Raw genomic sequence first — 72,089 nt, 5'->3', positions numbered from 1 at the left:
ATATTATATTACACTGCCAATTGCCAAATGAGGGCGTAAAACCAAACAATGAAAGTGATAAAATTGGGTAGTGGAGGAGGGGGGCAATATTGTAGTGCCTAAGAGCACCCTATCTGCTAAATCTGCCGCTGCTCCCACGCTGAGTGCAGCGTCATTCTAGAGATTTTCATCTTTCAAGGAGCAGTTGAGTAACTATGTGTTATGCATTACTAATATTGCTTTTATGTACAAGTTTTTAACCTTGTATATAATATTTTATACAGTATGTTAAATAACCATATATTACACTATGAGGAAAATCTGTGGTGTTTTTGATGCTGGGCTACAATTACAGACAACAGGAAGCCATTTACCATTGGCAGACAGGGGAGGAATTCCTCTGAAAAGTTCAGATAAGCTATAAGGAATTATTTGAAAGTACACATCATTTTTGGGGGGAATAATGCTAAACAAATATTAACATACTACACTATAATTTTCTCAAAATTTAGTCTCATCAAACTAGCCCACTTTTGCAGATATAACTACCGAACATACTCAAAGCATTCTTTCGACCATGGAAATCAAATATTGTTGTGGAAGTTGTCCCAAAAACTGTTGCAGAAGTTCTATAAATGTGTTGCACTTGTAAGTTGCTTTCCTTTCACCCAAACCTCTCAAACCAGCTCATTGAGATTTAAGGCCCTCATTCAGACCCACTCGCAAGCGGGCGCACGTACGTTAGGCGTACGTACAAAAATATTTAAATTCAATGGCTCGCTCGTATTTTCGTTCGCATCTAAAATTCCTCCCTAAACTCTGACGACCCCTCCTCTAACTAACGAGCGTACGAAATAGCGAGCGTACATCCCCGAAATGGCTTGAAAGGAACGCACACACACGTATAAACAGGAAGTGGCCTTGTCAGATGTCGATTACCTGCTCCTTTATTCTGCCTACCTCCATCAATCGTATCATGGCAATCAATGTATCAATTAGCTTAATTGTTTGTTTTTTTTCAACACAATGCAAGAAACTTTACTCTTGTCCGTGTTTGTGTTTACCCGCAGAATACGTACGGATGAAACATTCGCTTTTATTGTTCAAAAAACATGTGAACCACAATTAAACAATTGTACTATTGCTGTGGATCCCCGCATATTTCCCTGGGTTCATTTCTTTATTTAAATTTGCTTACGCATGTCACTGCATCAAGCCTATCCTAACTCTCCAGAGATTTCTGGCCCTGTCGAACACATGACTCATACACTAACCAATAAAATTGCTCCTGTTAATTTCCAAAATACATTAGCCAATCAGAAAATTTTTACACACTTTATCAAAAATGATTTTTAAGAAAAACACCATTGCCATCATGAGAGCCTCCGCATTCACCAGGCGTGAGCTGCTGGTGCTTACGGAGGTCATGGATCGCCGGATCACCAGCCAGCCTCAACCCATGACCAACCGGCAGAAGTGCTCCGCGTATGCGGAGGTACGGTCCCGCCTGCGGTCCTTCGGCTCACGCCGAAACATCGGGCAGCTGGAGCGCAGGTGGTCCGACCTGCAACGGCGAACGCCCCGCTTGCTGGCATGCTTTCGCATGCAGATCCTGGCAAGTAAGTGTTATGTATTGTGGTTTTCATGTTTGTGTTTGTGGGGCAAACTGCGTGTGCATGTTTTCCTGTCTGTTCTATTTATTATTTGTACTCATATCTGCGTCTGCATGTTTTCCTGTCTGTTCTATTTATTATTTGTACTCATATCTGCGTGTGCATGTTTTCCTGTCTGTTCTATTTATTATTTGTACTCATATCTGCGTCTGCATGTTTTCCTGTCTGTTCTATTTATTATTTGTACTCATATCTGCGTCTGCATGTTTTCCTGTCTGTTCTATTTATTATTTGTACTCATATCTGCGTCTGCATGTTTCCCCTCTTTTTCTGAATTTTTAATTCTACTGCTTTTTTTTTTGGTTTTTTTTTTTATTTTTTTATTTTTTTTTGTTTGTTTGCCCGGATTTGTCCATAAACTAAACGCAATTTATTTGACATATTTTAGGGGGACAGCCAAGACTCCGCCGTCAACGTCGGCGTTCCCACCCACTCTCCCCAACCCCCAGCCAACACTCCACCCCAAATCTTTCCCCTATTCCCCACTCCTCCCCATCCTTCCCAGACCCTCTCCCGGAAATGTCGGGCCTCCTTCCCCTCCGTCCCACTTCCCCCTCTCCTCCACCCACCCCTCTTCCAATTACCCCCTCCCCGGAGTCCAGCATAACTCCGCCCCATTCTTTGGGGAATGACGGATCCTCCGAGGAGGATCATGGAGGTTTGGCCGGAGCTCCCGATTTGTTTCCCGGTATGTTTTTTTTTTTTTTTTTTTAAAGCACAAACTGTTTGTATGTAATCATGTGTCGTGCCTTTCTTCGTGTTTTTGTGGCTTGACTTTTGTTGATTGTGAAGGTTTGCCTTTACCTCTTCCTGGTGATTTAAGCATACACATATCATACCTGTGGGAATTTGTACCTAGGCCTTGTATTTTTGCCAGCCCACCCTTTTTATTTCTGTTTTTGGGTTTAGGAGTGATTTGTTTTTTTTTTAATGTTTTTCTGTGGAGTCCCTATTGTTGTATTAACCCACACACTTTTCTCACCCACAGAGGAACAGAGGCGTCGGCAAGAGGTGGCGGATGTTGTGGGGCAGATGCGCCACCATGTAATCGGCCTTCTGGTGGCCCTCGACCGGCTGTCTGGCCTCCTTCGGCATTAGATTTTTTTTTTTTTTTCTATTTTCCAAATAAATTTATTAAGACAAATATACGTTGTGGCTCATTTTTAAAAACCAAAACCAAGATAGTTTAGCCTGACATAAGTTCCTGCAAGGATTTCCCTTTTTTAAAAGTTAGATTGTGTTTTGTCTTTGTATGTCAAACAGACACCAGAAACACATAACAGTAACAATGTCATTTCCCTTTTTGGGTGTAGTGTCAATTTCAGATTTCTACATTTTCCAGGTTCCTACTTGGTGCGCAAGCTGCTTAGGCCAATCTTACAAATCCCAAGGTTGGGCCAGGCTTCCTTTTGGTGTGGATTGGGAAGCTGAAAACATATTTCAGTTTTGCTCAACTGGCGTCAGTACTGGTTTACCCCTTAGTCAAATGTAACTTGTGTTAACCTGGTTACACTTGCTGTTAACGTCCCAAAAAAGGAAGACCATTTCACTCTTCAAACATTTATTGACAACATAACAGAGAAAACAAAGTGGTCACTCCCAAAAAAAATACACAGTGATAAATTCAAATACAACACATACCAAGAAATAATTAAATAAAAACACAAAATCAAGAACTGGTTGACGAAGGACCATGCCAACATGATTCCACAAACATGGCATTGCGATATGGGTTCAAGAATATATGCCCAAAAGGAACAGATCCAGGTTTGGTAAGGGTAGCAGGAAGTAGTGAGCATTGGAGTGCCAAAGATTATGTGAACAAACAGAAGATGGTGAGAAAATTAAAAATAAATTAGATGTTCGCCAAAAAACACAAACACATTAGGTATAAACACTGGAGTTTTGTTCAAACTTACCTAAAAAATCTGGCCACCACATCATCGCGTATGGCCCCCCCACATACTGACCTTCGACCAACCTCGGGGGGGCCATCCTCAGGTAAGGCATCCTCTGGCTGCATTGGGACACCACTCCTTATGGCAATGTTGTGAAATATCCCACACAGGACCACAATTTTCGACACCATATCCGGCACATACATGAGCTCGCCACCAGAGCGGTGGAGGCATCTGAATCGGCCTTTTAAAAGGCCGATACAGCGCTCCACCACTTGCCTGGTGGCTGTAAGTGCGGAATTATACGCACTTTGTGGCCCTGGTGTGGGAGCCAAATAAGGAGTGAGCAGCCAGGACATGCAAGGGTATCCACTGTCTCCTGTGAACAAAAATAGACCACATCAGGAACACTGTGTATCAAGCTTAACATTGTTATGTACTAAAGGTCTCCACTTACCCAGAAGCCACGCATCACCAGCTTGTAGGTTGGTTAATTTCTGCCATATCCCTGATTGCCGGATGACGAAGGAGTCATGAGCACTTCCGGGTAATTTAGCATTCAGGGACAGGATCTGGAGGGAGGCATCACATACCACCATTACATTCAGGGAGTGATAGTGTTTCCTGTTTCTAAATATTGCCTCCAGCCGTGCTGGAGGCTGAAGTGGTATGTGAGTACCATCCACAACCCCTATGATGTGTGGGAAGCCAGCTATTTGGTAAAAATTGGCCTTGGCCACACTAAGGGCACCCATATCCAAAGGCATTTTAATAAAATGATGGAGGTGCTTGAAAAGTGCCTCCATCACTGCCCTCAGGATCCGGGAAAAGGAGGATTGGGAGATGCCCGCCACTATTCCAACCGTTGTTTGAAACGATCCTGAGGCACAGAAATGTAACACTGCCATAAATTGCGTCAGTGGTGGTATTGCTGTTGGACTGTCAATTTGCCGCTCAAGATCACTTTCTATTATTGAGAGAGTGTCTATGATGATTTTGGGAGGTAGACGGTAGCGTCTTAAAACCTCATCATCGGGCATTCCAAAAAGGGTGACACGTGTTCGAAATATCTGGGGCCTTGCATGCCTACGATGCCTACGCCTGGGACGAGTTTGAGGTTGGTCGTCTTCCGGGAGCAGGGCCAGAACAATTCGCCCCAGATCTACCTGAAATTCAAAGTTTACAATGTAAGGCTTTTGACCCACCCCAAAAGTAAGAAAAAACAACTTAGCTTTCTGATACCATCCATAGCTGCTTACATGCCGGGGTATTGTCATGATACGTATAAACTGTAAAAAAGCCAACAATGAGACTTCAAAAATTTAGAGGGTGTTTTTTTTGTTTAAAAATTGTTGCAAGCCAACACAGAAAATAGCGGAAAAACACATTTGGCCATCGATGAAAACTACATTGCACACCGTACGTCAAATAGGGTTCAAATGGACCCAAAAAATGGAAAAGGGAAAAGCAAAACTGGATTATATGATGAATAAGCCGTCAAAAATGCGGTAATTAATTCGCAAATGCAAGTCACTACACCAACAGTCAAAAATGCGGTAATTAATTTGCAAATGCAAGTCACTACACCAACAGTCAAAAATGCGGTAATTAATTCGCATATGCAAGTCACTACACCAACAGTCAAAAATGCGGTAATTAATTCGCAAATGCAAGTCACTACACCAACAGTCAAAAATGCGGTAATTAATTCGCAAATGCAAGACAAAAAATGGACTTACCCAACTCGAATATATAAGATTTCCACAAAAAACTTCTTTGGGTCCGAAAACAAAAAAAAACTAAAAAAGATGAAATGAGTGTTAAACAAATTAACGAACCACAAAACAGAAGAATACACCAATTGGCCACAAATTTGAATGCACAAAACTTACCAAATCAGGAAAGGATGTTGAAAAAATGAAAAAAATGCGAACGGAAAAACCAAAGAAATGTAGCAAAAACAAACAAAAAAACAACTCTGCAAAATCCTCCAAACGCAACCAACCAAATCCAAACCACTTAACCGACAACACTCCAACAACCCCACCTCGAATCCACACACACCAAGCCATAAATAGTGTTTATTTTCCCGCACAAATTAAGGAAGAATCATAGGGACGCACAATCAATGATGCGGCCGCAAACTAAGGACGCATGTATAAATATGTCACGAAATCACATAGAATTTCTGGATGATTTCATGCTGGAAGCAGAGACATGGCTTCAAACCAGGGAAACAATGGTCAAAATTGCGGCGGTAAGGCCTTCATGCATTTTGTGTCAATGATTCTTTTAAAACATAATATTGTGCAAGTTGTGAAGTGGCTAAATCTGCATATTTACCCAAATAGGTGAGGAGGATGACATGGAAGAGACTGCTGGCCCCAGTCAACCCGCCAAAGCTGCCAAAAAAAAAAGGCAGCCACATTTCACAAGCAAGGAGATGGAGGTTTTGATCCAGAAGTGCGTTGACATCCTGCCCCAGGCAGCCAGGAATATGAGCCAAAGCCAGAAGTGGAGAATGTGGGAGGAGGTCGCCGTTGCTGTCAATAGGGTGGGTGATTATGTCCGTCTAGCCCGGGATGTCAAACGGCGGTAAGTAAACACTTTCCCATCCTATAAACAAACCCCATTGTAAAAAAAAGGATAATGGTTCCAAATTCATTCCACAGATGGGCAGACTTCAAATATCGTCTCAAACAAAAACTTGCCGACAGGGCTAGGCATGCAAGGGGGACAGGTGGGGGTCCCACCCCTGTGTCATTGGAGTTGACAGACTTAGAAGAGATGGCACAGGGGTGTGTGCAGGCTGTGGAGGTGTTTGGCGTGTCCAACATGGATACGGACATGCCAGACTTTGCGGCTCCTCATGTTGGCCAAGGTAAGTCTTGTGATGTCACCAACTCAGAAATGCTATTGTGCCAATATGTAGATTCTAATGTGAGTCTTTTCTCCAATTTCCTAACAGAGACAGAGGCGGATGAGTCTGCTCCAGAGGGGAGCCTTGGCCGCAGAATTTCTGCTGACTCTGCAGGGGAGGAACCAGTACATCCGGCTGAGGACCCTGCAGAAGCCAGTCCAGGGCGTGCCCCCTCGCAGGCAGTGGGCCTCCTCACAGAACTCAATTTTAAATCGGAGATTCTGCAGAGGATGGACGCCAGTCTGATACGGGTGGCTGAGGCCCTGGAGCAAAATGCTGCGGCCAACGTGACCATTGGTCAGGCCCTGGCGGAAAATACCAGGGCCAACATCCGCATCGCCGATGCCCTGGAGCAGCTCGTTCGCCAGCACATGGTGGAGCCGACCTCCCTTCCTGCCGGAACATCCGGATCCTCCACCTCTGGCACAACATCAGGCAATCCTCCAAATGTGCCTAGCCCTGTGCCTAGTCCAGAGGCCACAACATCTGCCTCTGGACAGGCCAGCCCGATGGCATCCCGGACCCGGTCTGGCGCCCACCCTCACCCAGCCAAACGGGCGAGAAAACGGTGACAGCAATGGCGACTTTTCCCACACTCCTTCTGTGCTTGGCTCATATTCCTTTCTGGTCAAAACTTCCCTCTCCTTTCTTGTGAAATGTTTTTAAATTTTGTATTTACGCTTATGTTAGTAGTTATGTTATTTTTTTTTTTGGATCAAATATCTTGGCCACAAAAAAAGGCAATACAATATTAGGCCAATTTGTTTGTGTGTAAACAATAAATTAAAAACAAAACACTGACATTGTATTGTGACATTATTGGACAAATGGGTTACATTTAATCCTGGCTTTAAACGCAAAAACTGACCCTCTTAAAAAAAAAAAAAGGCCTCTTTAAGGAACGTTTAAAAAATCACATAGCGATGCAAATTCCACAGTAAACCAAAAAAAAGGGGAGCTAATTAAAAGATGATGACATTATTGTTACAATAGGCCATAACCACCAAATTGTGGCCAAAATAAAACCCCAAAAATGTACGCTAATTGATTGTGTAATCATGACATTAGCAGCTCTGATTTCCACCTGCGTACGCTTTTGTGCTATCCCAATAAACTGCTTTCCAAACACATACCAAGCCGGATTTCAATCCAACACTAATTACTTTACTGACCAGCCGCGATTAATCGCTGCACCATCGTGGAGTCCCGGGACGGAGGAGAAGGCCATCGCCAATGTGGTCGAGTAATCCTGACCCTAAGCTGTGCGAGCATTTTGAAGGGAAAGCGGATGTTCCAGTGACGTATGAGACGGTCCGAACACATTTGACGTTCGCATCTGCTAATGTATGTACGCCCCAAAAACGCCTCGCCACGCCTGCGTTTTTTCATCTCCACCCCCGTCAACACCCAAAAACGCCCTGTTCTGTCAATCACATTTGACATGTCACTTCCTGTACGCTATTTTAGGAACGAGAGAAAAAAAGCTCGCAATCTGCCGTACGCACATGCGCAGTGTAACACCGACGCATGCGCGGTTAGTCAACATCGGAACGCAACGAGCGTACTGTTGTTAACGTGCGGCTCTGAATGAGGGCCTAAGTCTGAAGACTGTGCTGCCCATTCCGTGATTTGAAGACTACCATCTTATTGGTTCCCTCAAAGTAGTTTTGGCATAGCCTGAAGGTATGTTTTAGGTCATTATCTTGCTACATAGAGGAAGTGCTCAATAGGCAATAGCCACAGAGTTTAATGACAATTTTCTCTTCTCTGTATCTTATCATTTCACAGAACCTGATTGATCCTCATTTCTCTTGTGCCCAATGAAATTAATATATAATCCTTTAGTTTCCCACAGGCTTTACATGTAAAACAGGTTTCCTGATGGGGCTTTTGCGTAGCATTTCCTGACTAGGATACTGACTTTGGTCCTTTTTAAGTTCTGTGAACCAAAGTAGCATGTGACAATCATCAGACATAGAGGAGCCATACCATAGCCCTGTCCTTACACATTTGACCTTTAAGTGCATTACTCTGACCATACCTGTATTCATAAAAACATCTCTGTTTCTATAGAGACTAATCCTGTTTTGTGACATTTGCAGGGTGTGCCCCTTTGTACATAGCTGCAATCAAATCAATAAAATTTTCAGTAAGAAAGTAAAAGGAGTGGGTGTACACTGTGCGCTCACTGATTAGCATGTATGACTTAACCTTGCTAAGCTAAGAACACAGTGCAGGTCCAATGCAATCCAGCAAAAAAGGATGTGAGGTACTTGTTAGTTATATTAGCGCTCAACTGTCATTTCATTGAGGATTCTGATCTCTTAAGCTCAAGAGGGTGACCCAAGATAAATAAACTTATAGGAGCTATACAGTATATGTACTACAAAAATGATTAATTACTGTATCCCCCCTCTCACTCACACACATAAACACACACGATCATACACCACTATAACCAGTTTCGAGCAGACTCTAATTCATTTTAATAATGCTGCTTATGCAACATGATGTGACTGTCTTGGCTGTTGTGGAGAACTGTATGATTGTTAGCATGTTCCAGTACTGTTTATCACTAACAGGGCATGCTGGGAGGGAATGGTAGTTACACATGTTTCAGTACTTGATAGCCAAAATGATGGGCCGCATTCAGGTTTTTGAGTGAAATTTGTATAATTCTGTACCAAATGTAGTGTTAATTACCAATTATTGCAAACTTAAAATATTTACTTTAAACTATTGGAAATATTTTCCATGCAGTATAAAAAACAAGGTTTCAAGCAGATTACTGTGCAAATCTAGGATTACAGTAGTGGGCGTGTTAAAAAGTGGCAGCACTGAGAACAGATTTTAAGTTCTTTATCTTTATAGATATATGGATTACATATTGTGAAAGAAAAGACTCTCTTCAGTTTCATGATGAGCAGTATGGTAGCATCAAAAATATTCCCAAATATAGCTATGTTTAAATAAAGTAGTCACTGAAGACACCCCACCACATTGACATTAATATTCATTCCATTTAAGATTAAATAACTTCTCAAATTTAGATCTTTGCATTCAATTTTTAGTTTGATTTTGAATGAATTAATTTGAAATAAAAGTAATGATAAGTAACTGTCACAAGTCGCCAGCTTGCATATCTGTGTTCCGGTTTTCTGTCCTCTCCGGGTTGCCAGCCACACGCCCGGGCTTCTGCTCCTCCTCTGGGTTGCCAGCCACACGTCTTGTACTGGGAAGACAACTTCTGTTGCTAGGAGACTGGGATGCCGGATTACAGCATGTGATGCTGGATGACGTGTCCTCCTCACCTGTGGATTACAATTAATCACCTGCCCTGTTACTCCATTAGTTTAATTCCTTTCTTAAGCCTGCTGGTTCATTTCCGGCTTGCCGGCTATAGCGTTTCTGAATGTGTGCTTCCGGGTCCTGACAGTCGTGTTCCTTCTTGTCTGTGCCTGTTCTGCCTCTACCTCATAGATTCTTAGTCCTAACTCTCATTCCTTCATCTATAGTTCTGATATACTGCTATCTTCGGAGTGCCCCGGGTCATGTTATGCCTATGGCCTTGCCGCTCTTGTGACCATCAGTTACCATCTCTCAAGCCGTATCCCAGCTGTCATAGCCACACCTCAACCCGCAAGGCTGCAACATAACCTGTAATCACCTCGGCTTTCAAGCCACATCCTGGCTGTCATAGCCGCACCTCGGGCCGCAAGGGCGCAATACACCCTGTAATCACCTTGGCACACAAGCCGCATCTCAGCTGTCATAGTCCACCTCGGCCGCCAAGGCCGCATGTCAGCCTGAATACTTACCGGCTCATTAGCCGCACCTCAACCCTCAAGGCCACATCTCAGCCTGAATACTTACTGGCTCATTAGCTGCACCTCAGCCCTCAATGCTGCATCTCACACTCTGCACTCACTTCAGCACTCAAGACACACCTCGGCTGCCAAAGCCACTCTTCAACCATCAAGGTCTTATCCTGGCCCTCAAGGCCGCACCTCTCAGCCTGCATTCACTCCAGCCCTCAAGGCCACATCCCGGCTACCTTTGCCTACCTTCAAAGACTCTCACCCTGTCAGTATCCATCAGTCGCATAACATCCTGAGTCCTTAGGATAACTGTGTATGGCTCTACTATCCCGAGTACAAGACCAGGGGGCTGCCTAAGTACAGGTGAATGTGTCGTGTTCAATGGGAACAGCGTGTGGTTGCAACTGGCAGAAGACCTAGCTAGAGTGGTTCTAGGGGTCTTACACGGTGATTCCTAAGAGACTGTAACAGTAACAAACTGCTATTATCTGCATGTATTGGTCTTTGAAGTTTAAGTTTATGTTAAAACTGATTTTTCTACAAATATGATATTGACATTTAACTGCATTTCTTAATTATATACTCAAAGGTAATCATTTGCTATTGAACAACTAAGATAATTATTCTTGTTGTTAATTGCTGTTTGATTTGAAAGGAATTTACTGTTTAGATAAAAAATCAAATCAGATCCATTTAATTGACATTTTAAACATTCATTTGATTAAGTTATAAGTCTTTGTCTTCGTATTATTTATATATTGAAGATTCCTCTTATTCAACTAATATAGAAATGAGTTGTTACCTTCAATGGTACAGATTAGGTTTGTGATTAACACCCTGCAAGTCACACATTTAAATATTAGACTCTTTCTCATTGAACTTTTCCTTCTGAATAAAAGTTAACAATTTGCACTGAAACACTGAAATGCAGCAAGAAAGTTGTCACCAGTTTTTGCAACTGAGATCCAGATCTTTGTGGCTTTTTGTACCGGCTTTTGCTCTGTCCAATCCTACTTTAGGGATTATGTAGTTTTAATTTAACTGTTTCCATTCCATATAAATCAGACAATCTGTCTCAATGACATCTCTGGACATTTTGTTTAGGATATGTTCTAATTCTCCAGCTAATTAGCTATTTAATTTGAAGAGGACAATTATTGCTATCATTGACACTTTACAAACCGTTATTTATTATTAGTACTGAATGCAAACACAGTAATTCTGTTTCTTTGTGGTATTTTAACAATAAAACAGTTATATATAATTAAATTAATTGTTTTATTTGATAACTTTTATTGGAGAAAGAGTGAACGTAGTCAAAATATTTTCTGTCTATACTTTTGGAATCTTAGAATTTTGGGTTCATCCAAATAATATAAGAAACCATTAAGTATTTCATATGCTACAAAATAAATGTTTCTTAAACATTTCTCAGATTTTCTGGGAGCAGATTGATATTTACAAGGTGATTACTTTTAAGATTATTTGGGAATTTTCAAAGATACTTAACACCATGCATCATTCTTTACCACACAAAATTGCTGATAACATAATTTTGACAATAAGCATTACAATACTCAGAGTAAAAATCTTTATTTGGTTCTAAATTAAATTATTTACTTTATAATTGTGCAAATATGAATTTATTATTATTTCACTGACCAGCCTTGGCTGAGGCTCACATAATTTGCAATCTGCTTACACAAGTAGATTCTTTCCCTCTTCTAAGTGTCTGAATACCCCCATCCCCTTTTTTAAACACCTTCAATAAATACTTTGTGGTTCTTGCATTAATCCACCTTTCCAAAACAGCAAAAGGATTCTGCACATAGGTTTTCATCATAAAATGTGCAAGCTCCCCAACCCACATTTTTGGGAAATTAAAAGGAAAAACTTTGGTGGATGAAAATTTCCTTGTTCTGGAAAGCTCCTCATGTTGCTAGTGATTTTATAGACTATAATTTTACAACATCGGCCCCATTACAGGTGCTGCACTGTAATTTTAGACTTCCGAGTTGTGGCTATTGTTATATGTTCATTATTCTTGATTATTTGTGTACCAATGGTATATGTGTGAGATATGTGGTCTTCATTATATTTTGATAGTTGTTTGTTACCTGCTGATAAAAATGAAGAGAATTTTAAAAATTGCACTAAAAAATTATAATGCATTCTTTGTTTCATGAGTTTGAATGAAACATAAAATGTGAAGAAATAATATGTTAACCCAACAAGCAATAGAAAAAGTAGACAACCTACCGCATCAAATGAGGTGACCCATGTGCTACATGATCCCAAGATGGGAAAGACCTGTGGATCTTTAAAATGTGATAGTTAGTAATATACCTGTGTACCTGCTGGGTGGCCCCTGAGTACTGAGTTTGAGAATAACTGCCTTAGTGCTTCCTAGCTTTTTGTAGTATAGGCTGTCCCACATGTTCTTAAACACTGAGGAGGTTGAATGACAGAATTTTATTTTCTGGTGCACTGTTTGCCTATTTAGAAAACATGTCTTTATATAATTATGTATTCATCTAAGTATGGAATCTCCCATCAAGACATGTGTATTCAGATATGTGTACTGTGAATTACACTTTCCAGTCCTAAGGAGTCACAATTACCAGATATGTGCCAGTCTGTAATCACACACATGCTTATGTTCACTTTATGAGCTTGAACAGAGCAAATTAATGCAAGTAATGCTGTGCAAACTGGCATAGTACTCACTCTGCATCAGCGCCTTGCAAGGTGGATGTCCCTCTCACAATGTGAAGGGCATGCTTTTTTTGATGTCCTTCACAAAGAAAAACAACTGGAGGACTGATAAAAGTCAAGATGTAAGTTAATGTAGTGTATGAATTTTATTGCAAGGTGAGCATAGTATCCATACATTCTCCTCTGTGAAAAGAAAACATGAACTATGACATGTAATAAAGTCATGACAGTGGACCACCATCACTAAGAGCCTTAGGCTGGGTACACATCAGAACGATGCCAAAACGACACACATGTGATCACACTGTGCAATCTTTTCAAGTGATGGAACAATTTAACGTGTCATTTGGTTGTATACAATTTATTGTTGGTCCTGTACACACTAAAACAAACATATTTAAGATCACTGGCTGGGATTGGCAAGAAGTGATGTCTTCAGAGGCCAAATCGGAATTGGTTGTCTGGTTGGCCGTACACACTACACGATGTGCACCACATCATTCACAATATCTTTGTCACTTTTGACTTTGGGAAATCCCCTACTGAAGGGATGAAAGCTGAGGTCCCGGGTTGAGGGAGGAATCGAAAGGTGAGGGGCCTGTATGTAAGATCTCTTCATCCATGAATATCGGATGTTGACAAGACCTGGCCAAGGGTGCGGACTCTAACCTGCTGGGGGGTGTTCACCAGTGACCCCTCCAAGCTTGATATGGGTTTAAGCTGCACCCAGCAGGCAGGTCACAGTCCCTTGGTCAGGTATCCGATATACACGGGAATAGAGAACAGACACCAATGGCCCAAGAGAAATACTTCAGAGAGAAGTATAACTTCACCAGGAGTTGGTATTTGTAGTAGTACACAGGTATAGGGTTTTAGATGCACTGCTGCACCAAGAGGTGGCACTTGTAACTGTACGCAGGTACTGTGTACTTGTAGCACTGCTGCGCCAAGAGTTGGCACTTGTAACTGTACACAGACAAGGTGCTTTGATGCACTACTGCACAAGGAGGATGGTACTTATATGGCACACAGGCATGGTGTTCTGATGCATTGTTGCACAAAGAGATGGCACTTGTATAGCACACAGGCAAGCTGTTCTGATGCATTGCTGCACAAGGAGATGGCACTTGTATAGTACACAGGCAAGGTGTTCGGACGCACTGTTGCACAACGAGATGGCACTTGTATAGCACACAAACAAGGTGTTTGGATGCACTGTTGCACAAGAAGATGGCACTAGAGACTTGAGGGTATCATGATATGGGAACCTGGAATGAGGTGATGGCAAGTATACATAAGGCAGCAACAATGTTGCACAGGCAACTTCCTGCTGTCCGGAGACAGGCTTTATACCCTGAGGTAGCAGATCATTGGTGGATAGCATCAGCTGACCACCACCATGCTACCATTAGGTAAAGGGTAGTCAGGTGATGCAGACTGTCATGGCTGCGTCAATGATGGCAACCGCAGTAACCAAGGCACGGCACACCTCATGGATGTCCAAATGGCTCTACACAAAATGCTCAGCGCATCACTCACTGCCTCACCTGACATCTGACCACCTGATGGTTCAGGTGAAGCCAGCGCTGGTGTGAGTAACAACTGATCCTAGGCTGCAACCTGACAATCTTCTGATTGACTGTGCAGTATTGCCAACCAGAAGATGTTGTATACAATGCATGGGAGCACACAATTGAGCGTACACACTATCATGCCGATATTGCTCTAATGTGTACCCAGTATTAGGGTGAAATGGATTTTGATAACAGACACCAATGAGATAAACACCACTATGTTCTTTTTACTGGTCAAATGAATTACTTGTTTTGTAAAGCAACATGTTTACAATTAATTTCAGTGTTAATAAAAAAATATATAAGATTCAGCTTCTATAAAACATCAGTCTTATTTATAAATATTCAAACCCACAATTTTAGTGTGATATGTGAAAGCGCTGCTCAGGGGTGTATCTAGGGGACTGAGCGCCCCTGGCAAGTAAGGGACTGGTGCCCCCCCCTTGTCAGTTAGTAAACAGATATAGATATACTGTACCTAGCACTGCACATACATATACATAGCACACATGCTGTGCATGGCTCACCACACACAAATTGTACACAGAGACAGTGCACACACATACCTAGCATTGCACATACATAGCACACATACTGTACATGGCACACCACACACATATAGTGTACACACATACTGTACCTGGCACTGCACATACATATACATAGCACACACACACATTGTACACACATAGGGCAGATCAAGTTCATTTATCTGAGAATCAGTGCAGGGACTGGCTAGATGGGAATGACCGTGAAGCGGTGGCCAGCTTAACAAATTATTGCAATATTTTGGAACCAACATTCCCTATGTTCAAAGGAGTTACAGTTTGAAAAGCATGGTCCTGAGTCCTGTATTGTGCATAGCCACATACCATCACCTCCATACTATCACCTCTGCACCATCGCTTACCACTGTCTTTGCCAGCACTGGAACCATGGGAACCAGCAGGAATCAATCACGGATTTGGTAAGTACACACCTTGCTTACCTATCCTGCATTATTGTGTTTCCAAGTTCCTGATACCGTGCATATGTATTATATTTGAGGTGGAGAGGAGGAAGAAGAGGTATAGCACTGTTATCAGAACACCCTTCCTACAGACATCATAAGTTACTATTTTGGGATTATACACAAAACTATATTTGTTTTTCCCTCAAGAGTATTTGGATTTTGGGACATAAGCAGTGAATTACTTCCAGTCAGGGATAGGATCATCTTGGACTGTGTAGTTATTCCTTATTAAGAACACCCTACCTACAGATTGATTTTCTGGACTTATATACACACATTTTTTACTACCAAAACATTAATACGCATATCACTTATCAGGAAGATCTCTGAGCGCATCACGACTTTATATATAACATTGTACACACATACCTAGCACTGCATATACATCACACACATTGTACACACATACCTGGCACTGCAAATGCATATATATAGCACACACACATTGTACACACATACCTGGCACTGCATACACATCACACACACTGTACACACATACCTGGCACTGCACATACATAGCACACATACTGTACATGGCACACCACACACATACAGTGTACACACATATCTGGCACTGCACATACATAGCACACATACTGTACATGGCACACCACACACATATAGTGTACACACATACCTGGCACTGCACATACATATACATGGCACACACACACATTGTACACACATACCTAGCACTGCATATACATCACACACATTGTACACGCATATATATAGCACACACACATTGTACACACATACCTGGCACTGTATATACATCACACACATTGTACACACATACCTGGCACTGCACATACATAGCACACATACTGTACATGGCACACCACACACATACAGTGTACACACATACCTGGCACTGCACATACATAGCACACATACTGTACATGGCACATCACACACAGTGTACACACATACCTGGCACTGCACATACATATACATAGCACACATACTGTACATGGCACACCACACACCTACAGTGTACACACATACCTAGCACTGCACATACACAGCACACACATACTGTACATGGCACACCACACACACAGATTGTACACACATACCTGGCACTGCATATACATATACGTAGCACACCACACACACACATACAGTGCACACATATACCTAGCACTGCACCTACATATACATAGCACACCGCACACACACACACATGCGCAGCAACTCCCCAGCTCCCTCTGACATTCTGAGCTCTCTGTAGCTGTGATCGCGGCAGCGTTCGCTGTTTGTGTTGAGATGGAGACAGAGCTGTCTCCATCTGAAAAATAAATAATTGGACTCATCAGAGGGTGGTTTAGCTGCGGGTGGCATTTGCTGAGGGCACCCATCCTGGCCAATAGGAAGATACGCCCCTGGCGCTGCTAACTGATTATTTAGCTACTTTAAAACCTGAAAAAACACTTATGGTCTCTCCAAATGTAGTATCAGTTGTTTTATCCTTGACTCTCACACGAAAGCAACAAAACTAATGATCATAAAAAATATTCTTTCTTCATATATATGGTAAAAAACCTTAATATATTCCACCTAGTCAGGATATCACAGTTTTAGTGTCAAAGAGAACACTCTGGGTATTATAACCAATCTCGTTTCAAAAGTAAAAAAAATTATGATATATCCAGACCAAAGTACCAGTGTTACCCAATGATTCATTCCATTTGGAAATAAGCCAAAAGAGTTTTATTCCTTAATCTTCAATTAAAGAAACTTAAAAAAATGAATTTCTCTGTATCTACACCAAACCGATTTCAATAATGATATATCACTAAGGGAATACAACTATTTTGGCTTATTTTCAAATGGAATGAATCATTGGGTAACACTGGTACTTTGGTTGAATCATTGTGTAACACTGGTACTTTGGTCTGATTATATAATTATTTTTTAAGTTTTGAAACTGGGATTGGTTATAATACCCAGAGTGTTCTCGTTGACACTAGAACTGTGATATCCTGACTAGGTGGAATATATTTGTTTTTTTACCATATATATATAGAAAAAATAATTTTTATGATCATTAGTATGTATATTTTTCTTTGAAAAGATGAGCATTATAGCATTTGTACATAGAAGAAATACTTTGTTGCTTTCGTGTGAGATTCAAGGATAAAACAACTGAAACTGCATTTGGAGAGACCATAAGTGTTGTTTCAGGCTTTAAAGTAGCTGAATAATCAGTTAGCAGCGCTTTCACATATCACACTAATATTGTGGGTTTGAAAATTGATTGAAGCATTGGGTTGATTTGCTTTGTTTTGTGTGTGTGTGGGAGAGCAGCAGCTAAGAAGTACAATTGTGAATTGTCCTGAACTAAGACAAAATTATTTATAAATATAAATGCAACAATTACAGGATTAATTCTATTTCAGGTTATAATCATGTGAGAGGGCAGATACTTTTCTACATACAGCAGTTTTCCTGTCTTTAATCACTTTAAATAACATTGCAGCCAGCCTCCTTTAGAGACACTTAAAAGTAAATAGCATAGAACAAAGACTAATAGTTTGCAATGAGCTACAGTACATATAATATGCAAATAAGTTGTCCATTTCTATCAACAGTGCAGGTGTTGTATATTTATGAATGGGATGTGGCTCTTTTATGTAAGGATGCATTTTGTATTTGATGCCACTTATTTTATATTGGTTTTCTACACTATAGCTAGAAATCAGTCCAGAAAGGGATAAATAGAGACATAAGCAATCAGCAAATAAAACTGAAACATGGAGAAACAAGTAAACAAGTTTTTATTTTTCAGATTTTTCTTGTGTGTCTTATTTGTGTCTAAAACTCTCTCTTTTTGTTTTGTGATATCATATATATTGTTCCATTATGGAAATGATAAGGAATACCAGTAGTAATTAATCACTGGTGACATGCTCCTATCACTCTGTTTGTTGAGTGCACACAGAAGATGCTGGCCTCTGTCCCCAAGGTATTTACTTACTAATGAGTCTTGAAAGATGTCCAAGTTTAAGAAATGGACGGCTGGCTTGTTACACTGTGCTGCACAAAAAATTTCTTTCCATTGGGAATTACATCATTCTCTAATGTAATTTCTCCTGACTTTTTTCCCATTATACTCTAGGCTCCTACGTGATTACCCACCTCAAAATGGACTGACCTAATTGATTTCACTGAGCTGACTTCTAAACACTGGTAATTGATTATGATTAGCCTTAATAGTCTAGCTTTTGAGACCTGTAGAAGAGCGTATGGAATGGCAGAAAATAGGTTACATATGTGAAAAAATATAGCTGAAAATGTAATAAATAAGAATCCTGTCAGTCATGTGTTTAAGTAGCTTGTTATTGTGTATAGACAGAAAAAAACAAATAGCGTATGGTGAACTACTGGGGAATGTACTTATTGCTTTGCTGCGGTTTTGTAACATCTCCTAATTTTTACACAGCAGTTTTGTATTACTTGTCCAACATGAACAATGCCATCTTTGAGATACACTTTTATGCAAAGAGCTCATGGCCTTTGAGAAGTCACATCCAGCTGTACACAACGGCAGCCACCTGGCTTTACACCATCCCTGCTTTTCCAGAGGAAGCGTTTTAAAAATTACATAGGAAAATGCATTTCTATCAGTTTTTTACTAACTTTACTTTCAATGACTTTGCTGAATGTATTTTATTTTTTCAAATCATCTGAATATGGTCTCAGGAAATGAGCAAGTTTCTTATATCTGAAAAGAGAGGATAACAGGGTTGGATGATTAAGCAAATTGTGTCCAATTGTGTTTACTAGGGACTATTTCAGCAGCAGGTAGCTTTTATCCTGTTTCAGACTCTATTAACCTAACATATAAGTTAAGCTAATATGCAAAGGTATAAAGTATATAAAATTTTCCAATACCCTGACATAAATATATTTATTTACATTATACTGTATTCATTCAGGGACTGGCGGCCAACTTTCAACCTGTGGGAAAGACACAAGAAAGTAGCCACAGCTCTTCTACCAGCAGAGGCAACAGGCGCCACAAAAACCATGCAGGTATGGTTTAAATAACCAATTAAATATCTAAAACATTTTTATGACAAAGGGCCCTATTTACCACAATTCACATTTAAAATGAGATTGTGGTATAATATTTTCACCTAAATTCGCATTGTGAATTTAGGAAATATCACAAGAATGTATCAACATTCTCAAGCAGGGACAGGGCTTGCTGATCTGCCAGACAGAGGAGGTCACCAATTGCTGGTCCCGATGCAGTGTTTGGTTTTTGTCTTTTTTTGTTTTTAAGCAATTTGTTTTCCTGTGATCAGCTTGTGGTCTATTTAGACCCCAAATCTGATCACAGGGGCCGGCACCAGGCTCTGCTCTGCCAGTCACAGTGGAGCAGGAGTTGGGGAACTGGGCTTTCACCTGTATTTTTTTTTCAATTGATATTAAGCAAATCTAAATATGAGCTATGGCCTTCTCCTCAGGCCTCAGGACCTTCAGGTCAATGAAATAATATTTCTGCTTTAAACTTATATTGGGGACATGAATTCAATTTCAGTTAGTATTTCTGTTGGCAGCATACGTAATTTGCTTTTATGCCATGCACTTTTTCTCTGAGTTACTCAGGTGCCCATTGTATACTTTTAATTTATTGTGTATTATTATTTTTATATATATTTGTTTCTAATTTGTAAAAACTTAAATAAAAATAAAAAAAAACACATTCTAAAACTCAGACCATAATTTAACATCATGCACAGGTATTAGCTAATATATAGTTACATATAAATATTGTGTAAATGATAAAACAACGTTATTATACACTGTAGTGATAAGAAGAAGACAGGTAGTATCAGGCTGCCCACAGGTAGATTGAGAAAAGCAAAGTTTGTTTATTCCATCCCTCATCTTGGAGGGATATCTTTTAGCATAGTGGGGCATGCAAAATAAATTCATCGTCATCATAAGAAAGCTGTGAGTGTACATGATCTATTAGGTGAATAAGGAAATATGTTAATACAAATAATATTTAAAAATGCTTTGCCATGGTGCAATCATTTACCATTGCAATTGTAATAATATGCAAATGAATTTTACAATTACTGTAGGTTTGCTATGTGAAACTAGATAGTGACCAGGTAAAGTATCAGAGTAACCTGAATATCTGGTCAATGGAAATAGCATAATTTCAATAATTCTTTATCAGTAGACATAATTGTATATTTGATTTAAAGTTCTTATCTGTTTTAGGAATGACATAACCTGCAATATAAATGTATTAGTAGATTTAAGGATATGGGACCTGAATTAGTACAGATCACAACTGCGATCGCAGCAGCGATTACGCACGCAGTCTCATTGCGAACATATGCTAATGTCTGCGATCGCTATGCCATCGCAGAACAACACACCTTACCTTACACACATCCGTAATACAAAAAGGGGAAATCCATTGGCGCCTCAGATAGATTACATGCACTACTATATAGTGTTGAATAAAAAAAAACAACACAACCTTAATAGGTAGTTCAGTATCCCAAAGGTGTGGTGTATTCAAACTTCAGCTTGATGCATAGGAGGGTATTCAGGATGCCCAGGTGTATAGTTTTTCTTTTATACAAAGTGAATACAATTGAAATCATGTAATTCAAAAAGAAAAGAACATAGTGCAACACCGCAAATGGCACAAAATAGGGTATTTGATATTATATTGCACTCACATTTAACCAGTAAAAAAAGCACATATCAATATATATAGGCAGGATCCCCGGAGAGGATACATCAGGCAACATAGAAATTTTCATATGGAAAGTAGGATGAATACCAACAAGTCACGGGGCCCGTGGCTTCAGTCCAAAACATCCAGAAAAGGTATCATATTATGCCAGCCTTAGTTCATATCAGGTCCCGGAGTCCCCCTTGCTTAGCGCGTTTCGATCCCCCAAAAAGTATGGGTTCTTCATCAGAAGCATGGTGGTCATTACAATCCTGTCGTGCGCATGTGCAGTGGGGACCATCGACCCACTTGCGAGTGGACTGCCGAGTGAATGACCCCCTAAGTGTGACTGTGTGTGTGTGTGCTAAGTGTAACTGTGTAACTGTGTGTGTTGAGTGAGTGTGTGCGATTGTGTGTGTGTGTATATATATATATATATATATATATATTTATTTATTTAGAATCTGTGCGTGATCGAAGTAGACATTTTGAAGTGGGGGTATGGAGATATCAGGGGGGCTTTACTTAGGCAGGCCCAAATCTTGAGCCTCCTGATATTTCCATACCCCCATGCCCTCTTAAGCACCGCACACAGGGCCTGATTCAGAGCCGGACACTATTTGCGCTCGCTCGTTCAGAAAAAGGGGCTGGCTATTTAAATTGAGCGCTCACTCTTTGCGGTCTGTTGACGCCTCTATGTCTGAGCGAGCGTCCGAAACATGCGCTCGCTATTTTGTAAAGACGCCCCTTGGCCGTTCGCATCATACGTCATCTCCGCTATTTATTAGATTAATCGAGTACATCAAAAGGCGTATGAACTGCTCGCTATTCTTGTGGTAGCATTTTCCTACCACAATCATGCGAGCAGTTCAGGCTAAAAGACAACCAAGTGACGTGGTCGATGACGCTGCTTTGTTAATTATGCACACCCATTAAATGCCCGTTTTGACCGTTTGGCACGCCTGCATTCGGATCTCCACTCCCCGTTTTCAAGCACCTTCCCCTGTTACCACCCACAAACGCCTCATCCTGTCACTGAAATTAGCAGGCATTCGCTATTTTGCGAGCACACAATTTCCGACTGCACTGACTGGTTGGCGCATGCGCATTACACCCCATACACATGCGCAGATGTGCGAACATCGCTCGGAGCGAACGAGCGGCCACTTACGAGCGGCTCTGAATCAGGCCCCCATTCCCTCACAGTCACAGCACACCATACACCATAGCTCATAGCATACTTCACACCACTGCACACTGCCCACCTCACCCTGCTCTGCTCTGGTGAACGCGGTCGCTGCACTTCCTGCCCTGGGCCCTTCCCAATCTTTCTTCTTGGTGGTACTGGCATTTTGAATTCAGCGCCGGCTGTGAGCAAATGACAGCCCGCAGACTGTCAGCCAATTGGGCGGCCACGTGGCCGCTCCAGATTGGATGCCGGTCCATTAACCGTGATTGGCTCGCGGCCGGAGCCAAATTTAAACATGCAGCTGCTTGGTGACCAGTGCTGAGACAGTGATAGTCCCAGCCCCGGCCTCCCCTGATTGGCTGCTGCTCCGCGAGCCATGATTGATTCGTTGTCGAAGATAAATTTAAACAAGCAGAGAGCAGCCACTTGTTGACCGGCACTGGGACAGTCCTAGTGCCGGACGGGTGCCGAAGTAAAGTGACGGCATGATATACCATTTCATACCCGCACACTTCAAGCAATGTATATATATATATATTTTTTTTTTCTGTCAGAAGGTGAAAAACAAGCACCTTATAGTGTAATATATTCAATGTCATTGAAGTAAATAAAGGTAATTATGATGTGTACCATATAGGTTAAAAAAACACACCCCCAACATTACTGTCATGCCCGTTTTTAAAATTGCACTCGCCGGTAGAAAAGCAGGGCCACTTGCTCTGGTTTGCCCCCCAGGCTGAAAGTTGCCAGCCAGCCCCTGGTTGTGTTGTTTTTTTTTCATACTACACTATAACAAAGTGCATGTAATCTATATGAGGCGCCAATGGATTTGACCTTTTTGTGACAATTAGTTCTTGTAGGAGTTGTGAACCTTGGTTTAATCTGGGCTGCATTTATTTAGTATAATTGCGCATAGATATGGGTTCTTTCTATCTGTAATACTTAGCAAGGCTGCAAAACCATCGGTACAATCGAGCACCATCGAAGCCTCACACACACTTGAACAAGGTCTGACCTTACTCTGGAATTGTGAACCTCATCACATGCAGTGAAAGCCCAATGGCCTAGCAGTGGCTAATTTATGCATGCCCCTGCAACAGCATTCAAACACACAGGCACGCCTGCATTTTGCCAACCACTACCCACAAACGGTACTTCCTGTCAATCACTCTGTGATGTGTCTGTGTAGCTATTGCGATCGCAGTCCCAATCGCAGTGGAGTGTTCACATATGCACACTGCGAAGCATACGCATGCGCAGAACACAACAATCGGCCAATTGCATGCATAATTGCATTTGTGATCACTACTGAATCAGGCCCATGGTTACAATTAGCTATTATCATTAGTTTAACATTTTCAGATCTTGGATCCTCAGCTATGTAGCATGGCAAGGGATAGGGTGGACAGTATGCACTTCTACTATGCCTGCTCAGATATTGGGCAGTTCAGAGTAAAGGAATGAAGAATATTCTCTCACACAACCATACAGGTAACTAATGCTGACCCGATCTGCCATTCTGAACTGCCCGGGCGGCAATTTCTCGGGGGGATCAGCAATACTCAACATGTAAAAAATCCCAGACTCGCCTATTCTGATCATTGTTGGGTTGGAATTTGTAAATCAAGATTGTTCAACATATTGGAATTTGCGCATCAGAAGAACGGAGAATTGCCCCAATTGAAGGCTGATGTATGGGCCCTTTAACTTATAAGAGCAATGTTCAAAAGTGGTCAACTTTAATTGTCTACAGAGCCAGAGCAGCGTTCATGGTCGTACTGTGCCGACCCTGCCCTTAATCCCATGTCATGCAAGGAGGGGGGGTCACTGGAAAGAGAAAGTGTAGAGTTGCCTGAATGCTCCAGACGGCTCTACACACTGCAGGATGCATGCCTGGGGCATTCTTTTGATGCTCTAAACAGCACTGCACTGCATCAGTGCTTCTTGGCCGCAGGGTGCCATTCCAGGCATCCTGTTAGCCACAAGCAGGGGCCTGGGGCAGTGACAGTGCCCTAAGCAATGAAACCACTCGTACACACCTCCCTATGACCCTCACTGTCTAAGAGAGTGATGATAAACTTTATCATGAGTTTTGAATAATGAAAATATTCACTATTCAGTTCTTATTTTAAAGATTTTAAACTCATGTTACAGCCTGAGAAACAGAATAAGTTGGGAACCATTAGCAAATATATTTATGTGGGACTAAATAAATAAATAAATAAATAAAACAGAATTACAAATGTGGGTTTCAATAGTATTCATCTGAGAATTTACCTGCCTAGACTGTCTATTATTGAACTCTGGAAAGTTTACATATACATTAAAGATGTAGATTCACAGTATGTACCTGAAATTATTGAGTTGGAATTGTTCTAGAGATTTGTGCACCTTTTATACAACATGCCACAAATTGTGAGCAACCTTTACAGTGTTAAACTTTTGCACAGCTGGAGAAGATTATTGCCAACTTGACACACAAGTGAGAAGTTCTGGAATAACATTTTTTTCCTTCAGAGTCACCGTGAAATTCCAGAATCACTACTGTAATAATGCAATGTGTTTCTGTTTTCCTAAATAATTTGAATACTGGAAAATTATGTGATTTATGCAGTGGTGGGTAATTAACGGTGTAGGCTTAAAATAGTGTTGAAATTATATTTCTTATCCCCAAAAATCTCAGAAAATTTAGCAATCAACAAAATATTTTCTGTAATTTATAATTAGACTTTATTTGCTATACAAGGCTGTGGAAACCCAGATGTAAGGCAGGACTGATTAGAATGTAGAGCTACGGCTAGGGAGTAATTATAAAGGAGCCACTAAAGTGCTGAGCCTGAGCTTTTTTTTGTGGGAGCCTATAGTGCCCTCTAGTCACAAGGGAATGGATAGTGGCCAACAGGGAATGAGTAGAGTCACCAGGTAAAAGTTTCTGTTGTCTACTTGGCCTCAAGGGAAATAGATGAGGAGCCACTGCTGGGTCTAGTGTGATGTATAAATATTAATGGAAAATGGTGTTTACAAGCGGGTACATTTTACCATCTTTGTTTTGTTTTAAAAACCACTCTCCACTGACACGTTACATCACATAACACGTGACTTTTTCAAAGGGAGCCTTTGAAAAAGTCACGTGATATGTGACAAAACGTGTCATTCAGAGAGCCGGCTGTTTACATTTGTGTGGTCCCTCACTGTCCAGTGTCTCCTAAGTTGTGGACCAACTGACTGAATTATTAACATCTGAATGTTGGATGTTTTAATGGAATAACAACAGACACAAGTCCCAATGGACATTTGATCTCTGAGATTATTGCCATATATTTTAAACAGGATAAGGTATCTATACTGTCACTGTCCTTTACCCCACCAATTCATACTTTATATTGACTTTTAATATGTGCATTTTTTGACTACAATTAGTTATTTCAGCTGTAACACTTCTCGCTACAATTGTTACTTTTGTAGCATATGTTTGCAATTGATTGGTGAATATGGCCACATTGTTTTTTAACTAAATTTTAGTAAGGTATTTATAGTGAGAACATTTTGTATTGGTAATAAATAATTAGTATTGAATTTCTGACTCCTGGCATTTCTCATATTTACCACAGCAAATCACAGTGCTATTTGTTCTTTGTCTTTTTCTCTATTCATTCTGCAAATTCACACATATTTGCAGCAAACTGTGGCAGACGGGGTATATACTGTGGTATTTTATCTATTCATTTATATATTCACTATAGGTATTGACTTTGAAGCGCTGGAAATTTTTCTCTTTTTTTATTATTCAGCTTCAACATGCTCTGATCAACATATAATATGTATAGTAGGTTTGTCACATCACTGGTTCGTTCAGTGCTTATACTGTACATGAGTCCAGAAGCCCCACAGAAACACTACAGGTGCCTATCCACTAGACGATTAAAATGAGTGATTGAACGATAGCGATATAGGCCCTCATTCAGAGCCGGACGCTCTGAGCAGAGCACTCGCTCTGAATGAGGGCCGTCCTCCATAAAAATGGAGCGTCCTCCTGGACGCTTGTATAGCTGTGGGTCACCACCCACAGCTCATACGAGCGTGCAGGATGATGGTCGCGATGGTCTTGACCATCGCGACCATCGCCAGTGCGACCAGAAGCCTGTGGTCGGGGTTTTCGACCACAAGCCCTGGAGTGATTTTGGCTCTATCAGAGCCAAAATCACTCCCACTGACATCACTAGTGATGTCAGTGGGGCCGGCTTCAGACGGTAGGCGTTCCCTTGGGAATGCCTCCGTCTGGGAGGCACGCCCCCGGCACGCCCACCAAAGGGGGCGTGCTGTCAATCAACATCGACAGCACGCCCCCTTTGATCAGACACAACGAGCGAAGGAAAGTCCTTCGCTCGTCGCGTCTGGCGCATGCGTACGACGGAGCTCCCTCCGTCGTACGCATGCGCAGTGCACACCATCGACCCACTTGCGAGCGGACAGCCGCTTGCGAGTGGGTCTGAATGAGGCCCATAGTTCGATCATTCGATAATCGTTCAGTAATTGTTTGAAAATCATTTGAAAATCGTTTGCAGATTGTTTAAAAAATTGGTGGTTTAGACATCTATCATCAGGCAAACATGCTGGTCAAGCTGACGATAACGTTAGGTTCAGCATGTTTGCAGATGATTGATTGTGCCTACACTGAACGACTGCTCATTCAGTGTAGGCACATCACAGACTGACAAATGGCTGCTTGATTACAATGTCATAATCAAGCAGTCTTTTGCCTGTCTTCTAGTGGATGAGCACCTTAACACTGAGCAACAGGTCTAAGCAAGGCACTGTTATAAAATCAATATTTATTATGATATTGCATACAATAAATAAAGCAGTACACCATTTGTAGTGCCTACCTTTGCTAGCAACAAGTACAATTAATAAGGGTGAAAACTCCTTACTTGCCACCACTGTTAAACGATCTGGTCCTTGCCTTGCACATTATAGCTAAAAGATTCTACAGAGGTACTGAAACAAGGTGGACAATAAGCGGCCCTCTAGTTGGTGTTGAAATACATATGCCAGCATGCCCTGCCACTGTTTTAGAATCCATCTAAAAGCACAACTTTGGCAGGGAATGCTGGGAGGTGTAGTCCACAGCAGCTGGGGAGCCGCTTATTGCCCACCCCTGTAAGATATTGTACTGTCAGTTGTCCCGAAAAGTGTGGGAAAGGAAAGCACTGTGGTGGCAACAATGGTTCTGCTAAATATCTATCTGCCCATTTACAGACTAATGTTAGATGAATTATGAGTAATGAAAGCTGACTACACAGGTAAATAAATTCCCATCGATCCATGAGGTCACACAGCTCTAGGCTGCATGCTGCAAGCCTGTTACCTCATTTTACCTATTCATTGCAGAACTTTTTCAATATCAGTGTGTATTTGTCGCACTTACTTATACATAGCAGCAGCTCCTGCCCTCTTACCTGAGGGGGGCTGCCACTGATGCTTGCCTGGGTCCCAGCACTGCGCATGCGCATAACATCAGCTTTCTCGGTAGGGATTCTCTGAGAACCGAACCCAGCCAAACTACGGGGATCCAAGGCAGATCCGAGTCAGCTCGTGTTTTCCCTCCTGACTCGGATCTGAAAACGAGGCAAAACGTCATCATCCTACTGTCAGATTCTCGCGGGTTTTGGATTCTATAAAAGTCTAGCAATCGCCGCCATATTTCATTCCGGCTGTGGAGAGTGAAGAGGGAGGAAGCTGGGACCTGTGCTGTGCTGTTGTTGTTGCACACTGATGCTGTGCATAGGGACTGGCTACTGTTGTCCATATAGAGGCAGGCTATTGTCCTGTCCATAAGGGCTGGCTGGCTTTTTGTCTATAGCGGGGCTGGCTGGCTGTTGTCCTGTGCATAGGGGCTGGCTGGCTGGCTGTTGTCCTGTCCATAGGGGCTGGCTGTTGTCCTGTCCATAGGGGCTGGTTGTTGTCCTGTCCATAGGGGCTGGTTGGCTGTTGTCATGGGGGTGCTCTGTCCTTCAGGGGTGCTCTTCACCCACCCCCAGTGTGAAAAAAATAAAAAAATATAATATTAGCCACACTTGTCATCAGTGCAGGGTTGCTGTGCTGCAGTCTGTTAAGGGGCTGCTGCCTCTTTCAGGGATTCACCCTAGTGTTAAGGAAAAAAAATTGTGTTAGCCACACCTGTCATCGGCATAGGTGTGCAGGGGTGCTGTGCTGCTGTCTGTCAAGGAACTGCTGGCTCAAAAAAAAAATAAAAAAATTTTTGTGCGTGTTAGCCACACCTGTCATCGGCGTAGGTGCACAGGGGTGCTGTGCTCCTGTCAGTCAAAGGGCTGCTGCCCAAAAAATAAATAAACTATTTTTTTGTGTGCGTGTTAGTCACACCACCAGTGAAACATAAAAACATTTTTTTTTGTGTGTGCCCGTTAGCTACATTTATCAGCAACGTAGGTGTGCAGGGGTACTGTGCTGCCTGTGTTGTTTATCAAGAGGCTGCTGCCTCTTTTGGGTGCTCTCCCTCCCAAGTGCCCCCTAAAAAATCAATCAATCAATCAGTCAATCAATGTGTTTTTCTGTGTGTGTGTGCGTTGGCCATGGCATCACAAACGTTTCTGCTGAGATTTGCATAAAAATTTTGTGTAGTGGGTGTGGGGATGATATGGTCTAAAATGGAGTTCACATTCACTAAAGTGGACAATGAATGCCCAATCTAATTGGGAACGCAGCTGTAATTTATACACAACACAGGATGGGATAACGATATAGACTTGGGTGATGGTATATTCTGGGGTGATGTGTACATCATCTTCTTCACACAATATTAATTTGTCCCCACTGGAATCCACCATTACAGGTGCCTCTGTAATTTTTGCACAGAATTTACAGTCTTTTTCATAAAATATGTACTTCATTTTGATGGACATCATCTTTTCCACATTTTGGGGAAGTAGTCTCAGGCCGATCACTGACAAGGTTCCCGGCTGTACTGAAAACTCTTTCTGAGTGAGTACACACTGGAAGGTGGGTGGGCAGCTCAGGTAAAGCAAAGACAGTTAATGTTCTTCATGTTGCTCATAGCAAGTGGCAACATGAACACTTTTCATTTTTAGTTAGAAACTTAAATATATCCCCAAATTGCCTTTTTTTCCTGTCAGTAGTTATTTACGTGTATCTCTTTATCTTAAGATCTGTGTGTGCCCATTGGGAAGAAAAAAACAATCTCTTCATCCCTTCTGGGATGAAAATCCACTCCCAGCAAGCAGACATGGTGCTCAAGAATTCCCAAGAAAGACATAATGTAAGACTTAAACATTAAATCTGAAATGTTGCTTTTAATGCTCTGTTCTGCTTGTTCACATATCTGATCTGGTTAAGTGGACAGTGGGAACAACAGCAGTTTGAAGCCCACTAACTAAAGGTGCATACACATGGTACGATCTGTACCACCAATGACTTGAAAGATATCTTTCAAAGATATCTTTCAGTGAGTCATCCTGCCACATCTCTGAACAGGGAAAATTGACAATATCGTCCAAGTCGACCTGCATGCATGGACGATGAAAGATATCTTTATCATCCATGCGGGAATGCGCATCGTTGGTCGTTGTTCGATCATTCACTGCCTAAAAATGAACAATATGTATGCTATATCATACAACGATATCATTATTGTTCATATCGTTCAGGAAAATCGTCCCGTGTGAATGCAGCATTACTATGTTTTTTAAAATGTCCTTGTACAGGTTGAAAAATGCATTTACAGAAGGTCACAATGTAAGCCCTTTAATCAGGGGTAGCCAACCTAGGTCCTCAAGAGCTACTAACAGTTTTTGTTTTCCAGACCACCTAGCAGGTACACAGGTGTATTCATTACTCAGCACCACATTTGAAAAGATCCACAGGTGGAGTTATTTATTACAGTTGTGATTCTGTGAGGAGACCTGAAAAACATGCACTGTTGGTAGCTCTCGAGAACCAGGGTTGGCTATCCATGCCTTAAATCATAGATCTTATGCTTGTCCACATATCTGTGCTAGTTAAGTGGCACTTTGAGGCCACTAACTAACTATGTTTTTTTTATGTCCCTGTACAGGTTGGGAAATGCCTTTACAGAAGGTTTGCAAAGGATTATTTAAGTCAATTGTTTATTTGTTTTTGGAAAGCACTCTCCCTGGTCCCCTTCTAGGATGAAAATCCACTCCTAGCCACAGAAGCAGGTGCAGGATTTTCAAGAAAGACACAACGTAAGGCCATAAATAAGGGGTAGCCAAAATAGGTCCTCAAGAGCTCATGTTTTTCAGATCACCTAGCTGGTGCGAAGGTGTATTCATTACTCACCAACACATTTAGAAAGATCCACCGGTGGAGTTATTTACTACAGTTGTGTTTCTGTGAGGAGACCTGGAAAACATGCAGTTGGTAGCTCTCGAGGACCAGGGTTGACTATCCCTGCCTTAAATCATAGATCTTATGCTTGAGGCCACTAACTAACTATGTTTTTTTTAATGTCCCTGTACAGGTTGGGAAATGCTTTTTCATGTGGAAAGCACTACTAGAAGTCTTCCTGGTCCCCTTCTGGGATGAGAAAATAAACTCCCAGCAGCAGCAGCCATGCTCAACTATTCTTCTGTGGCAAGGACTGATGTGAATGTATCACATTTTTTTTTGTAAATGCCTCCTCCCCTCCCCTTCTCTCTCATAAATTTTCTTTTGAATAAAAAAAATTTAATTTACTACCAATCAACCCTTCCTATCCCTGCCCTGCCTTCAGCTACATACATACTCCATCTCCCTCAGGCCTCTCTTGAATAATAAAAGTGTTTCCTGATGTGCCATGTTTGAAGTTGAACTGCCATGTGTTTGTGTGCCCACTGCTGCCGTTTACCTTAGTCAGCCAGCTAGCTTGGTGCAAATTTTGGGCCTAAACTGGATGAAAACAATATAGTGAGCTGTGAGGTAGTCAAAGTTGACTAGAAATTAGTGGAAATAAATGTCATTGAGGTTAATAATACTGTAGAAACAAAAAAGGCCCATTTTATGTGATTTTAGCTATTTTTATGATTTTTTTAAGAAAAAATCCAGATCCAAAACCAAAACCGAAAAACAAAACATGTAGGTGAGGTTTTGGCAAAACCAATCCAGATCCAAAACTAGGGGAGATCCAGATCCAAAACCAAAACATGGGGGTCAGTGCACATTTCTACTTCTCGGGGCTGCAAAGGTTGCAGCCTCAAGAAATCCTCTAACACTGCACGAAAGGCAGAGTAGTGGCTTCCACTGGATGCCACTCTCTGCTTATTGCAGCCTGGACTGTCAGTCCCAGGGGGCAGATACACCTCCCCCTGGTACTGCCTGTCTTCAGCATGACTGGCAGGTGGCACTTCCAATGGGAAGCCACCTATAGTCACAATGTAGCCAGTGCAGTCATGGACTGCACTGGCTCACTGAAATGTCTGATTTTCCTGGGGGGGCTGCAGTCTCGCAGCTCCTAGGTAAAATCCACCACTGGTTATACACACTTTTGTATTATATATTTGGAAAATACATCCTTTCTGACTCCTGCTCAATCGCCAAGTATCGCCACCACGATTGTACCTTCTACATACTATAGTGTAAGTAAACTACACTACCAATAATTTGGCATTTTAATAATAACACCATTTATGCTTCTTTTTTTCCTTTGTAGCCCTTTCAGCAATGTGGTTTTCATATACTCTAACATAAAAACCCATGAAAATCACTAGACTGTAACACCCGAAGTTTGGTATTCCAAGTCCCGACTCGGGAACATGGATCTAAAACCGGATCTCACTTGTTTTGGATTGTATTTAAGTCCCTACCGCGTTATCTCAGGTGCCAAAACTGACTGGAAATTATTAGAAATGAATATTATTGATGTTAATAATACTATAAAAACAAAAATAGGTCCAAGTTACATGATTATAGCTGAATTTTTAAAGAAATTTTAAACAAAAACGGAACTGAAACACTTGAGGGTGGTTTTGCCAAAACCAAAACACAACAATGATTTATAACCAAAACCGAAACAGAGGGGATCTGCGCACATCTCCAATGGGAATTATGGATCCATATACAGTATATGAGCCTCTTATACCCTTATCTCAGTTTTTTTTTACACTTTAGGATTACCAATGACATTTTTGGAACACGGTTGCCTACGCATTATTATAGCTGTTTCTTTGAATGACTAATACATGTTAGATATGTATATATTGACTGTCATAATTTTACCTCCTGGGAGCTGTACTTCCATGTTAATATTCTCAAATCATGTACTATTTATGTCATTTTAAATATTATTATTATTATTATTATTATTATTATTATTATTATTATTATTAGCTCCCATGAATTATTATTATTATTTAGAGATGAGCGGTTAGGTTTCCTGATTTACATGTCCATCTAATTTGCACTACAAGGTTATCAAAAGTTTGAGCACTGAGTTTTTTCTTTTGCTCTATATACGTATTTGGAAGGAAGGACATCCTCCATACTCCAGCAGCTTACCCCACTGTAGATAGGGCTTCCCAGTGTGCAGTGCTTATATCGTATTATTCCTGGAAACTGAATCCACCCGAACTTACGTGAACCAAGGAGATCCGAGCTGTTGCTCAGATCTCCGTACCATTTTTGGATCTGAAAATGAGGCTCGGCATCATCTTCCCAGCATTGGATCTTGTGAGTTTTGGATCTGACATAAGTCCCTCCCATGGTGATTCATCGTCATTTGTTACAGGACAATGGGAGGGGAAGGAGGGTAGGCTAGGTTAGATAGCTAGCTTAGCTAGTATAGTGACAGTCTAATAGTGACAGTGATAGTGACAGTGACAGTCAGGTATAGTGATACTGTCATTGATGGGCAGTGCCACCTACAGTGACAGTTCCCTAGATAATACTGGTTGAGCTAGTTTTTTGGATTGACAGTTAGCAAATGATTGTCTGTTTGTTTGTTTATTTGTTTGTTTTTTATAGTGCAGGATACTGTGTCTGATATATTAGTCAATAACGGTCAGTAGGTCAAGGGCCACTGCTCAGAGTGTTGCAGTCAGTGGGCACATATTTTTTGTGAAAAAAAAAGTTGTTTATTTTGTTGTGATAAAAATAAAATTCAGGCTGTGATATTGTCACTGTGAGACATAACAGTTAGTAACGGTCAGTATGTCAAGTGTGTTGCAGTCAGTGGGCACTGTTTTTTTTTCTGTGGAAGGAAAATTAAATCGTCAATATGGAACATGACAAAAAATCAACAGAACAGCAGGGGCAGCAACCAAGCACTAGCGCTGCAGCCACCACCAGTCATCATGATGATACTGCTTCAACAATACTTACTAAAGTTGATGCCCAAGGGTATAGAGGCTTTCAATCTCTAACCTCTAACAAAATGAAAGTTTAGTGCAGAAAAACATAAAATTGTCAGCATGCCATTCACTATACGGAGTGACAAGGAAAAGCTCAGGCTTTGGACAGTATTTATGAGTGGTGCAACTGTCTGTGAGGCATCTTCTTCTGCCTCTCATGAAGATGCATTTTCATTCTAGAAGAGGTGTCAAAAAATAAAAGCCACTAAGGCAGTAGAACAAACCGTGTTCAGAAACAGAAATGTCACAAAACCCTGTGGAGAGTCTGTGTGTGTCTGTGAGTGCTATGTGTAAGCGTGACCTTTCTGAACTCATAGAGAAGCCTGCTTACTCCATTTCTGCGCCCTCTGTCAATGTGCGGCTGAGCAGCACAAGTCAAGAAGTTGCTGACTTAGACATTGAGGATGCTACGGTAGAAGTGCAACAAGATGAGGGGGATATTCGTATAGCCAATGCAGGTGCTAGTGAGGATATTGATGATGAGAATGTTGATGATGAGTATGTACTTTGTGTATTTGAGGCACCAATGGAAGCAATTCTTGCCTGTGATAAGAAGAAGGCCATTGTCATGCCTGGGTATAAAACAAAAAAATCCCAACATATGTGTGGAATAATTTTTACCCAAATCTGCCTTGCCATCTGTAGGTTTTGTAAACCCACAGTAAGTAGAGGTAGGCACTTTAACCATGTAGAAACCTCCTCCCTGTTATGTCATTTGCAGAATGTGAATGAAAAGATTTTGGCAAAAACAGAAACTTTTGCTAAAAAAGAGACAACAAGCAGTCCAGTGTCTGCTAGCTCCCTTCTCTCTGCTAGATCCAAGCACCTGCAATCTCTACCACCAACACCTTCATCATCAATATCCTCAATCATTATCGGAACTAGTCCTGTATCCAATTTGATAAGGCTAAGTGAGTCCTCCCCTATCCAGGATTCCTATAAAGAATCCTTGAGCGTAGGCCTGCTACTGCTGCTGCTAGGAGTTGATCTTTATCCCAGAAGGTGACCAAGAAGACTACTAATAGCAGTAATTTAAAATAAAATATTGACTGTAAAACAATCCTTTGATAGAGGAAGTAAGTACTGTATGACAACTGTCAACCAGTTGCCTAGCAGATCACTGACAGTTTGCTGGTATTAGATCTGTGTCAAATTTCCACCATTAATGCAGTGGGTTTTATGTTAATTGAGGTCCTGTGATCCCGCTACCAAATCCCATCTAGATTCCACTTCACTAGAAAACCAATTCCCCGCCTGTACATGGACATTAAAAAAACTTAATTAGTGGCCTCCAAAATGCCATAGTATACACTGTCCACTTAACCACTGATATGTAGACAAACAGGGCAAACTAAAGATTACCTGACTGTGACAGCCCACTGGATAGGTGTATTGCCTTCAGCAGCAGCAACATCAACAAATGCCAGCTCAGTTAGGGACAGGCTACTCTATGTATCACTAGCTTCACTAAGAGACATACCAGTGTCAACCTCTTAGAAAAACTCAGGGAAGTAATTGCAAAATGGCTTACATCGCATGGACTCTCCTCAGGATTTGTGATTTCTAACAATGTTACAAATATTGTGAGAGCATTACAGTTGGGTGATTTCAAATATGTCCCAAAGAGATTTGATAAAGCCTGCAATAAGGAAGCGAAACACGCCAGGGAACTTGGTGCTGCCACTGGATTACCATTTTGCTGCGACTGCAGCATCACAACTTTCCAAGGCGACGCTCTTTACTACAGGTCTGGAGACCAGGGAGAGGACTTTGCTTTTTCCTTACGGATGATGTGGTCAGGGCCCCATGTGGACAATTTATACATGTGCATAAACCTATTCAGCACGGATAGTCTAGAGGAGGATTTGTTAGGTCAAGGAATATACAGGAACTATATCCAAGTGGTTTGCTATTATTAAATATGCTGCTAGCAAGAGGAGATGAATCTATATGAAGTTTTGTTTTAATGTTATTGCTGCTATTGTTACATTTTGTATATATATTCTAAACTGAATTACTAACTAAATTGATTGGCGTCTTGATCGTTCATTCTACCATATCGAATAGAGATAGTGATACTTAATATAACATTAGCGCAAAATTCTTTTTGTTTAAATATAGCTATTGTGATCATGACTTCAGCCGCTGGCCTGGTGAGGGGTTTATGGGCAACTGGAAACCCCCCTGGATTTGTCTATGCTAGTATTGCCGAAGTTTTTGCATGTGCGAAAATTCCATAGACTAAAACTGGCAAATTGTTTTCACAACCTCAGAGCAGGTGAAAAGTTATGAAAAATCCCTCTTTTTGCTTAAAAATGTGGGAACTTGCTTCAGAACCTCATGGACACTCTCCCAAATGATAAATTAGGGGAAAAAACATTTGTAATTACCTTAATTGGCCAATATTAATGTGAATTTTGGGGTGAAAAAATTAAAAGTTTTGGAAAGTGGGTTTAAAGTAGTGAGTCTGGTATTTTAGGAGGCTGCATGGATGGGACGTGTGCTTTAAACGTTGCAGGAGGCTACAACTGGTGTATTTTTAATAAAAAATTTAAATTGCACTTTTTTTACTCAAAAATATACTTGCACCCATTTTAATGTACCCCCAATTTAACTGCAGCATTTATTTCATCAAAATGCATTTTATAATTTTTCCACACTTATACAAATATGCATGAAACACCCATTTGACACAATTTAAGTATCCCAAATACTTTTATTAGGACCACTAATTCACTTCTAAAATGATTTCCTATGTCAGTTGCCTATTTTAAGGGGTACAGACAGATTTTCCCAAATTCACCTGTACTTTTTGCTGGTTACTCCAAGAACAGTTTTTGTGGGCATGCATTTTAGCATCATTTGTAATTAAATAGTGCGAAAAACAGGAGCGCACATAGACAAAAGATGAGAAAATGTTGCACCAAAACTTCTCTGATGTTAAGTTTTAACTTTTTCACATCTAATTGAATTCCCCCTTAGTATAAACCACCATAAGAAGGGGTGGAGAAACACGTCATCTGACTTTGTTTCCCAGTGACATGTGAGTGGAGTACACACTGACAGAGCACAGAGTGTGGCTACTGCAGAAAATCCATTCAGCCCACTGCACAGGATTACGTTGTCAACACTGCAGCAAGTTAAGATAAGTACTGCCTGTGCTAGGACAAGTGCACCCACCGGGCCACCGCAGCCATATGCAGAGAGGAGTACAGGGAGTGCTAGAATAAATATCTGAACTGATACTTATACTTTCTATCGTTTAAATCCGTGGTTGACATATGTTGGATGTGAGCAGGTTAAATAATTAATTATAGCTGACGAGCGGTTTGGTAGGAAAAAATTACAATTATCAGTCCTTATTATTGGCATTGGGGACCCAGCAGCAGCTTTTCTAGCTTCAGCAAAGCCTTCCAGACATTGCTGGGTCCCCGCCGAGTGAAAGTGTCACGCACATGTGCATGACACAGCAACTCGTCACTGTTAGCAATAGGCTGCCAGCAACAGAGCAGAAGACACCGCTGAGGAGGAGGTCTTCTGCTCTGTTGCTGGCCAGACTTCCCCAGACTAAATTAAATATGCTGCTGGTAATAAGTTACGTTCATAAACGGGCCCTAAGTATGTTTGAAAAGAAAATTAATTTTTATAGAGTTTACTGGGTTTTTCTGTCTCTATTTTAGCTACATTTACCCTACTCTCCAAAAAGCGCAGAGCAGGGGATCACAAAAGAAGCTTAGAATGACTGTGTGAATGTCACCTAAATTTAGTTTAGTTTCAGTTATTATTCCACGACAAAAAGATGTCCATTAAAATACAAAAATAACTAAGATACCTTATGTTCAATATATGAGCAAGGGCTCTATGAATGAAAGCACAAATACTTTTATTGTAATAGATCTATATTGAGGCTGACATTTATTTCTTGAAATTACATCAAATATTTAGCTTTTTAGTAGTTGTTAAGTGACATTGAAAGACCTTAAATAACCTCTTAAGAAGATTAAGACATGTGTAGAGTGCATGGAAAAGAAGTCTGTACTGTCTGATGGAGTGGAAAATGTGTGAATAAACAGCTGGAATTGTGATGTGGACACTACACTCGCAGCCTTGAAATACAATTAAATTAAAGAAAAACGTAAAGCAGCTGCTAAAGGAAAAATATTTTTTTACTTCACTATGTATATGTCAAAAGGAAATGATCTATCCATCTATCTATCTATCTATCTATCTATCTATCTATCTATCTATCTATCTATCTATCTATCTATCTATCTATCTATCTATCAATAAAATATACAATGTTACTAAGGGGTCTTCATATAGAAAATGAAAACTGAACTGTTACTTTTCACTATATATTGCATCAGATCATGCGACACATAGCTTTGTTAAGTAGCAATTCATGTTTACTTACCCTTTCCAGTGATACGATCCAGTATCCAAGGATCCAGCAGTCCTGTCTTCGGCTACGGTCCAGGGTGAGCAGCCGGGAGGTGAAGGCAGGTTCTTCCTGCATATGCACCTGTGTCTGAGCACAGGGGAGGCTGCAGTGGTTGCTGGGACATCAAGAGGGTGGAGCCAGCACCGGGTGCCAGGCACTGCTGGCAGATGACAGGGAAGTAAGCAACTTCCCTGCCCGCTTTGTGACGGTGTTCAGATTACGCTATCCTGAAATGGTGAATCTGAACTAAGTGAAAAGCAGAACTTTCCGTCCTTTAATGAATCGCATTTACCATACTAAAGTATGATGATGCGATTCAGCAATGAAGCAGGTGTCCTGGCGGAGAAATAATTAACTTTTCCACGGTAACCTGCTCTGTGAATTGCGCCAAGCATTGAAAAGCCCTGTTTACCGCAAAACAGGACTTTTCTCTCCTCCATTAATAGACCCCTAAGCTTGATGCTTCTATCTTCTCTTGTAGAATTGTAGAGCAAGCACCAGCATGCAAATATGCTTTAGTGAATACTATCAATAGTGTAGCGCTCTTTAGAGAAAAAAATCATATTGTTTCTTCATAGATATAAATAATCCATATTGGCCCACTTGAAAAGATAAGTAATCTTGCCACCTTAAGAAAAATAATTAAAAATGATTATTATGAAACTATATTATTCAATTATTATTATTAATCCCATAATTTTCCATAAAATCTTGTGTACTTTATATATACTTACCTGAACTCATCTACTTATGTCGTGCCAGTGGTATAAGTTACATATGAAGTATAAAAAACTCTAAAGGACAACTCACCAGTAGCACCCGACACAAAATGAGTGTAAGCCTGCCAACTTAATAGTCAGCTGGCTAAATGACTGTTTGGGATATGTGTATGTAAGTAAACAGAGGGGGGTTCTTAACTTGTCACAATAAGCCAAACAGACAGTTTTGTTGTGATGATTTGTTTGAGGCATTTTCTCTGCATACGGCACCTAGATAAAGATACTGTGAAATGTCCGTATTCCAGGACAATGCATAAATTATATTAATTTTAAATCAAATATATAAAAAAATAATAAAAGCATGAACATCTCCACCACTCCACCCTCAAATGCCTACCAGCTTTTCCCTCAAGTGTCCCTCTTGATACCAGCTTTTCTCAAAAATGACTCCCTGCTGCTCCATATCTTTTATTTACTTGCCACCAGTTTTTTTTTATACATGTCAATCCCTACTCACCAGCTTTTCTCACATATGCCATGCCTTGCCCATCAGCTTTTCTCTCACAAGCCACCCACTGTGAACCAACTCTTCTCTCACATGCCAACCAGCTTTTCCCTCACATGCCATCCTGCTCATTAACCTTTCTCTCACATTTCCCCTTTGCCCACCAGTGTGCCCCACATTACTTCTTTCTACTTGATTTGTCTCTATTGGTTTGATCTACACAGGAATATTTACAGTAGGCATCTGCACTGTGTACCATATGACTGTAGAATCCTGTAGATTTCCATTAGCTCTTCAGATACCAACCTATCAATGTATCATGTGTCGGGGGGTGGGCATCACTGGCACCATCCATAGCCACAACACACTAAGCAGCTGTTTACATTGAACCTTCAATTGTAATTGTGCAGCAACAAATTCTTTAAAAAAAACAAAAACAATAACAATTTAAATTAGGTACTGTACATTAGGGAAATAAATGATTGTTTTTTTAATTCTAAATATGTATTCTTAAATGTTTCTGTTTTAACCAGGAAAATACAATACATATTTTAACTACAGTATACCAAAGGGCTTAATCAACATAACAACATTTCCAGAGGTTTGAAAAGTTTTAAGAAAACCAAGTAGGGTTTGGCAAAATCATTTTTACAAAATAATTTAAAAAACATGTTTATTTTAATTTATTTATTTATTTGAATTAATGAAAAGGTTAATGAAATATAGAGGTAATTTGTAGAATGAAATAGATCTTGTTATGAAACTAATTAAACTTTTTCACACACTAGAATATGATCATTAATGTAAGAAACAGAAAGGACATTTTAGAAAAATATGTTATTTAAATTAAAACAAAATCAAAATGTGAAAAAGATTATACCCAACATAATGTTAAAAAAGATTGCCCAAAAATCAAGAATACCATTTTTGTGAATGAGTATGGATGGAAATTACCAAATGGACAATGGGTCCCTCTCTCTCTCTATAAATATATATATATATATATATATATATATATATATATATGGTATGCAGTTGGGATGCCGATGGTCTAAATGCCGATCGTCGGCATCCCAACTGTCTAATCATAACAAGGGTCTAATGACAGGCGTTGAAATCCCGACAACTGTAATTTTACCTACACTGGGAGCCTGACGCCCCGTTTCCTATCGAAGATAAGCCAGGCGCGGAGAGGAAAGGGTTAGTTAGAGGCTCCCGGGGGGGACTTAGGGATAGGCAACCCCCAGGATGGTTAGGATTAGGCTAGGGGAAGGGGGGTTAGGGTTAGTAACCCCCCAGGAGGGTTAGGTTTAGGCTGTGGGGAAGGGGGGTTTAGGTTTAGGCACTTGGGGGGAGGTTAGGGTTAGGCACTCCTAAAGGAGGGTTAGGGTAGGGAATTAGATTAGCGGTACTTACCTAAATTAGCAGTCGGGAACTTCACCTATGCCGGGCTTCCGCTGTTGGAATTTGAGCCAATTATACCGAGCCCATATATATATATATATATATATATATATATATATAAATATATTAAGGGCACAGTCATGCCCTTATATTAAAGCTGCATCTAAAAAACTAATTTCTTAATAGAGAATTCCAAAGGGGGGTAGGGTGTTCAAGGGGCTACACCTCAAAAGCTATTAGAGGTACGGATCTTAGATTTGGCATGGCTAGTTAGAACTGTCACTGGGTGTTGCAAGCCAAATTTCAGGGCAAAAACATAAAAAATTAGGATTTGGGAGTAATCTAAACTCCAACTGTCACATTTTTCTGACATTCTCAATTAGGACCACTTTTCTGCTGCAGTCTATGGGGTTTTTTGGGAAGGCAAAACTCAGGGTAGGTGGCAAATTTAGACTTGGGGGTTTACTTTATTAGGTAGCTATTGTGCCATGCTTTTGGGGTTCAGGTAAATTAGAAAGTTACAGTTTTTAAACTATTACCTCAGGAATGCGCCATTAGAAAGATAGGACTTTTCAACTTGTTGCACAGCCTCAGTAGGAGCCTCCAGCAGGTCTTCTCACTGTGGCTTTACTTGAGTGCATAAAGATGGCTGTCGTTTGTGGGCGATAGCGGCGCTGGAAAACACCAATGGTAGCAGTGGCGGGGACACTGAGGTGGTGGTGGGGACATCAGTGGTGGTGGCACGGGTGTTGGCGGTGTTGGCGGTGTTGGCGGTGTCAGCGGCAGTGTGGGTGTCGGCGGCGAGAGTGTCGGCAGCGCGGGTGTTGGTTGGACAAAGTTGCGGAGGAAGGTCCGGCGGAGAGCGGGCATTGGCGACGGACCTGGTTCAGAGAGGATCCAGTCCCGGCTTACCATTGTGCCGAGTACTGCAGCGGCGCCCATTTAAAAAATGGTCCCTCAATGCCATTTTTAAAATTCAAAGATGGCAGCCATGAGCCAATCACGGCTCGCGGCGGCCATCTTTGAATTTCAAAAATGCCACTGAGGCGCCATTTTTAAAATGGGCGCCACTGCCGTACTTGACAGAATGGCTAGCGGGGACTGGATCCTCTCGGATCAAGGCCTGCCACCGACACCTGAATAGGTGCCGGTCCCACAGCTGCCGGGTACCGCCGATGATGTCGCGAGCCGTGATTGGCTCACGGCGGCTACCTTTGATTTTCAAAGGTGGTCGCCGCGAGCCAATCATGACTCGTGATGTCATTGGAGGCGGCGGCACCTGAAGAGGACCACAGAAGCCCTAGGGAGGTGGCAGCCTGTTTAGGCCAAGACCAATGTTCATATTGTAAGAACTTAAATCATTTCTCCCTATTTTTCCCATAGATTGTTTGTGTAATATTTATCTTTACATTTTTTAAATAAATACTTAGGGGCATATTCAATTGGGTGCGAGAATAACAAAAAACCCGCACCTGTGAGGTTTTTCCTGCAAGTGCGGTTTTTTTGCTATTCAATTAGGTGTGTGTTTGGTTTTTTTTGCGCACCAGGAGGTTTTTATTCTCGCACCTCTAGACCAAGAGTGATTTTTCCTAAAATCGTTACTTTTAGGAAACATCAGTGAGACTTGCTCTGGCACCCCGGCGGCACCCCCCTTAGGACTAATTAAGCAATTGGAAGTTTCCAATTAGCTTAATTAGTCCTTAATTGCTTACCATCTGCAGTGCTGTTTTCTGCATTCAGCGTTGGGAGTCGGCTCTTCTGCAGCAGGGTGAGTATGTTAGTGTGTGTAGTGTTTGTAAGTGTCTATGAGTGAGTATTTGTGAGTATGAGTGTGTCTGCCAGTTATCCCCCCCAGTGTCCATGTGGCCCCCAGAATGGGTGCTGGAAGAACTACATCTCCCAGCAGCCCTTGCCCCTCCCACCAGCCCCTGGAGCCTCCCTAGTGCCCCCGTGACTCCCAGCAGCCCCCTCTCCAGTAAAAAGAGAGAGGGGAATCCACCGGGAGCCGCGGAGACCACCGGAGACTCCCGGCCAGGTAGGTGAAGAATTTTTTATCTTATTTATTTATGCGGCACGGAGTTTTCAGAGCAGAAAACCCCGCGACCACTATTTTTTTAATTGAATACCGCATGTATCGGGAGCGCACATACCCACGGTATTCCTAAACTGGGCGCAAGGTTTTTTCCTTACTAAACCTCGCACACTTTCGGCCTGATTCAGAGCCGGACGCTATTTGCGGTCATTCGTCCAGAAAATAGGGGTGGCTATTCAAATGAACCGTTCGCTCTTTGCGGTCTGTTCACGCCTCTATGTCTGAACGAGCGAACAAAACTTGCGGTCGTTTTTTTTAAAAATACGCCCCCTAGCCGCTCGCATCCTACGTCATGTCTGCTATTTATTAGATTAATCGAGTACATCGACCAGCGTATGAACTGCTCGCTATTCTTGTGGTTGGTTTTTGCTACCACAATCTTGCGAGCAGTTCTAACTATAAAATAACCCAGTAACGTGGTCAATGACGCTGCTGTATTAATTATGCACACCCATAAAACGCCCGTTTTGACCTTTAAGCACGCCTGCGTTCGGATCTCCACTCCCCGTTTTGAAGCACCTTCCCCTGTTACCACCCACATACGCCTCATTCTGTCACTCCAAATAGCAGGCATTCGCTATTTAGCGAACAAACGATTTTCGGCCGCACTGACTGGTTCCCGCATGCGTATTACGATCCGTACACATGCCCAGTTGGGCAAACATCGCTCGGAGCGAACGAGCGGCCGCTTACGAGCGCCTCTGAATCAGGCCCTTAGTCATGTTGTGTTTTATTTCCATTTTGAATGTAAGATTGTTTTTGTTTTGTAATCTTTTACTTGCCCTATACCAGCTGTATCTCCATTTTCTTATTTTCTTTTTGTTTTAATACCAAATTATTGTTTACTTAAAAAATGTGAAAAAGCTATGACATTGGCCAAAAAACACACCTAAATATTGAGTAAAATGGGTAATGCAGGAGATAATGCATATCTCCTGCATTACCTTTTTTAATGGATGGCCCAGAAACTTAATTTCTACAAAAGCAAGTGAAAATGTTAATTTTCACCTGCTTTTGTAGAAATTAAGTGATGATGAATATACGGCAACCATTAAATAAAGTGTCAATCCAGTTTAAATCAAGGATAGAGAAAAAAATATGTACAACTGCTGCCTCCCAGTATGTTCATGCTCAGTTTGTTCATTACTTCTTTCTACTTGATTTGTCTCTATTGGTTTGATCTACACAGGAAGATTTACAGTAGGCATCTGCACTGTGTACCATATGACTGTAGAATCCTGTAGATTTCCATTAGCTCTTCAGATACCAACCTATCAATGTATCATGTGTCGGGGGGTTGGCATCACTGGCACCATCCATAGCCACAACACACTAAGCAGCTGTTTACATTGAACCTTCAATTGTAATTGTGCAGCAACAAATTCTTAAAAAAAAACAAAAACAATAACAATTTAAATTAGGTACTGTACATTAGGGAAATAAATGATTGTTTTTTTAATTCTAAATATGTATTCTTAAATGTTTCTGTTTTAACCAGGAAAATACAATACATATTTTAACTACAGTATACCAAAGGGCTTAATCAACATAACAACATTTCCAGAGGTTTGAAAAGTTTTAAGAAAACCAAGTAGGGTTTGGCAAAATCATTTTTACAAAATAATTTAGAAAACATGTTTATTTTAATTTATTTATTTATTTGAATTAATGAAAAGGTTAATGAAATATAGAGGTAATTTGTGGAATGAAATAGATCTTGTTATGAAACTAATTAAACTTTTTCACACACTAGAATATGATCATTAATGTAAGAAACAGAAAGGACATTTTAGAAAAATATGTTATTTAAATTAAAACAAAATCAAAATGTGAAAAAGATTATACCCAACATAATGTTAAAAAAGATTGCCCAAAAATCAAGAATACCATTTTTGTGAATGAGAATGGATAGAAATTACCAAATGGACAATGGGTCCCTCTCTCTCTCTATAAATATATATATATATATATATACATATATATATATATATATATATATATATATATATATATATATATGGTATGCAGTTGGGATGCCGATGGTCTAAATGCCGATCGTCGGCATCCCAACTGTCTAATCATAACAAGGGTCTAATGACAGGCGTTGAAATCCCGACAACTGTAATTTTACCTACACTGGGAGCCTGACGCCCCGTTTCCTATCGAAGGTAAGCCAGGCGCGGAGAGGAAAGGGTTAGTTAGAGGCTCCCGGGGGGGACTTAGGTATAGGCAACCCCCAGGATGGTTAGGATTAGGCTAGGGGAAGGGGGGTTAGGGTTAGTAACCCCCCCAGGAGGGTTAGGTTTAGGCTGCGGGGAAGGGGGGTTTAGGTTTAGGCACTTGGGGGGAGGTTAGGGTTAGGCACTCCTAAAGGAGGGTTAGGGTAGGGAATTAGATTAGCGGTACTTACCTAAATTAGCAGTCGGGATCTTCACCTCTGCCGGGCTTCCGCTGTTGGAATTTGAGCCAGTTATACTGAGCCCATATATATATATTTTTATATATATGTATATATATATATATAAATATATTAAGGGCACAGTCATGCCCTTATATTAAGGCTGCATCTAAAAAACTAATTTCTTAATAGAGAATTCCAAAGGGGGGGTAGGGTGTTCAAGGGGCTACACCTCAAAAGCTATTAGAGGTATGGATCTTAGATTTGGCATGGCCAGTTAGAACTGTCACTGGGTGTTGCAAGCCAAATTTCAGGGCAAAAACATAAAAAATTAGGATTTGGGAGTAATCTAAAACTCCAACTGTCACATTTTTCTGACATTCTCAATTAGGACCACTTTTCTGCTGCAGTCTATGGGGTTTTTTGGGAAGGCAAAACTCAGGGTAGGTGGCAAATTTAGACTTGGGGGTTTACTTTATTAGGTAGCTATTGTGCCATGCTTTTGGGGTTCAGGTAAATTAGAAAGTTACAGTTTTTAAACTATTACCTCAGGAATGCGCCATTAGAAAGATAGGACTTTTCAACTTGTTGCACAGCCTCAGTAGGAGCCTCCAGCAGGTCTTCTCACTGTGGCTTTACTTGAGTGCATAAAGATGGCTGTCGTTTGTGGGCGATAGCGGCGCTGGAAAACACCAATGGTAGCAGTGGCGGGGACACTGAGGTGGTGGTGGGGACATCAGTGGTGGTGGCACGGGTGTTGGCGGTGTTGGCGGTGTTGGCGGTGTCAGCGGCAGTGTGGGTGTCGGCGGCGAGAGTGTCGGCAGCGCGGGTGTTGGTTGGACAAAGTTGCGGAGGAAGGTCCGGCGGAGAGCGGGCATTGGCGACGGACCTGGTTCAGAGAGGATCCAGTCCCGGCTTACCATTGTGCCGAGTACTGCAGCGGCGCCCATTTAAAAAATGGTCCCTCAATGCCATTTTTAAAATTCAAAGATGGCAGCCATGAGCCAATCACGGCTCGCGGCGGCCATCTTTGAATTTCAAAAATGCCACTGAGGCGCCATTTTTAAAATGGGCGCCACTGCCGTACTTGACAGAATGGCTAGCGGGGACTGGATCCTCTCGGATCCAGGCCTGCCACCAACACCTGAATAGGTGCCGGTCCCACAGCTGCCGGGTACCGCCGATGATGTCGCGAGCCGTGATTGGCTCACGGCGGCTACCTTTGATTTTCAAAGGTGGTCGCCGCGAGCCAATCATGACTCGTGATGTCATTGGAGGCGGCGGCACCTGAAGAGGACCACAGAAGCCCTAGGGAGGTGGCAGCCTGTTTAGGCCAAGACCAATGTTCATATTGTAAGAACTTAAATCATTTCTCCCTATTTTTCCCATAGATTGTTTGTGTAATATTTATCTTTACATTTTTTAAATAAATACTTAGGGGCATATTCAATTGGGTGCGAGAATGACAAAAAACCCGCACCTGTGAGGTTTTTCCTGCAAGTGCGGTTTTTTTGCTATTCAATTAGGTGTGTGTTTCTTTTTTTTTGCGCACCAGGAGGTTTTTATTCTCGCACCTCTAGACCAAGAGTGATTTTTCCTAAAATCGTTACTTTTAGGAAACATCAGTGAGACTTGCTCTGGCACCCCGGCGGCACCCCCCTTAGGACTAATTAAGCAATTGGAAGTTTCCAATTAGCTAATTAGTCCTTAATTGCTTACCATCTGCAGTGCTGTTTTCTGCATCCAGCGTCGGGAGTCGGCTCTTCTGCAGCAGGGTGAGTATGTTAGTGTGTGTGGTGTTTGTAAGTGTCTATGAGTGAGTATTTGTGAGTATGAGTGTGTCTGCCAGTTATCCCCCCCAGTGTCCATGTGGCCCCCAGAATGGGTGCTGGAAGAACTACATCTCCCAGCAGCCCTTGCCCCTCCCACCAGCCCCTGGAGCCTCCCTAGTGCCCCCGTGACTCCCAGCAGCCCCCTCTCCAGTAAAAAGAGAGAGGGGAATCCACCGGGAGCCGCGGAGACCACCGGAGACTCCCGGCCAGGTAGGTGAAGAATTTTTTATCTTATTTATTTATGCGGCACGGGGTTTTCAGAGCAGAAAACCCCGCGACCACTATTTTTTAAATTGAATACCGCATGTATCGGGAGCGCACATACCCACGGTATTCCTAAACTGGGCGCAAGGTTTTTTCCTTACTAAACCTCGCACACTTTGGGCCTGATTCAGAGCCGGACGCTATTTGCGGTCGTTCGTCCAGAAAATAGGGGTGGCTATTCAAATGAACCATTCGCTCTTTGCGGTCTGTTCACGCCTCTATGTCTGAACGAGCGAACAAAACTTGCGGTTGTTTTTTTTAAAAATACGCCCCCTAGCCGCTCGCATCCTACGTCATGTCCGCTATTTATTAGATTAATCGAGTACATCGACCAGCGTATGAACTGCTCGCTATTCTTGTGGTTGGTTTTTGCTACCACAATCTTGCGAGCAGTTCTAACTATAAAATAACCCAGTAACGTGGTCAATGACGCTGCTGTATTAATTATGCACACCCATAAAACGCCCGTTTTGACCTTTAAGCACGCCTGCGTTCGGATCTCCACTCCCCGTTTTGAAGCACCTTCCCCTGTTACCACCCACATATGCCTCATTCTGTCACTCCAAATAGCAGGCTTTCGCTATTTAGCGAACAAACGATTTTCGGCCGCACTGACTGGTTCCCGCATGCGTATTACGATCCGTACACATGCCCAATTGGGCAAACATCGCTCGGAGCGAACGAGCGGCCGCTTACGAGCGCCTCTGAATCAGGCCCTTAGTCATGTTGTGTTTTATTTCCATTTTGAATGTAAGATTGTTTTTGTTTTGTAATCTTTTACTTGCCCCATACCAGCTGTATCTCCATTTTCTTATTTTCTTTTTGTTTTAATACCAAATTATTGTTTACTTAAAAAATGTGAAAAAGCTATGACATTGGCCAAAAAACACACCTAAATATTGAGTAAAATGGGTAATGCAGGAGATAATGCATATCTCCTGCATTACCTTTTTTAATGGATGGCCCAGAAACTTAATTTCTACAAAAGCAAGTGAAAATGTTAATTTTCACCTGCTTTTGTAGAAATTAAGTGATGATGAATATACGGCAACCATTAAATAAAGTGTCAATCCAGTTTAAATCAAGGATAGAGAAAAAAATATGTACAACTGCTGCCTCCCAGTATGTTCATGCTCAGTTTGGCCATGCCTTGATCTGAAGACTAGATCAGGCCATGCTGCCATGTGTACTCCCATAGCAGCAGCAAAACAGCACATTCCCCACCCCTGGTTTAAAACATTTAAATACAAATGTAATTGTCTGTGCAATGAAAATATTAACTACTAATACGTTTTCACATTACTGTAACGACAATTAGTACAAAAGCACTTTTTAGCCAAAATGACAAAAATGTCACCTAAGCAAACAGGGGTATGTGTTTAACACTTCAAACAAGTTCACACCTTTTACCGCATACTGTAGCTTTTTCCCTGCTATATATTTTACCCAAACAAAAAAATGCCATGCCTTACAATAGCTTACAGCTTTAAAACAACATGAAGTGTAATCATGTAATTTTATCAAGGTTTTAAAGCAACATTATATCCCACATAACAATTTCTAAATGAATGTACTAACAATTGCCTTGGGGCATCCATGTCACAGACCTGCAGACGCTCCACAACTTTAGGAGGAATGAGGATCCTCATATTGTAGGTAGTTCTCTCCCAGTAGCCTCCCCCAGTGTGCCATGCTACCTTAGCCTCCTTTTCCATCTTGGCTTTGACATGTTGCTTCAGGAGAATCTTTTCTTTCAATTGTCCTCAGTCCTCCTAATAGACCCCTCCGCATTGACGGCCCAGACAACACCCTCCCAAATTCTGTTGTTACGCCTCTCTGTATCTCAGTAGCATGTTCCAGCTCCGAGTTCCTGGATTCAGGGTCCAGGGTCCATGATCAGTTCCAGGGACCTATAGTTGCTGGTTCCAGTACCATAAACTGGTCCAGTTCCTGGTCTTGGATTCTGTCCCTCCTGCCAATGCTACTTTAGCTCTAATATTGCATAGATGAGCAGAAGTAAATTCAAAGCCCCTAGCTTACCTTCAGCTTTATTCCTGATTCAGCTAGATCCTGATACGGATCAACAAATACAGATGAAAATGACATTGGTTCTAGCCAGAGGCTGACTGGCAAAGGGGTCCCAGGGCACATACCCACTATGCCCCTCTTAATCTGTCCCTGGCATGGCGCAATGGACACTGTTACTTTACAGGTCATGTAACAGCCCCAGCCAATAAGTATCAGCCTGATTCTTATTGGCTATTGCTGTGACATGTGACAGTCGACTAAGGGCCTGATTCAGCAAGGAAGGCAGATGTGAATGCAATTGCGATTACGCACTCAGTCTCACATCAAAAGTATGCTAATACATTGTGATCGCAATGCAATTTCCGCACAACATAAGGATGTCCACTTTACCTTGCACATATCCGTAATGTTTAGCAAGACTGTGAAAACATTGGTACAATCGAGTACCATCGCAGCCTCACGCACACTTGCACAAGCCCTGACCTTACTCAGAAATTGCTATAAGGCCTATGCTAGGCCCATGCTATGCGTAGGGCTTTGCAGTGGATAATTTATGCACACCCATGCAACGGTGTTCAAACGCACTGGCATGCCTGCGTTCAGTTGACTTCCCCCCCCCACCATTACCACTAACAAATGACACTTCCTGTCAATCACGCTGTGATGGGTCTGCGTAGCCACTGCAATTGGAGTTCTGATCACAATGGCTAGTTCCCCCATGTGCATTGCACATACGCAGTATGTAGCAATTGGCTAATTGTGTGCATATTAGCAATGCATTCCTTGCTGAATCAGGTCCTAAGACAGCCACGGCTACAACCAGCAGCAGCTTTGGTGCACCTAGTCAATAAGAATCAACCTGATTCTTATTGTCTGCTGCTAGCTGCTGCTGGACTTCCTCCATGATCTACCGGATGAGTGTCTGTGGTAACCGCTCGATCGCAGTCATTGCTCTGATACTCTGTATTTGTACCATGTGTTCTATGTTTAATCTGTATGGTGCTACGGACACTTTGTGATGCCTTCCAAATAAAAGTAAATAATAATAATTAGGTGTAGGTTATGGAAGTTTTTATGAGACAAAATACAATCGTTAACAATTGAAAGCACACACCATAATTCACCGTGGGCCTGATTCAGAGGTGGATGCAATGTAGATGTTTGCGGAGTTCAGTGATTGTCATACTGCACATGCATATGAGTCACACTACGCATGCACCAAGTTCCATTCCCAATGACGGTTGCAGTGAGTGTCTGCACCTACAAATTCATACGCAGTGATTTAGGTTCTGGCGGCTTACTTCCGAAGGACATTCTGACTGACCATAGGGTTGCTCAGAACATCGACGCTGTGACTGAAATGTGACCAATGGTGCATCTTTGTTTGCAAATGGCTGACTTGAGACGCCGCTAGTGGGCATATCAATACAAATCCCAGCAGCTGCAACATTTGCATATTTTTGCACAACCATTGCGTACGAGATTGCAACCATGATGAGATTTGTGTCCACTGAAGCAGGCCCCATGTATCAATATGAAAGAATACAGACCTTAAACAATGCAGATTTTCTTTCTTGTACTTTGTCTTCTCTCTCATGTGACATAGAAAAAATGTATATGTTTATATAGTAATATTGTGCAACAAGATGAAGATATTGTAATACCCAATAGCTGTGGTACCCCATGGCCCTGACATGGGGTTTGATAAACTGCTGGCCCCAGCAAGGGAGGCACCTGGATTTTCACTGGATAGGGGAGTTGGGACACATGAGAAACCATCCCCACCAGGCAGTAGCTCATGGGGGAAAACTCGAAATGGCAGTTGACAGTTGGACGGAGGGGTTAAAGGAGAATCTACGGGTAACGGCAACAGAGAAGGGGAGAGTCCGACACTGAAGCTGAACTGAAGGACTGCATCATAAAGGAGGTGGAGCAGCAGGAAGAGGCAGAGGGGGCGATACAGACCCAGATGCAACGCAGAGATCGCACGCTATGGCCGATTGTCGCCCCGTCTGCACATGCGTATGCATCAATACGCACCTGCACGAACCAGTTTTTGCAATCGGGAAGCTATTGCCCAGAGTACACAGCCGGCCCGCTACTTTGAGTGACAGAATGTGCCGTTTGAGGGTGGTGACAGGGGGAAGGTGGTTGTAAACGGGGGAGTGGTGCTTCGAATGCAGGCGTGTCTGAGTGTCAAAACGGCGTTAACAGGGAATGCATAATTAAAGTGCAGCGTCATTGTACACGTCACCAGGCTCTTTTTTTTGCTGCAGCAATCGCACTGCTTGCGGTATCGTAAGGTTTCCCTCAAGCACTGCGTATGCCTCCGCTGGTTCTCGATGGTACCGATGGTTTAATATACTTCCTGGAGATGATGTGTGCTGCGAAGGTAAAGGGGGCGGCATTAGAACAGCTTGCTATCGCTTTGCCACTGCATGCTAAAATATTGTGGGCGTCCTTAAGTCAGGCCGTGCGAGCGCAGAATTTGCATATCCGCCCCCTGATAGCTGCGAGAGAGCGCAGCATAGCGAGGGGGTCTGAATGAGCTCCAGAGATCGATGCGCTGACAGGAGTAAGAGTTTTGAAGGTTCCCACAGACAAAGCCAATGCCAAAGAGTAGGAGTTTGCTTTGAAGCTCTGCTTGATTCCTTGAGGTAAGCCTCCACAACTCACACCCAGGAGATGGGACTTAAAAGATGGACTCAAGGCACCCTAAGGGTAACCTGCGCACAGTGATAAAAAGTTATTGCTATAACTACACAGACAGTTGGCAGCTGCAGCAAGGCAGAGCATGTAACAGCTGTCACAGTGCACCAGTTAAAACAGCTTTCTCCTGAATCCCCCACTGTAACTGTTAAAGCAATGATGAGGATCCTAAGTTCCCACTCAAGCAAACAATATTAACACTAACTTAACAGGATGAAATAAATACTTCATCAAGCAGGACTTTACTGACTCACCTGATACCACTTAAGAATCCAGGGTCATTATTGGCTATTGAGACTGGCCTTGGCAGTAAGCTCCTTAGTACATAAGAAAACTATACGTTACCTTGTATTTCACATTGGAAACTATTAACTGTTCATATCTGCTGGAATAGTAAATCTAAATAAGAGCTTGTCAGCTAGAAGGTATGGACTTTTATATTGGAACAAAGTAGGGGTGTGCACCGGCCACTTTTCGTGTTTTGTGTTTTGGTTTTGGATCTGGATCTTTCTTCGTGTTTTGGATCTGGATTGGTTTTGCCAAAACCACCCTTCGGTGTTTTGGGTTCTGGGTTTTGTGTTTTGGATCTGTATTTTTTTTTTAAAAAGCATAAAAACAGCTAAAATCACAGAATGTGTTGATTTTTCTGCTCCTATGCTATTATTAACCTCAAAAACCTTAATTTCCACTCATTTCCAGTCTATTCTGAACACCTCACACCTCACAATAGTGTTTTTATGTCCAAAAGGTTGCACCGAGGTAGATGGATGACTATGCTAAGCAACACGAGTGGGCGGCACAAACACGTGGCCCATCTAGGAGTGACACTGCAGTGGCAGACAGGATGGCAGTTTGAAAAACTAGGCCCCAAACTGTACATAATTCAAAGAAAAAAAAGAGGTGCAAGATGGAATTGTCCTTGGGCCCTCCCACCCACCCTTATGTTGTATAAACAGGACATGCACACTTTAACAAACCAATCATTTCAGCGCCAGGGTCTGCCACACGACTGTGGCTGAAATGATTGGTTCATTTGGGCCCCCACAAAACAAGCTGGCAATTAATCTGTCCCTGCACAAACTGGCTCTACGGAGGCAAGATGTCGTCCTCATCCTCATCCACCGATTCCTCACCCTCTTCAGTGTTGTGTACATCCTCATCCTCACAGAGTATTAACTCGTCCCCGCTGGAATCCACCACCACAGGTCCCTCTGTACGTTCTGGAGGCTGGTCTCCCTGGAAGAGTTGATAATTCATGAACATCATCTTCTCCACATTTTGTGGAAGCAACCTCCTACGCCTTTCGCTGACAAGGTTCCCGGCTGCACTAAACACTCTTTCGGAGTACACACTGGAGGGGGGGGCAACTCAGGTAAAATAGAGCCAGTTTGTACAGGGGCCTCCAAATTGCCTCTTTTTCCTGCCAGTACATTTACGGACTGTCTGACATGCCTACTTGGATGCTGTCACTGATGTAATCCTCCACCATTCTGTCAATGGTGACAGTATCATATGCAGTGACAGTAGACATGTCAGAAATTGTTGCCAGGTCCTTCAGTCCGGACCAGATGTCCAAACTTGGTCCTGCCTGCCCTGCATCACCGCCAGCGGGTTGCTTAGGATACCTAAGTTTTTTCCTGGCAGCCCCAGTTGCGGGAGAAAATGAAGAAGGAGCTGTTGACGTGTCACGTTCCGCTTCAGCTGACAGTGTGTTCACCAGCAGGTCTTTGCACCTCTGCAGGCTTGTGTCGGCCGGAAAGAGAGACACCACATAGGCTTTAAACCTAGGATTGAGCACGGTGGCCAAAATGTAGTGGTCTGATTTCAACAGATTGACCACCCTGGAATCCTGGCAAAGCGAATGAAGGGCTTCATCCACAAGTCCCACATGCCGAGCGGAATCGCTCCGTCTTTTCTCCTCCTTCACTTTCTCCAGCTGCTTCTGCAAAAGCCTGATGAGGGGAATGACCTGACTCAAGCTGGCAGTGTCTGAACTGACTTCACGTGTGGCAAGTTCGAAGGGCTGGAGAACCTTGCACAACACGGAAATCATTCTCCACTGCGCTTGAGTCAGGTGCATACCCCCTCCTTTGCCTATGTCATAGGTGGATGTATAGGCTTGTATGGCCTTTTGCTGCTCCTCCATCCTCTGAAGCATATAGAGGGTTGAGTTCCACCGCGTCACAACCTCTTGCTTCAGGTGATGGCGGGGCAGGTTCAAGAGTGTTTGCTGGTGCTCCAGTCTTCGGCATGCAGTCGCTGAATGGCGAAAGTGGCCAGAAATTTTTCGGGCCACCCAAAGCGTCTCCTGCACGCCCCTGTCACTTTTCAGAAAATTCTGCACCACCAAGTTTATTGTGTGAGCAAAACATGGGACGTGCTGGAATTTACCCAGATGTAATGCCCGCACAATATTGGTGGCGTTGTCAGATATCACAAATCCCCAGGAGAGTCTAAGTGGGGTAAGCCACTGGCCGATGATTTCCCTCAGTTTCTCTAAGAGGTTGTCGGCGGTGTGCCTCTTACTGAAACCGGTGATACACAGCGTAGCCTGCCTTGGAACGAGCTGGCGTTTCTGAGATGCTGCTACTGGTGACGCTGCTGCTGTTGCTGCGTAAGGTGATACATCTACCCAGTGGGCTGTCACAGTCATATAGTCCTTAGTCTGCCCTGTTCCACTTGTCCACATGTCCGTGGTTAAGTGGACACTGGGTACAACGGCATTATTCAGGACACTGAGGACACTTTTTCTGACGTTTCTGTACAGTCTCGGTATCGCCTGCCTAGTGAAGTGGAATCTAGACGGGATTTGGAACCGGGGACACACTGCCTCCATCAATTGTCTAAATCCCACTGCACTAATGGCGGATAACGGACGCACGTCTAACACCAACTTAGCAGTCAAGGCCTCAGTTATACATTTTGCTTCAGGATGACTGCTGTCGTACTTCATCCTCCTCACTAAGGACTGTTGGAGGGTCAATTGTTTAGTAAAAGTAGTGGTGTTCCTACTTCCTCTCTGGGATGATGAACGACTCCCAGCAGCAGCAACAGCAGCAGTGGCAGCAGGAGGCGTAGCAATGCAGGATCCTCCGGAGGAATCCCGGAAAGGAGAGTCAGTCATGCCAGTGACATGGCCTGCAGGACTACTTCCGATCCTGACTAAGGAGGAAATTGACGAGGAGGGAGTTGACGGTGTGGTTTGCAGGCGCTTGGATACAACAGGACAACAGGATTTAGGTGTCCCTGGACTGCTTACGGTCTTAGCCAAAGTTTCTGAACTTGACAGTAACTTATTATGAACACGCTGCAGGTGCCGTATAAGGGAGGATGTTCCTAGGTGGTTAACGTCCCTACCCCTACTTATTCCACCTTTACATATGGTACATATGGCAAGACAGTTGTTGTCCAGATTTGGATAGAAATATTGCCAGACCAAAGAGGTGGAATGTTTGGTCTTCTGCCCAGGCATGACCGTGATGGGCTTTTTCATCCCACGGACAACAACTGTCTCCCCCGGAGCCTGATTTAAACAAACCACATCACCATCAGAATCCTCCTCTCCAAATTCCTCCTCAGTGCCAGCTACACCAGTATCCTCATCCTGTTGTACTTCAACAGTGACATCTTCAATTTGCATATCAGCAAGAGGACTGTGGGTGCTCTTTCAGCACTTGCAGGGGGTGTGCAAATGCTGGAAAGAGCCACCTCTTCCCGTCCAGTGCTGGGAAGGTCAGGCATCGCAACCACCACCACACTTGGACTCTCCTTGGGGATTTGTGATATCTTATTAGAACGCACAGTTCTTCGCTGTGCTTTTGCCAGCTTAACTCTTTTGATTTTTTTAGTGGGAGGAGGGCTTCCATCGTCATGTGAAGCTGAACCACTAGTCATGAACATACTACGGATCGACCTTAGCCGTTCCTTGCCACTCCGTGTCGTAAATGGCATATTGGCAAGTTTACGTTTCTCTTCAGATGATTTAAATGTTTTTTTCAAGGTCATTTTCCTGAACTTTGTCATTTGGGATTGTATGTGCCCTCTACTATGACATTGGGCATCGGCCTTGGCAGACGACGTTGATGGCATGTTATCGTCTATGTCATGACTAGTGGCAGCAGCTTCAGCACTAGGAGGAAGTGGTTCTTGATCTTTCTCTATTTTATTTTTATCGGAGAAAGTTTGGTCCTCCATTTATGTTATATCGATTTGATATATACATTCGGCTATACACAGAAAATATTTTTTTATTTTTGCTGGAGAGTAGTGCACTTTGTGGGTTACACCACCCTTTAAGAGATGAGCCAGCCGGCTCTTTACTTATGGGACACAGGCGCACGCTTGGCGCTGCTCCTTTGTTGATGCACGTGCGGCTGCTGCGCACACAATTCACAAACACAGAAAAAATATTTTGTTATTTGGTTTGGACTGGAGTGTACTTTGGGGGTTACAGCACCCTTTAACGGTCAAGCCAGCCGGCCCTTTACTTATGACACAGGCGCACGCTTGGCACTACTTTGTTGATGCACGTGCGGCTACTGCGCACACAATTCACAAACACAGAAAAAATATTTTGTTATTTGGTTTGGAGTGTACTTTGGGGGTTACAGCACCCTTTAACGGTCAAGCCAGCCGGCCCTTTACTTATGACACAGGCGCACGCTTGGCACTACTTTGTTGATGCACATGCTGCTACTGCGCACACAATTCACAAACACAGAAAAAATATTTTGTTATTTGGTTTGGAGTGTACTTTGGGGGTTACAGCACCCTTTAACGGTCAAGCCAGCCGGCCCTTTACTTATGACACAGGCGCACGCTTGGCACTACTTTGTTGATGCACGAGCGGCTACTGCGCACACAATTCACAAACACAGAAAAAATATTTTGTTTTTTGGTTTGGACTGTACTTTGGGGGTTACAGCACCCTTTAATGGTCAAGCCAGCCGGCCCTTTACTTATGACACAGGCGCACGCTTGGCACTACTTTGTTGATGCACATGCGGCTACTGAGCACACAATTCACAAACACAGAAAAAATATTTTGTTATTTGGTTTGGAGTGTACTTTGGGGGTTACAGCACCCTTTAACGGTCAAGCCAGCTGGCCCTTTACTTATGACACAGGCGCACGCTTGGCACTACTTTGTTGATGCACGTGCGGCTACTGTGCACACAATTCACAAACACAGAAAAAATATTTTGTTTTTTGGTTTGGACTGGAGTGTACTTTGGGGGTTACAGAACCCTTTAACAGTCAAGCCAGCCGGCCCTTTACTTATGACACAGGCGCACGCTTGGCACTACTTTGTTGATGCACGTGCGGCTACTGCGCACACAATTCACAAACACAGAAAAAATATTTTGTTATTTGGTTTGGAGTGTACTTTGGGGGTTACAGCACCCTTTAACGGTCAAGCCAGCCGGCCCTTTACTTATGACACAGGCGCACGCTTGGCACTACTTTGTTGATGCACGTGCGGCTACTGCGCACACAATTCACAAACACAGAAAAAATATTTTGTTATTTGGTTTGGAGTGTACTTTGGGTGTTACAGCACCCTTTAACGGTCAAGCCAGCCGGCCCTTTACTTATGACACAGGCGCACGCTTGGCACTACTTTGTTGATGCACGTGCGGCTACTGCGCACACAATTCACAAACAGAAAAAAAATTTCTTTTTTTGGTTTGGACTGGAGTGTACTTTGGGGGTTACAGCACCCTTTAACGGTCAAGCCAGCTGACCCTTTACTTATGACACAGGCGCACGCTTGGCACTACTTTGTTGATGCACGTGCGGCTACTGCGCACACAATTCACAAACACTGAAAAAATATTTTTTTTTTAGCACTTGGGGGGAGCACCCCTGATGGACAGAGCACCCCCTGGACAACACTACAGCACCCCTTTAGGACTGGGACACTGCACAGGACTTTGGAGTGGACACAGCCCCTATGGAGAACTGACTGCACAACACAGTCCCTATGGACTTTGAAGTAGTGGACACAGCCCCTATAAACAACAGCAGCACAGCACAACACAGCCAGCCCCTATGGTCTTTGAAGTAGTGGACAACAGCAGCACAGCGCAGCACAGCACAGCAGAACACTACTCTGCACTACACTACACTACACAGCCCAGCCAGCCCTAACTCCCACCCTCCCTCTTCACTGTCCACAGCCGAGAGAGAAAATGCCGCCGACGCGGGTACCTTATATAGGATCCAAAACCCGCGAGACCCGGAAGGCGGGATGATGACGTTTTGCCTCGATTTCAGATCCGAGTCAGGTGGGAAAAGTCGAGCCTGACTCGGATCTGACTCTGCTCGGGGGGGCTCGGGGGGGTTCGGATTTCAGAAATCCGAACACGCTCACCCCTAGAACAAAGTAGCACATGCTGGGAATAAGACACTAGAATTGGACCTCTCCCCCTTGTGAGTTTGACCATTCTTACTACCTGAACTTATGGTGGGGAATGGTTACAGCTACTCTCCGCCTAACCTGAATATCCAACATAAAGTTACGGGGAGTCTTTAACAGTTTTCTTTGACGTTATTAAGGTCACATGCATACCTCAGCTGCCCATAACCTTCATAGGTCATAACATTGTGCTATTTTTTGTGTGTGGATGGTAGGGACCTCTCTGTCATGGTGTAAAATCAGAAAGAGAAGAGAAAATATACGGAGGGAAGTCTTCTTCATCTGTCAACAACCAAAGTTCAACCTTGTGAGTAGTTCAAAATCCAAAATAATAGTGTTTTCAGGTCTGGCATAATATTACCAATATCCACCAAAGGTCTGATCCAGAGGTGCACACTATTGCAGCTATAACTACATATTTTGCGGCAGTGTGACTATGTCTTTATGCTAATGCCGTGATCGATGATATTTGTACAGAGATGCCCCCCAGATGTGGAGCTCACCATCGAAGACTGCATCAGCCCTATGGAGGCGCAGATTATCCTCCCCCTCAGGTTCTGCCATCTTTGTCCACAAATTCATGGGGTTCCTTTTACCATGTGTGCATCTAAACAAAAATAGGCTTGTTACATCATAAAGAAATGTATTTGTTTTGTAATTTTTCAGTTTTGTAAATTATATTTTGTTTTTAGACACATTAAGTAACAGAAATGTCTGCAAACAACTCAGGATACTGTACATGTTCTGTACATCTTGTGTAACACCCAAATGGTTACTATAAAGTAGGGATGTGCACCGACCCCCGTGTTTTGGTTTTGAATCTGAATCTCCTTCAAGGTTTTGGATCTGAATTTGGTTTTGCAAACCACCCTCAAGTGTTTTGGTTTTCGTTTTGGATATGGATTTTTTTAATAAAAAATAGATAAAAAGTTTAAAAACAGCTAAAATCATGTAAATTATGCAATCCAAAACACAAAATTCGGATTTAAAATCCGAATTCCGGACCGCAAGAAGATCAGAGCTGCGACCCAGATTTACCCGGATTCACGAAGTTTGGATGGATTCGGATTTCTGGAGAACCGAACCACACATCTCTACTATGAAGTAATATAAATGTGAATGTACTGTAAAGGAATCTATCTGTCATAATGGCTCAATAAAATGTCTTGTTATGCTAAGAATCCTGATTTCTCTTGGTATCCATTTAGTAGCATATGGTAAAAAGCCTTTTGCTAACCTCAAATAAGAGAATTAGGAAAATTGAATTTATAGATTTTCTAGGAAATACTCCGCTCAGAGGAAACTCATGTCACTTGATGCTTTACTCTCCCATAAAATGCCCAAGACAGTTTGCTTTCTTTTCCTTTTTTATTATAGAGTAATTCTCTCTCTCTCCATATATATATATATATATACATATATACATATATATATACAATACCAATGGATGCAGGCACTCCCTTCAATTGAATCAGGCCATGGTGCTCACTGGGATCAACAAACAGTACAGCAGGAAGAAGTGTCACTCTTCGGGCTTATCAATAAAGCAATGACTGCAGTCTCTTAAGTCAACGTTTCGAGTTTTAATCCAAACTCGTACAGGACATACGTATATCCTGATGACGAGTTTGGATTAAAACTCAAAACGTTGACTTAAGAGACTGCAGTCATTGCTTTATTGATAAGCCCGAAGAGTGACACTTCTTCCTGCTGTACATATATATATATATATATATATATATATATATACTAGGGGTGTGCACCGGCCACTTTTCGTGTTTTGTGTTTTGGTTTTGGATCTGGATCTTTCTTCGTGTTTTGGATCTGGATTGGTTTTGCCAAAACCACCCTTCCATGTTTTGGGTTCTGGGTTTTGTGTTTTGGATCTGTATTTTTTTGAAAAAAAGCATAAAAACAGCTTAAATCACAGAATTTGTGGGTTTTTCTGCTCCCACCCACCCTTATGTTGTATAAATAAGACATGTACACTTTAACAAACCAATCATTTCAGCGCCAGGGTCTGCCACATGACTGTGGCTGAAATGATTGGTTCGTTTGGGCCCCCACAAAACAAGCTGGCAATTAATGTGTCCCTGCACAAACTGGCTCTACGGAGGCAAGATGTCGTCCTCATCCTCCTCATCCACCGATTCCTTGGATAAAACAGGAAAAAGGGATTTAGGTGTCCCTGGACAGCTTACGGTCTTAGCCAAAGTTTCTGATCTTGAAAGTAACTTTTTATGAACGCGCTGCAGGTGCCGTATAAGGGAGGATGTTCCTAGGTGGTTAAAGTCCCTACCCCTACTTATTTCACCTTTACATATGGTACATATGGCAAGACAGTTGTTGTCCGGATTTGGATAGAAATATTGCCAGACCAAAGAGGTGGAATGTTTGGTATTTTGACCAGGCATGACCGTGATGGGCTTTTTCATCCCACGGACAACAACTGTCTCCCCTGAAGCCTGATTTAAACAAACCACATCACCATCAGAATCCTCCTCGCCAACTTCCTCCTCAGTGCCAGCTACACCAGTATCCTCATCCTGTTGTACTTCAACAGTGACATCTTCAATTTGCATATCAGCAAGTGGACTGTGGGTGCTCTTTTCAGCACTTGCAGGGGGTGTGCAAATGGTGGAAAGAGCCACCTCTTTCCGTCCAGTGCTGGGAAGGTCAGGCATCGCAACCACCACCACACTTGGACTCTCCTTGGTGATTTGTGATATCTTCTTAGAACGCACAGTTCTTTGCTGTGCTTTTGCCAGCTTAACTCGTTTGATTTTTTTAGCGGGAGGAGGGCTTCCATTGTCATGTGAAGCTGAACCACTAGTCATGAACATAGGGAAAGACCTTAGCCATTCCTTGCCACTCCGTGTCGTAAATGGCATATTGGCAAGTTTATGTTTCTCTTCAGATGATTTAAATGATTTTTTCAAGGTCATTTTCCTGAACTTTGTCATATGGGATTGTATGTGGCCTCTACTATGAGATTGGGCATCGGCCTTGGCAGATGACGTTGATGGCATGTTATCGTCTATGTCATGACTAGTGGCAGCAGCTTCAGCACTAGGAGGAAGTGGTTCTTTATCTTTCCCTATTTTATTTTTATCGGAGAAAGTTTGGTCCTCCATTTATGTTGTATTGATATATATGTGCGGCTAAGGCGCACACAAACACAGAAAATAATTTTTTATTTTTGTTGGAGACTAGTGCACTTTGTGGGTTACACCACCCTTTAAGAAATGAGCCAGCCAGCCCTTTACTTATGGGACACAGGCGCACGCTTGGCGCTGCTCCTTTGTTGATGCATGTGCAGCCACAGTGCGCACACAATTCACAAACACAGAAAATATTTTTTTTATTTTGTTTGGAGTGCCGTTTGGGGGTTACAGCACCCTTTAGCGGTCAATCCAGCTGGCCCTTTATTTATGGGACACAGGCGCACGCTTGGCACTACTTTGTTGATGCATGTGCGGCTACTGCGCACACAATTCACAAACACCAAAAAATATTTTTTTTTATTTTGTTTGGAGTGCCCTTTGGGGGTTACAGCACCCTTTAGCGGTCAATCCAGCCGGCCCTTTATTTATGGGACACAGGCGCACGCTTGGGACTACTTTGTTGATGCACGAGCGGCTACTGCGCACACAATTCACAAACAGAGAAAATATTTTTTTATTTGGTTTGGAGTGTACTTTGGGGGTTACAGCACCCTTTAACGGTCAAGCCAGCCGGCCCTTTACTTATGACACAGCCGCACGCTTGGCACTACTTTGTTGATGTACCTGCGGCTACTGCGCACACAATTCACAAACACAGAAAATATTTTTTTATTTGGTTTGAAGTGTACTTTGGGGGTTACAGTACCCTTTAACGGTCAAGCCAGCCGGCCCTTTACTTATGACACAGGCGCACGCTTGGCACTACTTTGTTGATGTACGTGCGGCTACTGCGCACACAATTCACAAACACAGAAAATATTTTTTTATTTGGTTTGGAGTGTACTTTGGGGGTTACAGTACCCTTTAACGGTCAAGCCAGCCGGCCCTTTACTTATGACACAGGCGCACGCTTGGCACTACTTTGTTGATGTACCTGCGGCTACTGCGCACACAATTCACAAACACAGAAAATATTTTTTTATTTGGTTTGGAGTGTACTTTGGGGGTTACAGTACCCTTTAACGGTCAAGCCAGCCGGCCCTTTACTTATGACACAGGCGCACGCTTGGCACTACTTTGTTGATGTACATGCGGCTACTGCGCACACAATTCACAAACACAGAAAATATTTTTTCATTTGGTTTGGAGTGTATTTTGGGGGTTACAGCACCCTTTAACGGTCAAGCCAGCCGGCCCTTTACTTATGACACAGGCGCACGCTTGGCACTACTTTGTTGATGCACGTGCGGCTACTGCGCACACAATTCACAAACACAGAAAAAATATATATTTTTTTAGCACTTGGGGGGAGCACCCCTGACGGACAGAGCACCCCCTGGACAACACTACAGCACCCCTTTAGGACTGGGAGACTGCACAGAACTTTGGCGTGGACACAGCCCCTATGGACAACTGACTGCACAACACAGTCCAACCAGCCCCTATGGACTTTGAAGTAGTTAGACACAGCCCCTATGGACAACAGCAGCACAGCACAACACAGCCAGCCCCTATGGACTTTGAAGTAGTGGACAACAGCAGCGCAGCACAGCACAGCACAACACTACTCTGCACTACACTATACTACACTACACAGCCCAGCCAGCCCTAACTCCCACCCTCCCTCTTCACTTTCCACAGCCGAGTGAGAAAATGTCGCCGACGCGGGTACCTTATATAGGATCCAAAACCCGCGAGACCCGGAAGGCGGGATGATGACGTTTTGCCTCGATTTCAGATCCGAGTCAGGCGGGAAAAGTCGAGCCTGACTCGGATCGGCCTCAGATTGGGGGGGTTCGGGGGGGGTTCGGATTTCAGAAATCAGAACCCGCTCACCCCTAATATATACATATACAGGTTGAGTCTCCCATACCCAAATACCAAATATTCGGAAATACGGAATATTTTTACCATGAGTGAGAAAGTGAAACCTTTGCTTTCCGATGGTTCAATGTACACAAACTTTTTTTAAAGCACAAATTATTAAAAATATAGTATAAAATAACCTTCAGGCTGTGTATATAAGGTGTATATGAAACATAAATGAATTTCATGTATGTCCCCAAATTTGTTTGATGCACAAAATTATTAAAAATATAGTATAAAATGACCTTCAGGCTGTGTGTATAAGGTGTATATAAAGCATAAAATCATTCTGTGTTTAGATTTGGGTCCCATTCCCAAGATATTTCATTATTTTATGCAAATATTCCAAAATACGGAATATTCCGATATCCAAAATACCCCTGGTCCCAAGCATTTTGGATATGGGAGACTCAACCTGTATCTCAACCTGTATATATATATATGGAAGTGAAGTTTGGAAAGAACATGCGCCTGATAGTGTAGTAACTTCAAAGTTAAAATGCACATGCTCAAATATAAATGTGCGTACCAGATAATAAAACTTTTAGGCTTATCTGTAGTTCTTTTACTGGGATTCCATGTGGTGGGATGGACCCGGTACTCCAAAATCTCCAGAAACCTTAATAGGAGGGGCTCAAACAGAGACAGATGAAACACATATATAGTGTAGTATTTTGTTTAAAAACCAATAACGTAATTAATATATATTGCGTACTGGAACAATACTTGAATAACTGCATATAATGCTGTGTATCCTGGTAGCTCCTTCAATATCCCATGATGGCCCCAATAGTTTGCATACAGGTAGATTAGGTCGGCTTCAAATAAGCAGAAAATTACCCTTTCTCAGAAATGCTTTTTCACAATGGGGTTTTAATGACACATAATACAAGGGGATACAGAGTATACAAGGATTAACAGAACATTAAAAATTAGATAATAGAATGCTTATCTGCAAATGGTCAGCAGTAGGACAGAGACTGGAACTGGGGTCCCAATGCGTTTCATCTAAAAAGACTTCCTCAGGGGTCTAAACAGCCCCCCTCCATAGTCCCCATGCTTCCATACTTCCCTGTTCTTCTTCTGCGCACTAGGTCTGACTGTCCCGTCTCCCTCATAGTGGGAGTCATTGGAGAGATGGCTTCAACTGCGCACTCACCCAAGATGGGACAGACTTTATGAAATTTATATACAGTATATATAAATATAAAACAAGTAAACGGAAACCCCACATTGCAAATCCTGAATTTGCCCATGGGAAGCAATAAGTTCCCGCACAGCAGAAAAGTCTGGGGAAAGGTATGCACATTGTGGGAGAGTGTGTAAAATAATCTTAAAGGGCCAAACTGACCCACACATTTCATTTCGCACTTAGGGGGTGATTCAGCATAGGATGAAATTGCAAAGCTGCACACATGCAACTTTGCAACTCTGTACTTGCTAATATGCAAATGCAGCAGCCAGGGGCGTTTTAAGAGAGGAGGGGGCCCACCTGCACCCATTATAGATACGTCCTTGGCAGCATGAGGTGTCTGACACCCCCTGCTGCATTTACAATCCCAACGTTGCAATGACCAACGTCGCAGGCTAGGATAACCATTGCAACTATTGGTTTATATGGAGGACGGCGCTGGCTAGCTGAGTAAGCCGCAGCATACGCCGACTGGCCATCTTGCAAGGCTAGAATAAAGGCATAGCAGGGGCTGCATGCGATCACGCAGCACCCATTGTGCACATACACAGAACTGATTCTGCACACGTGAAGATTCACGATAATCGGGAATGTGTGTTCAGCATTGCACTTATGTGTAATGCTGAATCAGTCCCTTAATGTAAAAAATCCAGTGTGCAAAGAGGTGGACAAAGCAATTATGTCAGCAATTTTTTACTTTACTTCTATGGAAAGATTTTATGCTTATTTCTGTGTAAACAATTATTTTCCTATGTGCTTACCCACTCTGGTACTTTTTAATTTACTAAACAAAACATTAAAATCAGTATGTAAAATGTCAATGTAAACTCTTCCAATGTTTATCTTACCTTATGTTTAGTTTTTAAATTTATATGCACAAATGCTGCCTAAACAAGCTGTGTGTTTTGTATAGCAGGTGTAAATAAGGAGAATATCTACATAAGAAACATTTCCTCTAATATATGCAATCTGCAAAGTCACAATTCTAAAAATGTCTGTCTGTCCCTATTTTACAGGAAGAAGTTGCGAGAATCTTGTTACCTTAAAGTTGGCATGTAAGATACCCAGTAAAGGAACAGAAATAAAACACTTCCTCATCGAATTAGTTTTTTTTTGTTTACAGAAAATTAGTCTTGTCCTGCACCTATACATTGATATTTAAAAGCTCAAAATTAGGTGAAAGCATTGCTTTTTCTAATGAATCAGTACTGATCAAAGTTACGAGTGTTCACCTTAAGCTTTCAGGGCTCTATTTACTACAATCCGCATTGGTAATGCAGATTGTAGTGTGATATTACCGACTGAATTCGCATTGCGAATTCAGGCAATATCACAGGGATTTACTACAAATCCCTTGCAGGGACAGAGCTTGCGAGAAAGCTCTGTCCCTGCGAATCCCCTCCGCACACTAGTCACGGTAAAAAAATACTGTGACCAGTGCCCCGCGCATGCACCGACCGACCGCCGCTGCTACCCCCGCCTGGCGCTAAGCCCGCCTCCATCCCCACCCCCCACAATCGTGGACCCCCGCGACCCCCCCTCTCCCTTAATTATGCTTACCTGCATGATCCGGGCTCAGGTGATGTCCTCCATGTCCTCCGGTCAGGTGATATCCCATACTGCACTGGGACCCGATCACCTGATGACCAGGCCGCAGTGCAGCATGGGAGACCAGCTGACCGGAGGGAGGACATCACCCGGAGCCCTGACTACCGGCCGCTGGAGTCAGGTAAGTAAATTTTTATTTTATTTTTTTACACTGTATCAGCGTGTGGTCTGTTTAGACCACACAGCTGATTACTGGGGCCGACTCCCGGCTCTGCTCTCCCTGTTAGAGCAGGGCAGGATTCCAGTAACCGGGGGAGACTATGGATAATGCCACCTCCAGGTGGCGTTATTATCACAGGGCTTTCCCCGGTATTTTTTTACAATTTATTTTTAGTAACTCTGGTCGGATCACATTTCCCAATACAATTATGGGAAATGCGATCTGCTTACTAAAAATAAGTGATACTTAGGGGTTGGATTAGAATTTTACGAATTCTACTCCAATTGCCCTATAGTAATTGTAGGTGAAACTAAAATAATGTGAAAAGGGTGTGAAAACACCCTTTTTCACTTTATTTTAGTAAAAATAATGTTAATAAATAGAGCCCTTAGTCACAATACAGTATTAGTAACTACACAGCAAATTCAGAGTGGATTCCAGCAACAGAGGCAATTGGTAATATGGCAACAGAATTTGAGCAACAGAATTTGTAGGGTAATATGATAACTGAAACCAAGTAACTAGTAAATATGGGTAATATGGTTAACATTGGGGAATATGGAAACACTGGGGTATATGAAAACAGAGCGTTCATCTGTATGACAGGTGTCAGCAGAGAGATTGGCTTGCAGTCAGACCATTTAGGATTTGGTACACATGTGGTCAAGACAATAACCCACAAGGGTCAGACAAACACATAGTTAACGTTTGAACAATGGTTTGGTGCACAGAGATATATAACCAAAGGAAGCGAATAGAGGCTTAGGGGTATACAGTATTTACTAAAGTGAGAGGTTTTTTAGAAGTGGAGATGTTGCACATAGCTACCAATCAGATTCTACTTAATATTTAACTAGCACATTCTAAGAGATAATAGCTAGAATCTGATTGGTTGCTATGGGCAACATTTCCACTTCTAAAAAATCTCACTTTAGTAAATTTCCCCCTTAATCCAGTGGTTCCCAAGCTTTTTTGAAGCAAGGCACCCTAGTGCATCAGCATTGTTTTCACAGCACCCATAAGCCAAAAGTTTGTTATTGAGAATTGTTTTAAAAATGCAGTGAACTAGTAAAGTGAAGTAAATTGTGGTTACTTGTCATCCTTAGGCTTAGTTATGTGGTGGTGGACAGGTTTGTGCTTCTGTTTGTCCACATATTTACATTGCTTTAACCATAAAAAAATTGGGTTTGGTGCTGGACCACCAACTTGAAGCACCCCTGCAAGTGTCCCAAGGCACCCCAGAGTGCCGCGGCACACAGTTTGGGAACCACTGCCTTAATCTAATTCTGGTGCTATAGTCTATTACACTGTTTAAATCAAATGGCAAGAGAGCAGGCAAGGGGAAGGTAGGATATCAATAGCTGGGTTGCTGGACAATGATCAGCAAATGGTCAGAGGCCCTCATTCGGAGCCGCTCGTAAGCGGCCTTACGCTCGTAGCGGTCCGATGTTGTCAAACCATGCATGCATCGGTGTAACAGTGCGCATGTGCGTATGGCTGATTGCGATCATTTTTTCAGTCGTTCATTGAATAGCGAACAGGAAGTGACATGTCAAATGTGATTGACAGAACTGTCTGTTTTGGGTTGGTGACGGGGGTGGAGATGGGAAAATGCAGGCGCGGCGAGGCGTTTTTTGGGCGTACATACATTATCTGATGCGAACGGCCAATGTGAATGGAAAAAGTGTTACGTCACTGTCTGATCAACTTTCCATTCAAACTGCTCGCATAGCTTGTGGTCTGGTATTCTCTACCACAATGACGATAGTCTCTTCGTTCCTCCAGCGGCTCATCGATGGTTGCCCGATTGATCAATTGAGGCCTCAAAAACAATCAGTTTAGAATTGCAAAAATGCTTGTAAGGTATTTAGCAAATAGCCTTTTGTTACTAGCAAAAAAACGTACGCAGGTGAACTACTCAGCTGCTAATTTCTGGGTTAGACAATCAATTAGCTTACAAATGTATTTTACCTTTGCGTGTTTTTGCCAACTTTCTTTTTTTTTTTTTTTTTAGGGCAACAATATTGTATGCAGGTTTGTTGTTTTTCTTCATTTTTTAGGGGCCAAGAAAACCATCTTCCTTTTTTTTTTAGATAAGTGTTAATTAAAACTCCTACATGGTTTTTAACCCTTGTTTTTTTTAAAAAAAATAATGTTTACATTTCCGTTGTATTGTTTGTAATTTTGTTAGTGGGATTACCTTTTAACCAGTTTTTGAATGAATTAACAATACATTCTTTCAGTTTTTCAAATTATTTTTATTTTGATACACAATTTTTTGTAAGTGTTTTTTTTCAAAAATAAAATATGGATAACTCTAAAAAAAAAAAATATAGAAATGCACAAACAAAAAAAGTGGCATTTTCAAACCACAAACAAACAAACAAAATTTAAAAACAATTCACAAGAAGGGAGAGGGAGGTTTTGGCCATTAAGGAATATGGGGCAAACACAGAAGGAATGTGGAAAATTTAGCCAGTGCTGTCATCGCCTTTTGGCCCGTTTGGCCGGGGTAGGGAGGGAGCCTGAACAGGTCCGGGAGGTCCTTCGGCTGGCCTGTCCAGAGGCAGATGTTGGGGCCTCTGGACTAGGCATAGGACTAGGCACATTTGGAGGGATGGCTGTTGTTGTGTCAGAGGTGGAGGATCCTGATGTTCCGGCAGGAAGGGTGGCCGGCTCCAACATCTGCTGGCGAATGAGCTGCTCCAGGGCATTTGCAATCCGGATGTTGGCCCCAGTATTTGCCTCCAGGGCCTGAGCAATGGTCACATTGGCCGCAGCACTTTGCTCCAGGGCCTGCGCCACCCGTAGCAGACTGGCATCCAGCTTCACCAGAATCTCAGTGTGCAGATCCGTTTTAATATTGAGATCAGTGAGGAGGGCCACTGCCTGCGAGGGGGATTGCCCTGGACTGTCTTCCACAGGGTCCCCTGCCGGATCTACTGGTTCCTCCCCTGCAGAGCCAGCAGAAGTTCTGCGGCCAAAGCTCCCCTCTGGAGCACTCATCCGCCTGTGTCTCTGTGAAAAAAAAGAGAAAAAAATAACATAATCTAGATATTGTCCAAAACAAATTTCGGAGTTATTAACGTTACTACATTTACCTGAGGCAACATGAGGAGCCGCAAAGTCGGGCATGTAGGTATCCATTTCCTTTTGTTTCTTCTTTCAATAATTCTCCGTGCATATAAAAAATAAACATAAAAAATATATAATCATAGTGTAGTATGTTTTAGATACTTGATATACACTTTTCAAAGTGTGGATGCAAAAAATGTGGATAAAGCTCTCCACCCTTTACATGCAGGAGGACATACTTCACACAATAGTAGGTAGTTGCTCATCCATATAGTGTATTACCACCAACATATAGGCATGCACTATAAAAATATATCGTACCCAACTCACACTATAGGCACAAGGTATCCACATATAAAGGTATCTTTGATATATAGGTAAGCATACATGCAATCATCGTCGGGTAAAGTGTACCCTTACTCACAAGAGACGAAGTGTAGATAATCGCATAAAGGTTTCTTTATGGGACGGCTTATCACTAATCCCTCAGGATACTCCCATAGCAGGTGGGTATAGACATGGAGAATATCCAGTAAAAAGCAAATTTATTCAAACACTAAACATAAAAAGATAAGATCCAGGAAGCGTCTATGAAAAAGACAATCACAGCCTAAGTGCCAGAATAGAAAGTCCGGATAATGGCACTTACAGGTGAGTGAGTCTGTTCAGAGTCCAAATGGCTTTCCTGTATCAGCTACCGGCGTCCACTCCACCAACGCGTTTCAATCCCGGCCCGGGATCTTTTTCAAGGTGTACTGTGGTAATGCCGTTATAGCGTATAAATACTGCACTGAGCCAATCAACATCCGGGGGTGTCCACAAACGTCCTCGCCTACATCACTTCCTGTTTACTCTGATCGTCATGGAGATTCAAGCCAGATGTCACTCTAACTCTTCCTGTTTGGTAACGTAACAGGAAGTTGATACCGTTTCCATGGTAATTACTATGGTGATGTAAAACATAAAGTCCCCAACCGGAAAATCTTTATAAAAACAATAAACTATCACAAGGAATAAATAGTTAAGAAAAGGACATATTTAAAACCATATAAATACAAATATGGTTTTAAATATGTCCTTTTCTTAACTATTTATTCCTTGTGATAGTTTATTGTTTTTATAAAGATTTTCCGGTTGGGGACTTTATGTTTTACATCACTATAGTAATTACCATGGAAACGGTATCAACTTCCTGTTACGTTACCAAACAGGAAGAGTTAGAGTGACATCTGGCTTGAATCTCCATGACGATCGGAGTAAACAGGAAGTGATGTAGACGAGGACGTTTGTGGACACCCCCGGATGTTGATTGGCTCAGTGCAGTATTTATACGCTATACCGGCATTACCACAGTACACCTTGAAAAAGATCCCGGGCCGGGATTGAAACGCGTTGGTGGAGTGGAGTGGACACCGGTCGCTGATACAGGAAAGCCATTTGGACTCTGAACAGACTCACTCACCTGTAAGTGCCGTTGTCCGGACTTTTGAATTCTGGCACTCAGGCTGTGATTGTCTTTTTCATAGACGCTTCCTGGATCTTATCTTTTTATGTTTTGTGTTTGAATAAATTTGCTTTTTACTGGATATTCTCCATGTCTATACCCACCTGCTATGGGAGTATCCTGAGGGATTAGTGATAAGCCGTCCCATAAAGAAACCTTTATGCGATTATCTACACTTCGTCCCTTGTGAGTAAGGGTACGCTTTACCCGATGATGATTGCATGTATGCTTACCTATATATCAAAGATACCTTTATATGTGGATACCTTGTGCCTATAGTGTGAGTTGGGTACGATATATTTTTATAGTGCATGCCTATATGTTGGTGGTAATACACTATATGGATGAGCAACTACCTACTATTGTGTGAAGTATGTCCTCCTGCATGTAAAGGGTGGAGAGCTTTATCCACATTTTTTGCATCCACACTTTGAAAAGTGTATATCAAGTATCTAAAACATACTACACTATGATTATATATTTTTTATGTTTATTTTTTATATGCACGGAGAATTATTGAAAGAAGAAACAAAAGGAAAAGAAAACTTCTGAATACAGAGATATAAGGACATTTAAGTATCTTTAATTTGTAGCGCCAGAATCCACTGTCTTTTTGTGCTTTATCCTGAATTTTTTAAGCTTTTAGATGGTGCTTACTGAGAGTGTGATTTAGGCTGCAATACGTGCGCATCCTAGAGTGTTCACTATTTTATATTGCTATGTAGGTATCCATGTACGACACGCCAATCACCTCCTCATCCTGCACACACCCCTGTGCCATCTCCTCCAAATCAGTGAGCTCCAGTGCAACAGGGGTGGGACCCCCACCTGTCCCCCCTGCATG

The sequence above is a fragment of the Taudactylus pleione genome, unplaced genomic scaffold, assembly GCF_031769625.1.
Source record: "Taudactylus pleione unplaced genomic scaffold, aTauple2 ptg000127l, whole genome shotgun sequence".
NCBI lineage: Eukaryota > Metazoa > Chordata > Amphibia > Anura > Myobatrachidae > Taudactylus > Taudactylus pleione.
Note: the sequence above shows the minus strand (reverse complement) of the source record.